The sequence below is a fragment of the Gossypium hirsutum genome, chromosome A04 (assembly GCF_007990345.1).
Source record: "Gossypium hirsutum isolate 1008001.06 chromosome A04, Gossypium_hirsutum_v2.1, whole genome shotgun sequence".
NCBI classification, from domain to species: Eukaryota; Viridiplantae; Streptophyta; class Magnoliopsida; order Malvales; family Malvaceae; genus Gossypium; species Gossypium hirsutum.
Genome location: NC_053427.1, coordinates 35,191,538 through 35,263,626, shown reverse-complemented (window position 1 = coordinate 35,263,626; position 72,089 = coordinate 35,191,538). Strand labels below are relative to the sequence as shown.

Here is a 72,089-nt window from a genome sequence, read left to right as displayed (position 1 = left end):
GAAATTGAACTCAAGCGAAGAACGATTCAATACCATGTAAAGTATTGCCCCGGGACTTATATTGCTTAAGGTGGGTTTAATGGAAGTCGAAGATGGACCTTGACCCGTTACCTATAGAGAGGTAGGAACCAAAGGTATAAAAAGGTGGATGAACGCCACACCAGGATGGTGATAAGTTCAAAGAGTCGGGTTGACACCACTAGCGAGCTAGATAAGTCAGAACGAGACTCGTACGAAATAGGATAGGAGGAAACCTCACAATCAAGTTTAATAATCAGAATTGTCTATCTCCTCCTCCGATTCGATATCACCATTTGGCCTCATAATCATGGCATTCCGATTTGGGCATTGGCTGGCCACATGTCCTCTTCCGAGACACCTAAAACATTTTATGATGTGATCCGGCTCAGTTGATGGAGTCGAGTTCACTTAAGTTGCCCGATCGTCGACGAGAAGTATTGGTTGATGTCGAATGGAGATAACTTAATGGAGTTATTTTAAGCGGAAGTAATTAAAAGGGTTCAAAAATGGCTTGGTTTGGAGAATGGATGGTTCGATTTAACAAAGAAAATAAAGTTTAAGTAGATAGATAAAATGGAATGGAAATTGAACTCAAGCGAAGAACGATTCAATACCATGTAAAGTATTGCCCCGGGACTTATATTGCTTAAGGTGGGTTTAATGGAAGTCGAAGATGGACCTTGACCCGTTACCTATAGAGAGGTAGGAACCAAGGGTATAAAAAGGTGGATGAACGCCACACCAGGATGGTGATAAGTTCAAGAAGTCGAGTTGACGCCACTAGCGAGCTAGATAAGTCAGACGAGACTCAAACGAAATCGGATTGGAGGTAACCTCACAATAAGTTTAATAATCAGAAATGTCTAACCTTTTTACAAAGAGAAATGAACTATTTATAGAGTTCAGATGATAGCTGAATAGTCATACTAAACAAGCTTAAAGACTAAGTAATTCGGCTTTAAATGTGTAAAACTAAACTAGAAATGTATCCATTAAAAGTGATGTCCAAATTCGGATGTATGGATGTTCAATGGCCAACTTCATGAGTAAGGAAATGTACTTGAGGGCTGATGAATGCATGGGATGCCAATAGCTTTGTCTAGATTCGGGCAAGGTGTGAATGGACACTTCAAAAGATGTCTTTTGGCTGAATAGGTGCATAGGAAATTCAATGGTCAGCAACCGATGCATGTAGGTGGATATTCATGCACTCTTCCATTCATTGTATTGAATTATTCATGCATCATCTTTAAGGCAACCATTCGTTGTAGGTAGTCATGCATGTACGCGAACATACATTGAACCAGAAATGTTCATGAATCCTCATTAATTGTGTTCCCACATGTGGATGTACCTACAAAAGATATAAACAAATTAGATTCAAGGTACATTCAGCTTAAATTAAATAATATCAAGACATATTTAACAAATTAAAATAAAGACATAAATAAAATATAATTAATAATAAATTCGGCTAGCTCAATGATAGTCAAAATTCTTGATGAGCTGAATTGAGCTAGAAAATTCGGTTATGAGCTGTAGTAAAAATAATTAAAATAAAACTATCACTCAAATTATTCAAATAATAAAATTAACAAGCTGGAAAGAAGCTAAATTGAGCTCAAATAGGTGGAATTGAGCTCAAGTGAGCTGATTGAAGTCGAATTGAGCTAAGGGAGCTAGAATTGAGCTGAAATTAGCTTGCACTAAGGTGCATGGTTTCTTCAAGGAGTTGGATCGAGCTTCCCCATCTTCAACGAGCTGATTCTCCTTCCAAAACTTGAATAATAAAGCTAAAATAGCTTCATGAATTTGCTTGGACCTAACTCGAGTCATTGGTCCCTTTGGGAGCTCAAGGGAAACAAGATTCAAGCTTGGTGGTGCTTGGGACGTGGTCACATCATTTTATATCTCTTGATCGATTTTGGAAATTATCCACAGACTTACCTTTGCTAGATTCAGCAATTGGTTTAAGTGTTTTTGGTGGTGTTGTTGGCTCTTTTATCGGATTAGTAGAAGCACTCTTACTCGAACCTTGGTTCCATTTAGATGTATTGGAATAAGAATAGCCTCGAGCAGAACCTTTCTTTTCGATTTGCTTCTCGACTTTGATAGCCATGTGCACCATATCTACGATTTCCACGTAGTGTTGCAACTCAACGATGTTAGCTATTTCCCGATTAAGTCCAGCCAAGAATCGCGCCATAGTGGCCTCACGATCTTCTTGTACATCAGCGCGAATCATAGCGATCTCCATCTCCTTGTAATAATTTCCATATCCATAACTCATCAAATGGTCGAGACAAAGACAAATATGTTTTTAAGCATTCGAACCTTTCAATTTGCTTCCACAAGTCATTGTTCAAGTAAATGGAATGCGAGTAATGGAACAAGAAATTTAAATCTTCATCACAAACACACAAATGAAAAGTTTCATATGATTCATGATTTCGCATGTTTGGCACTCGCAATTGTCGTTTGGTTATGTTCTCAACAATGAATTCATCACATTTTCCAAAGAGAAAAATCGTCTTATCATTACTCAAAATGGATTTATCATCATCAAGCAAAATCAAATAATTAACCACAACAGGATTCAAGCGATTTTCAGCAATCAAGGTGTCTTCAAAAATTTTAGTTACATTCGACTTAAGAAAAGATGGTCGCATAACATCAGAATTCATACCTGATTCACCTTTAGGAGTGGAAAATTGAGAATCAATTTTACCTTTTTCAATCAAAGTGAACCTTTTCTCCTTGAGAAGGTATTGAAGTCGAAGCTCATTACACAATCCTTGAAAAACCTGAAACGAAGGGTAAACACAAAGGCAACTTGCACTTTTCGAAGTGTTGGGTTCATAATGCTGAAAGAGGGTAATGTCTCCATAGACGTTGAACTCAAAGGAACAGGCTAAAACACTATTCACATATTGAACATATGTAACGATACCAGGTTCAAAAACATGAGTTATCTTACCTTTTCGAAATGAAAAATGAATTTCATGGACAGCCACATAAAATGATCAAAGAACAATTTTAAATTATAAACAGAGTCTTTAAATTTCAGAGGCCAAACATCAAACAGACATAAATTTGTCGCATAAAATTTAGGATGCTTGAGTTCCGCACATATCAACCTAAAATAATAAATTCCAGGTTTGAACACACGAGTTTGATTACATACGCCAAAGTGTTTTAGTAAATCAAACATGTCAAACCAAAAGGGTTTTCGTGTCCATAGAAACAAGCATTCAAATCTCTTTATATTCATCAAATCAAACTTGCACAAATTCATGGATTTGTCACATGACAATAATGGATGCACAAAATTATCATATTTGAAAAATTGAATCGCTTTTCGTGAAAACCCGACATCATGCAAAACCAAATCTTTAGTTTGTCGTTCGTACCGAATAACATCAACCACATTCAAAGAATAGCAATTAATCGAATGAAAATAAGAGAATTTTTTTAAAACAAAGTCATTTTCAACAACTTTCAAACTTGATGGCCATGACTCGGTTTTTAAAAATTCCTTACCTCGCTTACCTTCAAGCTTGTGTGGTTCGATTTCAACTTCATCCTTACCTTTTTCGGTCATGCAAAAACGTCGCTCGTTAGGAAGATATTGAAGTTGATATTCGTCACAGAGATTTGTCAGAACCTGAAAAGAAGGAACAGAACAAAAACAAACATCACGGGGGTTAGTTAAAATTTCGTTCTCCTTTTCTTGTTCTCGCTCACTATCTTCATTTTCTCTCGTTTCTTCTTCAACATCTTTTTCTTTTTCAATTTTTTTCTCAATCTCAATTTCTTTTTCAATTTTCTTTTCTTCATTTTCTTTTTCTCTCACTATTTTGATTTCTTTTTTCTTTTTCATTACAATGTGCGGATGACACGAAAGAATCAAAGAGATAATCATTTGGCTCAAAGAAAGAGAAAATATTTTTAAAACTTATATGAAATTTGTTTACTTTGTGAGTTTGTTTTCAACTCTCATTGTTCTCCAAGGACTGGTTAGACTTATCAAGTAACCCTTGTGGCGTCAACCCGTTTTTGTATTTCGAACTTATCACTTTGCACCCAAAGTGTGGCGTTCAAGTTATACCGAGGTTCCTATCATCTTTGATAGTGGGTCAAGGTTCCATTTTATTCGTTTTCCATCCATACAACATTTAACCTTTCCTAAGAATTCGTATAAGTCCCGGGTTAACACACTTATATTGTGTTGGTTCAACTTGAATACTTGGTTTTCATTCACCTATCATCCTCAATACATTTCATAACCCCTTTTGAACTAAATTTGAGCCTTTATCTCTTCTTTCTTAACCTATTTCGTCCACCCTCGAGTATTACTCCAATTCATGATCGGGCACATCTACGACTCGACTCTCCTTCTCAAGCCAGGGCGTATCATTTGGTATCAGAGCTAGCTGAATCGAAGTAAGATCGACATTTTTGTCATTACGGTATTGTAAAAAAAATTGAACAAAAAAATCAAAAAAAAATTTGAAAAAAAAATTCAAAAAAAAAATTGTATTCAATTTATTTTTACTTTTTGTATTTAGTATTGAAGAAAAAAAAGAAAAAAATCGGAATTAAAAAAAAAAGAAGAAAAAAAAATTTTGAAATTGAAAAAAAAAAGAGTGATTGAAATTCATTTTGAGTTTGTAAAAGCATTGCTTGTTGCCTGAAGGACCATATCTATCTAGTCACACTTAACCATTTCTAGTTTGTTTGATAGCCTACCATTTCCGACATCATTACCCACCAAGCCAAAACAATTTTTAAGCCGACGCCAAACGGTATTGATTCATCGATTTAGTTTACGAAGAACTTTGAGAGGCGAAAAATCGAGTGGAAAAAGGCAAGAGTGATTGGTGTGAGTTCATTCGAGAGAAGAAAAGCCAAAAGCGAGCGTAAACACGAGTGGAGTGAAAATTTTCTTTCTGAGTGACTTGCGAGGTTTTGTGGTGAGGTATTTACTTTCTATTTTAAACACTTATTCTTTTTAACAAAAAAAAATGTCTCAAGAAGAATTTTCCGAATCAGAATTCCAATATTTGATGCAAGAAGTGCGTAGAATAGTGAAATCAAAATTTGATAAATTGCATAATCGATTGGATCGAATAGAGACAATATATTTTTGAAACTTAAATGAAATCTAATTACTTTGTGAGTTTGTTTTCAACTCTCATTATTCTCCAAAGACTCGTCTGACTTATCAAGTAACCCTTGTGGCGTCAACCCGTCTTTCTTTTCCGAACTTATCACTTTGCACCCAAAGTGTGGCATTCAAAATTATACCGAGGTTCTTATCATCTTTGATAACGGGTCGAGGTTCCATTTTATTTGTTTTCCATCCATACAACACTTAACATATCTAAGTATTCCTATAAGTCCCGGGTTAACACACTTATATTGTGTTGGTTCAACTTGAATACTTGGTTTTTCATTTACCTATCAACCTCAATTCATTCCATAACCTCCTTTATCCTAAATTTGAGCCTTTATCTCTTCTTTCTTAACCTATCTTCGACAAACCTTGATATTACTCCAATTCATGATCGGGTAAATCAACGACTCGACTCTCATCATCGAGGCCGGGGCGTATCATATAAATATGCAAGTAATGTTGCGCGAGTTTGAACGATTATTTGATCAAAAATTGGAACCAATTCAAGATCATCTTGATCAAGTAGAAATGAGAGGCCGCCGAGGAAGGACTCCTCTAAGTCCACCTAGAAATCGAAATCGAAGACAATTTCAAGACAATGAAGTTTCTGAACCAAGTGGGGCCGAAAGTGATCAAGGTTCAAACGTTAGTGAACGAAGGAGAGGTCGACGACATCATGGATCACGAGAACAAGAAAGGTATGATGACGATCTTAAAAGTATTAAACTAACTATTCCTCCTTTCCATGGACGTTCAGATCCGGAAGCTTATTTGGAATGGGAGAAGAAAATTGAGTTAGTGTTTGAGTGCCACAATTATTCCGAGGCAAAGAAGGTTAAATTGGCAGCCATTGAATTTTCAGATTATGCAATGATTTGGTGGGACCAATTTGTCACGAGTCGAAGGCGAAATGGCGAGCGTCCTATCACCACTTGGACCGAGATGAAAGCTGTGATGCGGCGAAGGTTTATTCCTTCATATTATCATCGGGAGTTGTATCAAAAGCTCCAAAATCTCACCCAAGGAACCAAAAGTGTGGAGGATTATTACAAGGAGATGGAGATCGCTATGATTCGCGCTGATGCACAAGAAGATCGTGAGGCCACTATGGCGCGATTCTTGGCTGGACTTAATCGGGAAATAGCTAACATTGTTGAGTTGCAACACTACGTGGAAATCGTAGATATGGTGCACATGGCTATCAAAGTCGAGAAGCAAATCAAAAAGAAAGGTTCTGCTCGAGGCTATTCTTATTCCAATACATCTAAATGGAACCAAGGTTCAAGTAAGAGTGCTTCTACTAATCCGATAAAAGAGCCAACAACACCACCAAAAACACTTAAGCCAATTGCTGAATCTAGCAAAGGTAAGTCTGTGGATAATTTCCAAAATCGATCAAGAGATATAAAATGTTTTAGGTGTCTCGGAAGAGGACATGTGGCTAGCCAATGCCCAAATCGGAATGCCATGATTATGAGGCCAAATGGTGATATCGAATCGGAGGAGGAGATAGACAATTCTGATTATTAAACTTGATTGTGAGGTTTCCTCCTATCCTATTTCGTACGAGTCTCGTTCTGACTTATCTAGCTCGCTAGTGGCGTCAACCCGACTCCTTGAACTTATCACCATCCTGGTGTGGCGTTCATCCACCTTTTTATACCTTTGGTTCCTACCTCTCTATAGGTAACGGGTCAAGGTCCATCTTCGACTTCCATTAAACCCACCTTAAGCAATATAAGTCCCGGGGCAATACTTTACATGGTATTGAATCGTTCTTCGCTTGAGTTCAATTTCCATTCCATTTTATCTATCTACTTAAACTTTATTTTCTTTGTTAAACCGAACCTATCCATTCTCCAAACCAAGCCATTTTTGAACCCTTTTAATTACTTCTGCTTAAAACAACTCCATAAAGTTATCTCCATTCGACATCAACCAATACTTCTCGTCGACGATCGGGCAACTTAAGTGAACTCGACTCCATCAACCGAGCCGAATCACATCACAATCTCTTTTTGCTCATTTTCATTTTCTTTTTCTTTTTCCTCACTTGTTTTAACAGAATTTTTCAGTTTGATTTGGACCTCATGGACTTGTTCCGGAGTGAGCGGCACTAAGGTGAGTTTCTTTCCTTGATGCTTGAAGGAATACCTATTAGTACGACCATCGTGAGTGACTTTTCGATCCAGTTGCCATGGTTCTCCTAGCAACAAATGGCAGGCTTGAATAGGCATTACGTCGCACACAACTTCGTTTTGATACTTATCGATAGAAAAGGCGATGCGCACTTGTTGAGTGACCCTAAATTGGCCTTCGTTGCTAAGCCCTTGTAGTTGATAAGGTTGTGGATGCTTGGTAGTGGTTAAGCAAAGCTTTTCCACCATCGTCGTGCTGGCTATGTTCGAGCAACTTTCACCATCAATAATAACTCTACAAAGCTTACCTTGTACATGGCAGCGGGTATGAAAGAGATGTTCTCGTTGCTGCTCGCTCTTTGGTTTTGCAAAAGAGGGTTGTCCACGATCATGAAGATCATAATCAGTTCTAGGGACACGCCGAGGAGCGCGCCTATGAGCAGGAGGTTGGTTATCCACATCGTCTTTAATTTGATCTCGATATTGAGGTTCTTGATTCAATTGCACCTCATTGATGGTAGCAGTTAAAGCTCGAAGAGCAGCAGCCTGTTCATCCAACTGTTGTTGGAATTTTTTAAATATGTCACTATTATTATCACCTGTAGACATTTTTTTAAAACCTGCAAAACACTCAACACTCAAAAATAAAAGTTATCAAACCTCACCGTTAATCACTCAAAAAGAAAAATCAAATTCTCAATGAGGTCGAATTCAATCTTGTGAGTTATTTATCAGAGTTTATATCAACCAATTAGAGAGTGTGAACCAAACTACCAAAGAATCCTAATTTGCACTAGGATGCCAAAAACTGACGAGACACCAAGTGATTCGTGTTGCACCGAGGAAGGAGTTGTGCACACGTGTAAATCCTACTAACATAAGAAACAAGAAGGTGTTAGATAACGTAACGGAAGAATAAAAGCAAACAAATGAAAACCTACAGCTAAGAATCAATAAAAATTGCTAAAACCAGAAAACCCGATGATGTGATCCGGCTCGGTTGATTGAGTCGATTCACTTGATTGCCCGATCGTCGACGAGGAATAGTTGAGTTATCGGAAATAGGATGAAATAAGGCTAAAGATGCGGAAGCTTTCAAATGGTTTTAAAGGTTGGCTAAGGTGATGGTAAATTTATAAGGGTAGTAGGCTCGATTTAAGTATAAAAATAAGAAAAATGGAAGTTGATAAATGAAGGCTCGGTTTTGTAAAAAGATATTATAGTTGGGTAAAATCTAGGATAGTCGGTGGAATGGATAAATGAGCTTAAACACCAGAAACGATTCAACACTAAAAAGTGTCACCCCGATTTCTATTCGGTTCAAGGTGGGATTGCAGAATTGTAGAAGGGTTGAACGCCACACCAAAGCAAGGTGATAAGTTCAAAAGAGAACGATAGACGCCACTAGCACGCTAGATAAGTCAGATCGAAACTCGTACGAATATAGAGAGGAGAAAACTCACTCTTTGAACAAAGTTCATTCAAATGATCAAAAGTCAAAAGTCCTTTACAAATGAAAGAAAACAAATATTTATAGGCACATAGATGACCATTCAAATTCGGCATCTAGGTGTTCACACAATAATAAAAACGTTCACACTAATGTATTAAAATAGTTCATAAATTCGGCAGATTCATGCACTAGCTGAATGGACACTTTCTTCCCCCTTAGTTTGTGCATGAATGCTTAGTCATAAAGAAAGGCTTCAAGTGACTTGTATGTGCACCAAAAGGTTGCATTCATCTCCTTGGGACGTTCATGCACTTGTATGGACCATGTATCTTCATAATTAAACACTTTAATGGCATATAAGTTCATAAATGGTAGCATGAACCTAGTAAATTCGTTCTCCCCTTTGTGCATGCACTTAATTCAATCAGTGTGTTGAATTATTGAGTTAATTCCTTCCCTTGGACGTTCTTGAACCCATCCATGCATGTGTAGTAGCCTATAGGTCAATTCAAAGTGTGAACATGCTCAAGGAGCTCTATGGTCAACATAGAATTAGTTAGCAGCTACTTCTTGGCCGAATAAGTGCCTTGGAAAGTTAAGAGACAGCCACCATACATGCACTTAAGCCATTCATGCATTCTATCATCCCATGCATTTGATCCATTCATGGACTAGCCTTTAATGTCCATACATACATTCGACACATGCATGAATTTGTAGAAACATTGCATCTAGCCGTACATGCACCAGCATTTAATACTTCTTCATTCATGAGTGTGGAATGCCCAAAAGAGATGTTTCTTCATTCATACATTGTACCGTCCAAAGGAATGTACCTACATGAAATAAACAAGTCATTAAGACATCTCATGAACACTCATAAATTCGGCATGATGTGAACACATTAATGTCATGCATTAATTCGACTATGTGAACATAATCAATTTATATAATGACAATGACATATTAATAACAAATATTAATATAAGACAAGTTTAATGCTTAAATGAATATGTGCAAATTTTATTTAATGTATTAAAGACAAAACCGAGTTTAAACTAAAATGAGCTAAGTTTTAGCTCGTGAGCTAAAGTTGAGCTGAGGCTAAACTCCTAAGCTGAAGTTGAGCTAAGGTTTAGCTCGTGAGCTAAATATGAGCTAGGAGTGAGCTCGGTTTAGCTCAGGCAAGTTGGATCGAGCTCGAATAAGCTGGATTTGAGCTAGACGGAGCTCGTGGAGCTGGAAACGAGCTGGGATCAGCTTGCCAACATGTCAATGCTCGGCTTGACAGACTTGCTCGATGAAGTTCGCGGGGCGTGCTCGTATCATTCCCCCCTCTTTTAGGCGACTTGTCCTCAAGTCGAGCCATTTGTCCATGGGAGAACTTTGACTCATGCATGGTTTTCCTCGGTCAAATGGGATGGAAGATGTCACACAAACCTGAAAAATTCTTACCACAGCCAATAAAAAGAAACTCAAAGGAGTCAAATTCAAATGTGTTCGATAGTTCATAAAGTATTCATTCAATCGAACATATGCCAAAAATCTCAATTGGACAAAGCAAGCATACATAAATTTATCAAAGAGTTTCGTTAGACCATCGTTACAAGCATGAAAACTAAGTTGGATCAAGGGATAATTGGTTAAAAACGATGGTAGGCACTTAAACACATTATTCCTCATCCAAAACATTTTAATTTCTTTAATCGAATATAGTAACTCATTTGGTCCTTTGTCTTGCTCATGCAAGGTATGCCATGGCCAAAGGTATGCTAATTCTTCCTTTCGTTTTTGAACAACATAAGGGGAGTCTCCAAATTCCAACGTAATAATCACATCATCACAATTCCAAAAGGAAAAATCCATCACATCAAAGTATAAATAATTTCCAAACAACCAATCAATGGAATTTTCAACTTCAATCGAAGTGAGCAAAGATATTTGAAAATTTTCAGATGACTTACCTTGACGAATATGAAGAGAAGAAAATTGAGGATTGGGTTTACCTTTCTCAGTCAAAATGAATCTTGTCTCTTTGGATAGATAACGTAAGACAAACCTATTACTTCGATAAATTTGAATAGGTGGTGACGCACCATGACATGTCTTGCTCCTCGAGGGGTGGAATTCACAAAAATAAGACGGGTTAGTATTATCGAAAACTATGGACTTAAATGGAAAAGGAAAGTTACCATGGAAATTTGATTCAATTCCAAAAACATAGGTTGGCCTTACCTTCTCGAAATGAAATGAAAATTTCAAATGTGGCCAAACAAGGTGATTAATAAATGAATCAAAATTGAAACCCAAATCATTGAATTTCACCTTCTTATCAAAAATTCGAACTTCAAGCAAACATAATTTCAATGTAAATGATGCAAAACGCTTAATGTTTCCATAAAATGAATTCATGTAGCAAATACCAGGCTTGAACACACGAACTTGATTAGGAATTCCAACAAGCAACATATTAGAAGAAGATATAATCAACTCACCACACGAATTATATTTCACTAGTTTAAACACACATGTTGATTTGACAAAACCGAGCATACCAAAATGCAAAGGTTCATACTTCAAGAGTATTAATCGGGAATGCAAATCACTACATGGAAATTTCGTACAAAAACTCAAAGATTGTTCATGAAGAACACAATTGCACATATCATGTGAAGATCTTTTAACATGGATGCCAAACAAAGAATTTTTAACGAACATGAAACTTTTCAAACAGGCAGATTTATCACAAATCAATTGAGCAGGCATATTTAAACATAAAGATTTAACACTTGAGTTCAAAAAGTTTGCAGGGTCAAACACATGAGAATTTTTACGTGACAGACTTTGATCAAACATGTTCAAAATTTGCTCAGGGAAAACTAATCCAATGTTGTCAACAAATTTGCCAATGTAGTAATCGTCATAAAAAAAACTGTATATGGCACCTTTTAAAACAAAATCGTTAACAATAGTAAGTGAACAAAAATTATCCAAATCAAGTGACTTTGATTCGATAAACAAAGAATCCTTACCTTCCTTACCTTCAATCGCAAGTGGGTGGTAGTCATTCGCGAACTTACCTTTTTCGAACAACCTAAAACACCTCTCGTTTGGATGGTAATGTAGATGGAATTGGTCGCACAAACTTCTAGGAACCTGAAAAGTTAACTCACAAGAAGATCGAACAGGTGGGTTAGTGGAAATAATCCTCACTTGCTCACTTGTTTTCTCACTCGATTCTTTTTCTTCTGGATCACTCGTTTCTTTTGTTTCAATTTCTTTTTCATCTTCTTTTTCACTCTGAAATTTCTTTTCATTTCCTTTTTCATTTTCTTTTTGCTTTTCAAAGGCTTTTTCAAAGGCTTTTTCAAGTTCTCTCAAGATTCGCTCATTTTCTCTCTTACTTGCCTCTTGCCTCTCTTTTCTTTTTATTTCATTTTCTTTTTCTTCTCTTGCTTTTTCTTTTTCTTTTCTTTTCTTTGTTTTCTCTTTACAAGAATGTACAAAAGAACGATGAGAATACAAATCTTGTTCGAAAGATGAAGAACTATTTGCATATGATTCACAATCAAAACTTCGTGAAGAATACTCCGGGTAAGATTTCTTTGAAGATCTAGTAGGAGTATGTCTTTCTCTTCGAACGCCATCTTGGAATGAATCAAAATCGTAATCGGCTTCTCGTCTTCTCAAATTTCTTGATGAAAAGGACTTTCGATCGAAGTCACTTCTCGAATTCGCTGATGAATATGCGTCATAGTATAAATCTCTTTGTCTCGAAGTAGATGGCGAAAAGGAATCACGATAGGAACTTTTTCTTAAGTAGTAGTCGGGGGTATATCTCCGTGGGGTTCTTGGTTCCGTTTTACGACTTGAATAAACTCGATCACTTTGGTCTCGTTTAGTCGCCATTCTTCGCTTTTCTTGAACCAAATATTGGTATTCCGATTCGGTGAACTCTTCGTATGACATGATTTTTGTTGCTAAAAAGAAAATGTTAGATCACAAAACAAAATAAAAAAAATGAAGTACCTCACCACAAACCTCACAATTTCGCTCGGAAAGAAAATTGGATAACACTCCACTCGTGTTTACACTTGTCTAATGGCTTTTGCTCGCTCTAATGTACTCACCACTCGTGCCTTTTTCCGCTCGTCTCACTCTCGTGAATTCGTATTTTGTTTCAAGAAGACTTATTGCGGCTTAGAGGGTCGGCTTCAAATGGGTTACAAGGGATAATGTCGGGTGTAGGGTAGGCTAAACAAAGAAAATAAAAATCAAAGTATGTGTGGCGTTTTGGGAGGGGTAGAGGGAATGGTAGAATGAATGGATGCTTGGAAGCAACAAGAAGCAAAATAAAACTCACAAGACTTTTCACTTTTTTTTTATTCTTCAAAAAACAATTTTTTTTTGAATTTTTTTTTGAATTTTTTTTTCAAATTTCCTCTTCTCTTTTTTTTTTGATTTTTTTTCAATTACAATATGCTGAAATACAAAGGAAGAAGAGAAGAAAAAAAATTACAACCTAATTTTTTTTTCACGTTACGAACCTACTCCGAGCTTGGTACGAATGTCGGCATTCCTCGTTTTAGTAGCTCTGATACCAAATGATGTGATCCGGCTCGGTTGATTGAGTCGATTCACTTGATTGCCCGATCGTCGACGAGGAATAGTTGAGTTATCGGAAATAGGATGAAATAAGGCTAAAGATGCGGAAGCTTTCAAATGGTTTTAAAGGTTGGCTAAGGTGATGGTAAATTTATAAGGGTAGTAGGCTCGATTTAAGTATAAAAATAAGAAAAATGGAAGTTGATAAATGAAGGCTCGGTTTTGTAAAAAGATATTATAGTTGGGTAAAATCTAGGATAGTCGGTGGAATGGATAAATGAGCTTAAACACCAGAAACGATTCAACACTAAAAAGTGTCACCCCGATTTCTATTCGGTTCAAGGTGGGATTGCGGAATTGTAGAAGGGTTGAACGCCACACCAAAGCAAGGTGATAAGTTCAAAAGAGAACGATAGACGCCACTAGCACGCTAGATAAGTCAGATCGAAACTCGTACGAATTTAGAGAGGAGAAAACTCACTCTTTGAACAAAGTTCATTCAAATGATCAAAAGTCAAAAGTCCTTTACAAATGAAAGAAAACAAATATTTATAGGCACATAGATGACCATTCAAATTCGGCATCTAGGTGTTCACACAATAATAAAAACGTTCACACTAATGTATTAAAATAGTTCATAAATTCGGCAGATTCATGCACTAGCTGAATGGACACTTTCTTCCCCCTTAGTTTGTGCATGAATGCTTAGTCATAAAGAAAGGCTTCAAGTGACTTGTATGTGCACCAAAAGGTTGCATTCATCTCCTTGGGACGTTCATGCACTTGTATGGACCATGTATCTTCATAATTAAACACTTTAATGGCATGTAAGTTCATAAATGGTACCATGAACCTAGTAAATTCGTTCTCCCCTTTGTGCATGCACTTAATTCAATCAGTGTGTTGAATTATTGAGTTAATTCCTTCCCTTGGACGTTCTTGAACCCATCCATGCATGTGTAGTAGCCTATAGGTCAATTCAAAGTGTGAACATGCTCAAGGAGCTCTATGGTCAACATAGAATTAGTTAGCAGCTACTTCTTGGCCGAATAAGTGCCTTGGAAAGTTAAGAGACAGCCACCATACATGCACTTAAGCCATTCATGCATTCTATCATCCCATGCATTTGATCCATTCATGGACTAGCCTTTAATGTCCATACATGCATTCAACACATGCATGAATTTGTAGAAACATTGCATCTAGCCGTACATGCACCATCATTTAATACTTCTTCATTCATGAGTGTGGAATGCCCAAAAGAGATGTTTCTTCATTCATACATTGTACCGTCCAAAGGAATGTACCTACATGAAATAAACAAGTCATTAAGACATCTCATGAACACATAAATTTGGCATGATGTGAACACATTAATGTCATGCATTAATTCGGCTATGTGAACATAATCAATTTATATAATGACAATGATATATTAATAACAAATATTAATATAAGACAAGTTTAATGCTTAAATGAATATGTGCAAATTTTATTTAATGTATTAAAGACAAAACCGAGTTTAAACTAAAATGAGCTAAGTTTTAGCTCGTGAGCTAAAGTTGAGCTAAGGTTTAGCTCGTGAGCTAAATATGAGCTAGGAGTGAGCTCGGTTTAGCTCAGGCAAGTTGGATCGAGCTTGAATAAGCTGGATTTGAGCTAGACGGAGCTCGTGGAGCTGGAAACGAGCTGGGATCAGCTTGCCAACATGTCAATGCTCGGCTTGACAGACTTGCTCGATGAAGTTCGCGGGGCGTGCTCGTATCACCCGAAAAACTGCGGAGTAACTTGACAACTTCGTTCGAGGTGTTCCCGATCTCCAAAAATCACGAAATTAAATCTGGAGTTTCCTTATATATTGAATTTTTGATCTGGAAATTTTGGGCACCAAATTCAACCCGCTGAATCTTTTTTTAAAATTTTTATTGAATTTCGTCTTTTTTGATTTTTTTTGACTTTTTTGACTGATTTTTTTGCGTGAATAATTTTTTTATATTCAATCACAGTGCCAAAAACATGTATGTAAAATTTCAGATCAATCAGACAACGTTTACCCACTCAAATGAATTTTTTTTGAACAATTTTTTTGGGTAAAACCGCTGTTTGTGCTTTAAAAAAATAGAGATCAGTTTAGAAATCAACCAAGAACACCCAAAACGCCCAAAATCTGATACCAAATGATATAGGGGGCATGCACGCGGACCAAGATCGAGTTGCCAAGTCACGGGAAACTCCTACGAAAGCTCTAAACGAACAGATCTGAAAATTAAAACAAAGAACAAGATTAAAAGCAAATCTGAATTGAATTGAAATTCCCCAAATTCAATTAAATGAGCAGCAAGAAGAAAAGAAATAGAATCGATGAATCAAACGAAATTGAGAAGAAAGAAAAGATGCGAATCTGCCAAGGGATTGATTCGGCCAAGAATGCCTAATTTCCAGCAATCAATTGATCCCCAAATTGAAAGAAATCCAATCGGCCAAACCCTAGGAATTGGGGATTTTTGGGTTCGAATGGGTGCTGCCAATAGGAGAACAACTTAAACGATGAGATCTTGAGTTTAATCAATGCTGGAAAACAAACAAGAACAGCAAAATATTAGATGAGAAATCGGCACAAGTATAAGCAAAGAAAAGTAAAGAAAGAAATCGAAAACAGCAAGAATTAAAGGATAAGTCCTAAAGATCCTTGAAATCCCGAAAGATTTCACAAATCTCTTCAAACGGCTCTAATCTCCCCTCCAAAGAATATCGATGGCAAGAAGAAGGTTGAAAATGGCTCCCACAATCAAAAGATTGTTAAAACAACTTCTAAAGAAAACTCAAGAGAGAATTCTTGGAGAAAACCCCAAAGAAAATTCTGCACTCAACAAATCTGAAATTTGATAGAAAAAATAATAATGAGATCCTTTTTTACAAAGGGTGGCTGGTCAATGCTTATATAGGCCTCCAACAAATCCTAATCTCACAAGTAACTAATAAAAATTAAACCTAATTAATAAAATAACAAGGTAAATTCGGCCATGCACTTATATGGGCTGTTTTGGGCCGAATTTTACATGTAATGCTCCTAAAGATTAAAAAATTAAATTAAACAAGTAAGATGTTTACAAATTGGGCCCTTTGACATTTTGGCCTGATTTTCAACTAAGTATGAAGAAACTTCTTGATTGGGCTGGATTTTGGTTATTGGGCCTCGCCTTCAAGAATTTGGGCTCGTGATCCATCTCCTACCAAAATTGGGTCGTTTACGCTCGTAATGGAGATCCAATGCGTTTTGGCTGCAAGATTTGGTTTCTTGGACCAAGATTTCCAAGATTTGAAATCTTGATTTTCTTGATTCTTGAAATCTCTTCGAACAGCAAAATTGGGCCAAGATTCGGTTTCTTGATTTTCTTGAAAATAAGAAAGTGAATCTTGATTTTCTTGTTCTCTCGTGTATGCATCTAAGGCCTTGCTAACAAGCTCTTGAATGGTCCCATTTAGTTTGGACAGCATTTTTCGGGCCTTTGATCTCGTTATTGGGCCTTGTGGCAATGTGAGCCCATCACGTTCTTGAACTTGGATTGGGCCTTTATGACTCGTATCAATTTTAGCCCAAGTTGAAATAGGAAGTGAGCTGGGGAACTGGAAGTGAGCTAATTCCAAGCTAGTGAGCTGGTTTTGAGTTGAACGAGAACTTGCTTGAGCTGGTGGTGAGCTCGATGAGCTGAGCTAGACTTGCAGGTAGTTGCATGGTGAGTTCAAGGAGTTGGAATCAGCTTTCTCGAAGTGCCCTAATAGCGTTTCATTCCAAAGTTGAGCTACAAAAGCTGTGATAGACTCTTTAAACTTCTTGGCTCGAGCTCGAGTGACAAGACCTTGTGGTAGCATGATACGACCCGCCCCCCGGAAACGGCTATTGTTTCAGCCTACAAGCGAGGCTCGTCGTGTTTGCAAGCTGGACGTAGCTCAATCTTGTTTTGTGGAGCTTCATTTAGCTCGTTTCCAGCTCCTTTCAAGCTCAATGAGCTCGAACTAGCTCAATTTCATTAAGACCTTATTATAGTAGCTGAAATAATTATTTGAGTCATTTAATTAGTTTATTACAGCTCAATTAATATTCATTATTTATTTGGTTTAAAATCTGGACAAATTTAATTATGCATGATAATTGAGTTATAATTATATGTTATTAATTTGTCTTAATTTCTACAGCTCATTAATATGTTTTTTATGCATGTTTTAATGTGTCAATTTTATTACATGTTTTAATTATGTCCTAAGGTGGCCGAATTTAATGTGCATAATTTTTGTGTCATTTGCTGCCAAATTAATGTGTTTAAAAATGTATTTGATTTATTGAATAAATTTTGCTGTAGGTACATCCCATTTGGACGTCCTTGGTGCATGAATGAATTAAAAGAAGATACATGTAAGGGGACGGCACATGCATGTTTGGGGAATTAAATTTGGCTGCTGTTTGAAGTATCCTAGGTGACCATTCGGCCAAAGAAGCTATTGTTTCCTACTCCCAAGTTGACCATTCAGCCGACTTTTAATTCTTTTCACATTGCTGGATTCATCTTGGCTGTTCGGTTCTATATGTTCACATATTTGACTCTTCAAAACTGACTTTTCACACTTGTGTGGCTGTTCAACAACTATCTTTAATGTTCCTATCTTTTCAGCCAACAAGTGCCAATTTAAGGAGTAATTTAAGAGCAAGGCCGAACCTGGACAAGACCATTGATCTACCGATGCATTCATTTTTGCAAGGTGCATTTGCTTCATGCTTAAGCTGCCCATTTGAATGCCCATTCAGCCGAATCTTATGGAGGAATTAATTCTGGAATTTTCTTGATTTTTCTTAGCTTTTAAGTTTGTCTATTCGGCTAGCCTTTGAAGAACTATAAATATTTGTTTGTTCATTTGTAAAAGGGACTTTTTGACATTTTAATTAGCGAATTGCTGCCAAATTTGTGAGGCATTTTCTCTCAAATTTCGTTCGAGACCCGTAAGACTTATCTAAGCTTTTAGTGGCGTCTTTCCGAGTCTTTTCTGAACTTATCACTCCTAAACCCGAGTGTGGCGTTCACCTTTGATACCTTTGGTTCATACTTTACTAAGTATCGGGTCAAGGTCCTTATCAACCATTTCCAACTCAATTTGGTCCTATAAGTTTCGGGTCGACACTTTTCTTTAGTGTTGGTTCACTCTTGACCTTTTTGAACCATTACCATTTCGTACCAAATCCTTTACCATTTAGTACCAATTCCCAAATACCAAAACATACCAAAACCAAATACCATTTTCTAATTAATCTTAAACCGAACTCGACCATTCTAGTCATACCATTTCGACTTAAACCAAATCCATATCCAACTTTGCACGGACTTACTTTACTTCTTGAAACTCAATTAAATTCTATCTTCTTCTCGTCTATTCTACTTCTTCGTTTACGATCGGGAACTAAACGACTCGGGTTCAACTACTAAACCGAGGTCGTATCATAGCACCATAGAATCCTTGCTCGAGCTAGCTGAACCATGGGGCGCGATCGCATCATTCCCCCTCTTCAAAACGACTTGTCCTCAAGTTGAAATTTGCATCAAAAGGGGTTAAATCTAACATATTAAAAGTAGCGCTGACATTATAATCTCCTGGAAAGTCAATTTTATAAGAATTTTCATTTATTCACTCTAAAACTTGAAAAGGACCGTCTCCGCGAGGCAGTAGTTTAGATTTCCATTGGGCCGGAAAACGCTCCTTGTGTATATGAATCCAAACCCATTCTCTGGGTTCAAAAACTACTCATTTTCGGCCTTTGTTTGCATTACGCACATAGGACTCAGTCTTAGCCTTGATATTGGCCTACACCTTGCTATGTAAATCCTTGACAAAATTCGCCTTTTTCTTTGCATCTGTATGGACAAACTGATCAGTAGGTAAAGGCAATAAATCTAAAGGAGTCAAGGGATTAAAAACATAAACAATTTCAAATGGGGAGAATTTAGTTGCCGAATGGACAGAACGATTATACGCAAACTCAATATGGGGTAGACAATCCTCCCACGTCTTCAAATTCTTCCGAACGATGGCCCGAAGCAAAGTAGATAGAACTCTATTGACAACTTCCTTTTGGCCATCAGTTTGGGGGTGGCAGGTGGTCGAAAACAGAAGTTTGGTCCCAATTTGCCCCACAAAGACCTCCAAAAGTGACTTAAAAATTTTGCATCTCAGTCTGACACGATCGTACGAGGAATGCCATGTAGTCTAACGATATCCCTGAAAAACAAGTTCGCAACATGAACAGCATCGTCAGTCTTAGTACAGGCAATAAAATGAGACATTTTTGAAAATCTATCAACAACAACGAAAATAGAATCCTTCCCCATTTTTGTGCGTGGAAGTCCGAGAACAAAGTCCATGGAGATGTCAATCCATGGTGCTTCAGGAATGGGCAATGGTGTGTACAAGCCATGGGGTTGAACTTTTGATTTAGCCTTTTTGTAGGCTATACACCTTTCGCAAACTCGCTCCACGTCTTTTCGCATCCGCGGCCAATAAAAATGTTCATGGAGAGTGGCAAGCATCTTATTGACTCTGAAGTGTCCCATAAGCCTGCCACTATGTGCCTCATGCACTAATAGGTGATACGGGGTTGCGCGCGGACCAAGATCGAGTTACCAAGTCACGAGAAACTCCTACGAAAACCCTAAACAATTAGATATGAAACGAAACAGAAAATTAAAAGATTAGATTTTTGAATTTTTAGATCTGAAATAAAATCCCCAAATCAGCAAAGAATCAAATTGAGAATAGAAATAAGTGTTAGGGTTCTTGAAACCCTCAAGGAGATTGTGATTCTGCCCAATTGAACACCAAGATAGTTTTCCCCAAATTTCGACAATCTAATTTCACCCAAAAAGAGTTAGGAAAAACCCTAGAAATTGGGGATTTTTGGGCTGATTCCTTAAGATAGAAAAAGGCTGAAAACACAATAAGAACAGAAAATAGATTAGATAATGATTCAGCACAAGTAGAAATAAAGAAAGAATTGACAGTAAGAAATTAAAAGATAAGTCCTAAGAAGCCTTGAAATCTCGAAAGATCTCACAACTCCCTTCAAACGGCTCTAATCTCCCCTCCAAAGAATATCAATGGCAAGAAGAAGGTTGAAGATGGCTCCCACAATCACAAGATTGTTAAAACAACTTCTAAAGAAAACTCAAGAGAAAAATCTTGGAGAAAACTCAAAGAAAATTCTGTTCTCAACAAATCTGAAATTTTAATAATAATGATAAGTGTTTAACAAGGTGGACAGCCATGCCTTTAAATAGGCCTTATAACTAGTCCTAATCTAATTAGAAAACTAAAATAAAAAAAACTCCTAATTATTTTAATATGGAAATTCGGTCAAAGGTCATTTTATCTAGGACTCTTGGACTGAATATTGACATAAAAATTTAAACTAAGTAAATAAATAAATAAAAATAAAACTTTACAACTTGGGCCACTTTGACAATTTGGCCTGATTTTCAACTAAGTATGGATGGATTTCTTGATTGGGCTGGGAATTTGCTTATTGGGCCTCGCCTTCAAGAATTTGGACTTTTGTGACTCGTATCATTCCCCCCTTCCTCAAAAAGATTCGTCCTCGAATCTAAAAAATCAAATGAACTCGACTTTCCTCTATCGAACGGGACTAATGGCAATTGAGTCCACTGAAAAGAATAGCCATGAGATAGTAAATAGCAACGGAAACAAGCTTGTAGTCCAATCATAAGCATAACAGAACAGGTATAACGCATGTGAATGGACAGATTCAGATTACCATGCAAACAATCTAATTTACTCACCACTGCCTCGTCAAATATTTGAAACAAAGATGGACATGTTTTAAGGCATTCAGTCGTCTCACATTGTTCCCACAAACCATGAATAAATTGCGAGTAATAAATCAAATGGTAAACATAATCGTCACAAGTAGGTATTTGAAAAGATTCACATGGTTCACAGAGTTGCATAATCATACCATGCATTAATCGACGGTCTATAGATTCACTCACACATGCATTATCAAACACAAGAATCTTTTTATCAACCATCAAAACAGATAGATCATCAATAAATAAAATAGGACAGTCAAGCACGTTTCGATCTAAGTGTTCATCAACACGATCTTTATCACTATCCGAGGAGTACAAAAGTGTTTCAAAGGTTTCAAGCATCTTACCTCGATAAGCAGAAGAATAAGGGTCGATTTTACCTTTTTCATTTAAAACAAACCTTCGCTCATCGGGGGCATAGTGTAGTTGAATCTCCGTTGTTGAGTTAACCTTTGTCAAATGGAACTCAAACTTCATGTACAACCACATAAACTGTTTAAGGCACGAATATAAATTGAAAACAAATTTGGAAAATTTCGTTACCTTATTCTCCAAAACAGATTTGGACAAATTCGAGGATTTTACACAAGGTAAATCAAGAGAATAACAAATCACGCTTCTTTTCGTAATGACTTTATCAACCACAATCGAAGAGTAACAATTAATCGGATCAAAATGAGGGGATCTTTTAAGAACTAAGTCACCAAAAGTTTTATCAATAATTTTCAAATCTGCAATGGACTCGGTTTCTAAAATTTCCTTACCTCGCTTACCTTCGGGATCATGTAGTGTGATTTCATCTTTGCCTAAGTTGATCGTATGAAAGCGTCTTTCATTTGAGAGGTATTGCAGTTGAAAGTTATCTTTCGATCTTTCAAGAACCTGAAAAATAGCAACACAAGAAAAATTTATATCTTGGTTAGTGGAAACATTCCTCACTAGCCTTTCCTCGTCTTTTTCTTTTGTTTCTTTTTCTAACTCATTTTCTCTTCTTTCTTCAACTTCTTTTTCAAATTTCTTTTCTGTTTCACATTCCTTTTCACTCTCAATCTCTTTTTGCTCTTTTTCATTCTCTTTTTCTTTTTCCTCACTTGTTTTAACAGAATTTCTCAGTTTGATTTGGTCCTCATGGACTTGTTCCGGAGTGAGCGGCACTAAGGTAAGTTTCTTTCCTTGATGCTTGAAAGAATACCTATTGGTACGACCATCGTGAGTGACTTTTCGATCCAGTTGCCATGGTTCTCCTAGCAATAAATGGCAGGCTTGAATAGGTACTACGTCGCACACGACTTCGTCTTGATATTTACCGATAGAAAAGGCGATGCGCACTTGTTGAGTGACCTTAAATTGGCTTTCGTTGCTAAGCCCTTGTAGTTGATAAGGTCGTGGATGCTTGGTAGTGGTTAAGCAAAGCTTTTCCACCATCGTCGTGCTGGCTACGTTCGAGCAACTTTCACCATCAATAATAACTCTACAAAGCTTACCCTGTACATGGCAGCGAGTATGAAAGAGATGTTCTCTTTGCTGCTCGCTCTTTGGTTTTGCCAAAGAGGGTTGTCCACGATCATGAAGATCATAATCAGTTCTAGGGACACGCCGAGGAGCGCGCCTATGAGCAGGAGGCTGGTTATCCACATCGTCTTTAATTTGATCTCGATATTGAGGCTCTTGATTCAACCGCACCTCATTGATAGTAGCAGTCAACGCTCGAAGTGCAGCAGCCTGTTCGTCCAACTGTTGTTGGAATTTTTTAAATATGTCACTAGTATTATCACCTGTAGACATTTTTTTAAAACCTGCAAAACACTCAACACTCAAAAATAAAAGTTATCAAACCTCACCGTTAATCACTCAAAAAGAAAAAATCAAATTCTCAATGAGGTCGAATTCAATCTTGTGAGTTCTTTATCAGAGTTTATATCAACCAATTAGAGAGTGTGAACCAAACTACCAAAGAATCCTAATTTGCACTAGGATGCCAAAAACTGACGAGACACCAATTGATTCGTGTTGCACCGAGGAAGAAGTTGTGCACACGTTTAAATCCTACTAACACAAGAAACAAGAAGGTGTTAGATAACGTAAAGGAAGAATAAAAGGAAACAAATGAAAACCTATAGCTAAGAATCAATAAAAATTGCTGAAAACAGAAAACCCGAAAAACTGCGGAGTAACTTGACAACTTCGTTCGAGGTGTTCCCGATCTCCAAAAATCACGAAATTAAATCTGGAGTGTCCTTATATATTGAATTTTTGATCTGGAAATTTTGGGCACCAAATTCAACCCGCTAAATCTTTTTTTAAATTTTTATTGATTTCGTATTTTTTGATTTTTTTGACTTTTTTGACTGATTTTTTTGCGGGAATAATTTTTTTATATTCAATCATAGTGCCAAAAACATGTATGTAAAATTTCAGATCAATCGGACAACGTTTACCCACTCAAATGAAATTTTTTTGAACAATTTTTCTGGGTAAAACTGCCGTTTATGCTTTAAAAAATAGAGATCAGTTTAGAAATCAACCAAGAACACCCAAAACGCCCAAAATCTGATACCAAATGATACGGGGTTGCGCGCGGACCAAGATCGAGTTGCCAAGTCACGAGAAACTCCTACGAAAACCCTAAACAATTAGATCTGAAACGAAACAGAAAATTAAAAGATTAGATTTTTGAATTTTCAGATCTGAAATAAAATCCCCAAATCAGCAAAGAATCAAATTGAGAATAGAAATAAGTGTTAGGGTTCTTGAAACCCTCAAGGAGATGTGATTCTGCCCAATTGAACACCAAGATAGTTTTCCCCCAAATTTCGACAATCTAATTTCACCCAAAAAGAGTATAGAAAAACCCTAGAAATTGGGGATTTTTGGGCTGATTCCTTAAGATAGAAAAAGGCTGAAAACACAATAAGAACAGAAAATAGATTAGATAATGATTCAGCACAAGTAGAAATAAAGAAAGAATTGACAGTAAGAAATTAAAAGATAAGTCCTAAGAAGCCTTGAAATCTCGAAAGATCTCACAACTCCCTTCAAACGGCTCTAATCTCCCCTCCAAAGAATATCAATGGCAAGAAGAAGGTTGAAGATGGCTCCCACAATCACAAGATTGTTAAAACAACTTCTAAAGAAAACTCAAGAGAGAAATCTTGGAGAAAACTCAAAGAAAATTCTGCTCTCAACAAATCTGAAATTTTAATAATAATGATAAGTGTTTAACAAGGTGGACAGCCATGCCTTTAAATAGGCCTTATAACTAGTCCTAATCTAATTAGAAAACTAAAATAAAAAAAACTCCTAATTATTTTAATATGGAAATTCGGTCAAAGGTCATTTTATCTAGGACTCTTGGACTGAATATTGACATAAAAATTTAAACTAAATAAATAAATAAATAAAAATAAAACTTTACAACTTGGGCCACTTTGACAATTTGGCCTGATTTTCAACTAAGTATGGATGGATTTCTTGATTGGGCTGGGAATTTGCTTATTGGGCATCGCCTTCAAGAATTTGGACTTTTGTGACTCGTATCAATAGGTCTCAAACAGATCCACAAGGAATGCATAATTTACCTTCTCGGAAAAGATAGCCCTCGTACCTATAAAAATTTTCAAAAGGACCTTTCTGATGTGATCCGGCTCGGTTGATTGAGTCGATTCACTTGATTGCCCGATCGTCAACGAGAAGTTCGTTCGAAATTGTTTTAAGATGAAGATTGTTTTCAGTTTAAGCGGAAGACTTTTAAAAGGGTTCAAAAGATAGGCTAAATTCGGATATTTTGTAGGTTCGGTTTAATAAAAAAAAATAAAGTTTATATTTAATAAATAGGATGGAGATGAAAAAAATGAACTTAAGTATTAAGAACGATTCAATACTATGTAAAGTATTGCCCCGAGTCTTATATTGCTTAAGGTGAATTTTGATGAAGGATAGAAGCGGACCTTGACCCGTTACCTATATGGAGGTAAGAACCAAAGGTATAGGAAGATGGTTGAACGCCACACCGATTCGGTGATAAGTTCAATGGAGTTCGGATTGACACCACTAGCAAGCTAGATAAGTCGCTTCGAGACTCGAACGAAAGAAGAGAGGAGGTAACCTCACAAGAACAAAAGTTCTATTAAGTTTAATTGATCAAATTCTGTAACCTTTTACAATAAACAAAATAAACTATTTATAGGCTCTCTAATGCCTATTAAAATTCAGCTACTAATGTGTTCACACAACAATTAAAAATGTTCACACTTCAAGCATTAAATCTCTGTTCATGGATAGTGTAAGTTCATGCATGGTTGAATAATCATGTTTCTTCCCAAACCCGTTCATGCATGCTTAACCAATAAGAAAGCTTCCTTGTTCCATGAATGTGCATCTTCAATTCATATCCAACCCCTCTTGGACAAATGCTAGGTGCATGGGTCATGTATCTCTCTTAATTAAAGCTTTAATGATGGGCTGGTTCATGAATGGAAGCATGTACCTTCTAAATTCGTTCTCCCCTTTGTACATGCACATTATACATTCAATGTGATGAATTAAGGTAATATTTCCTCCCTTTGGACGTTCATGAATCCACCCATACATGTATAGGAGCTGATTGGTCAAATTGAGGTGTGAATGGCTTAGATGCTGCCTTGGGAATACGATCGGCCAAGCTTGTGCTTTAAATTGCTGGACACCTTTTGGCCAAATAGGTGCCTTGGGGAGCCAAATGGATAAGCCACCATTCATTGAAAGAGGCCTTACATGCACCGTCCCATACATTGAACCTATCATGCATGAACCTTGTTTAATTACTCTCCAAATTCAGCTCACCTACAAAAACACATGAACCAAAATTAAATCACATAAAATTCAGCTGAACAAACATTAATATAATTTAGACACACTAATTAAACATAAATTAAATTAGACAAATTTAATAAAGTCTTAACAAGACATATTAAATTTGGCCAAGACACATTTAAAACATGTAATAAGTCAAAACATAATTATGAGCTGTAGTAATTTAAACTAAATTAATAAATTACTTAATTTATTCAGACATTAAAATAAATGAGTTGAAATAAACTTAAGCCAAGCTCAAACGAGCTAAAGTAAGCTAAATTGAGCTCAAACGAGCTAAATTAAGCTCATGTGAGCTAAATCGAGCTGGGAAAAACTAAGATTGAGCTTGTTGAGTTGAGATTGAGCTTCATCTTGCACTTGGGGCCCTCGTGTTTAGGCCAATCATGATAGCAACGAGTGGTGCCACAACATGATGCGATTGAGATCACATCATACCCTCCCTCTTGAAGACGATTTGTCCTCAAATCGGGCCATTTTCTCAAAAAAAATTTTACATCGTCACCAGCCCCTTTGTCGATGGAATTGGCATAGTTGCTCCCCAAAACCTGGAAATCAGACATGCCTTGAGTAGGACACAATTTATGTTTATACCCTCCCTCTTTAGGAGGGAACCACTTCGAAGTGTCACCTACACAAAAATTAAATAGATTAGTGACACCATGGTTTATAAGTTCAAAAGGTCTTCTTAAGATCTTATGCAAAAATTGAACCAATGAACCAGTGTCGGGATCAAAAGTAAAAACCGTTCTTACCTTTTTCTCCAATGGACACAAACCTAAATCACAAGTCAGTCGAAAAGCATAATCTCGAAAATCAAAATTGCAAAATCCAAACCCTTTTAACAAGAACAAAGAATAATAATCTCCGGGGTCAAAAACAAAGCTTCCTCTTGCTTGGCTTGACGTTAACTTAGGAATGTATATCCCGGGTTTAAAAACGCGATTTCATTGGTCGTTTCGCAACGCAACAAAAATTTCTTCTTCACCAAGACTTCACACATGTCAAGCAAATAGGAGTTAGGCATACATACATTCGAGCAATCAAACCCTTCATATTTCATTCGCACACGTAAACAAGAAAAGTTCACACCACAATTTAGATAATTCACATGATCATCACAAGCACACAGATTAGATGTCAACTTTTCATCACACAATCCCAAATTTTGTTCGGGCTTACCTGGACTTACTTCTTGATCAATCTTGACAATGATAGGCTCATGAGCAGAAAGATATTTCACATTACTATGTAAAACACATTTATCAACAATCAAATTATGATTTCCAATCAGATCAAGATGAAAAACTTTCTCACAAACTAAGTCTTTGCTAATCTCGTCATCAAGAATCAAGTAAGATTGGGAAGACTCAAATACAGTAGATCCCTTACATGGCTTACCTTTAAGCACTTGTGGACTAGGGTCATCTACGATCTTACCTTTCTCGACTAATCGAAATCGTTTCTCCTTAGAAAAATATTGAAGTTGAAATTGATCGATGGGATTTTGAGAAACCTGAAAAGTAGAAACAAAACAAGGAAAATTCATAGGATGGTTAGTAACAACACTCCTTTCTTCTTCACTCTCGTTTCTTCCTTCAATCTCACTCTCTTTTTCGGTTTCCTTTTCTTTTTCGCACTCGTTTTTATTCTCAATCTCATTTTCAATTTTCTTTTCTATCTCACACTCATCTTCTTTTTCTTTCATTTCTTTTTCTTTTTCATTTTCTCGCTCACACTCTTTTTCTTTTTCACATGATGTTTCGATTTCATTACAAAAGTATAAATCATCAAAAAGAGAAACCTTTTGTTGAGAATAAGAAAAGGGTTCTTCACACAAATGGCAATCTTCTCTTTGTGATAGATCTTCCGTAGCCGAGTACTTTGACACTCTTGAAGCACGTTCGCCTCTTCGTAAATAATCCTTTGTAGATGAATAAATTGAGGCACTTGTAGAGACACGTTTACTTTTTCGTTTATCATCTCGGAAGGACTCAAACTCGGAGTTTGCTTCTCTTGGTCTCGAACGCCTTGTTGAATAAACGTCTTGATAAGAGTTTCTTGTCGAGTAGTGTCGTCGGGATGATCTTAACTCCGTCTCATGACTCGATGAAATTTGCTTTTGTTGGGCTCTTGTCTCTATTCGATCCAATCTATCATGCAATTTATCAAAATTTGATTTCACAATTCTACGTATCTCTTGCTTCAAATATTGGAAATCTGATTCGGAAAATTCTTGTGACATGTTTTTTTTTTTTAAAAAAATGATTAAAATAAAATAGAAAGTAAATACCTCACCACAAAATTCTCACGTTTCACTCACAATGGAAATTGGATAGCACTCCACTCGTGTTTACACTCTTCTAGGCTTTTTCTTTGATGTAAAACACACGTGCCTTTTACCTCTCGACCTCGTCTCACAATTTCGTAATTCGTCTCGATAGACTTAATTTGCTGCTTGAGGGTCGGTTTCAAAATAGGTTACAAAGGAATGATGTGGGTGTAGGGTAGGCTAAACAAAATAAAATCAAGGCTAAGTGTGGCGTTGGGATGGGTAAATAATGGTAGGAAGGGAAAACTTGATGATCGGAGCAAATAAGAGAGAAAAAAAAAATAAAAACTCGCAAGACTTTTCACTTTTTTTTTAACTTGATTTTTTTGGTCACCTTTTTTTTTGCTCGATTTTTTTTTCACTTTTTTTTTTGAATTTTTTTTCAATCAATTTTTTTTCGAATTTTTTTTTGATTTTTTTTGTTACTCCAATACAATAGTAAGCTAAATACAAGGGAAAAAAAATTAAATTATAACTCAAACTTTTTTTTGATTTTTTTTTTCACGTTTCGAACCTACTTGCGGCCTTATTACGAACGTCGGCGCTCCTCGTTTTAGTAGCTCTGATACCAAATGATGTGATCCGGCTCGGTTGATTGAGTCGATTCACTTGATTGTCCGATCGTCAACGAGAAGTTCGTTCGAAATTGTTTTAAGATGAAGATTGTTTTCAGTTTAAGCGGAAGACTTTTAAAAGGGTTCAAAAGATAGGCTAAATTCGGATATTTTGTAGGTTCGGTTTAATAAAAAAAAATAAAGTTTATATTTAATAAATAGGATGGAGATGAAAAAAATGAACTTAAGTATTAAGAACGATTCAATACTATGTAAAGTATTGCCCCGAGTCTTATATTGCTTAAGGTGAATTTTGATGAAGGATAGAAGCGGACCTTGACCCGTTACCTATATGGAGGTAAGAACCAAAGGTATAGGAAGATGGTTGAACGCCACACCGATTCGGTGATAAGTTCAATGGAGTTCGGATTGACACCACTAGCAAGCTAGATAAGTCGCTTCGAGACTCGAACGAAAGAAGAGAGGAGGTAACCTCACAAGAACAAAAGTTCTATTAAGTTTAATTGATCAAATTCTGTAACCTTTTACAATAAACAAAATAAACTATTTATAGGCTCTCTAATGCCTATTAAAATTCAGCTACTAATGTGTTCACACAACAATTAAAAATGTTCACACTTCAAGCATTAAATCTCTGTTCATGGATAGTGTAAGTTCATGCATGGTTGAATAATCATGTTTCTTCCCAAACCCGTTCATGCATGCTTAACCAATAAGAAAGCTTCCTTGTTCCATGAATGTGCATCTTCAATTCATATCCAACCCCTCTTGGACAAATGCTAGGTGCATGGGTCATGTATCTCTCTTAATTAAAGCTTTAATGATGGGCTGGTTCATGAATGGAAGCATGTACCTTCTAAATTCGTTCTCCCCTTTGTACATGCACATTATACATTCAATGTGATGAATTAAGGTAATATTTCCTCCCTTTGGACGTTCATGAATCCACCCATACATGTATAGGAGCTGATTGGTCAAATTGAGGTGTGAATGGCTTAGATGCTGCCTTGGGAATACGATCGGCCAAGCTTGTGCTTTAAATTGCTGGACACCTTTTGGCCAAATAGGTGCCTTGGGGAGCCAAATGGATAAGCCACCATTCATTGAAAGAGGCCTTACATGCACCGTCCCATACATTGAACCTATCATGCATGAACCTTGTTTAATTACTCTCCAAATTCAGCTCACCTACAAAAACACATGAACCAAAATTAAATCACATAAAATTCAGCTGAACAAACATTAATATAATTTAGACACACTAATTAAACATAAATTAAATTAGACAAATTTAATAAAGTCTTAACAAGACATATTAAATTTGGCCAAGACACATTTAAAACATGTAATAAGTCAAAACATAATTATGAGCTGTAGTAATTTAAACTAAATTAATAAATTACTTAATTTATTCAGACATTAAAATAAATGAGTTGAAATAAACTTAAGCCAAGCTCAAACGAGCTAAAGTAAGCTAAATTGAGCTCAAACGAGCTAAATTAAGCTCATGTGAGCTAAATCGAGCTGGGAAAAACTAAGATTGAGCTTGTTGAGTTGAGATTGAGCTTCATCTTGCACTTGGGGCCCTCGTGTTTAGGCCAATCATGATAGCAACGAGTGGTGCCACAACATGATACGATTGAGATCACATCACTTTCTCACAAGAAACAAATATTTCTCCAAAATCGGAATAGTTTACATAGGAATCTTTTAATAATGCAAAACCAAGAATCTTAGAATCCAAATATGATAACAGAGTATACCTTCTTGAGAGGGCATCAGCCACGATATTATCTTTACCTTTCTTATATTTGATGACATACGGAAACGACTCAAGGTATTCAACCCACTTCGCATGGCGTCGGTTCAACTTATGTTGGCCTTTGATGTGCTTCAAGGCTTTGTGATCGGAGTGAATAACGAATTCCTTAGGCCACAAGTAATGTTGCCATGTCTCAAGGGCTTGTATGAGCGCGTACATCTCTTTATCATACACTGGATAGTTGAGTATGGCTCCATTGAGTTTTTCACTATAGTAAGCCACAGGACGTCCTTCTTGTGTCAACACGGCCCCAATTCCAATGCCCGAAGCATCGCACACGATCTCAAAAGTCTTCGAGAAATCTGGAAGGGCAAGCAAAGGAGCGTTAGTGAGACAATCTTTGATTTTTATAAATGATTTCTCTTGTTCATCGTTCCGAATAAAAGAAGAATTTTTCTTAATAACACTCGTAAGTGGAGCAGCAATAATGCTAAAATTCAAAACGAATCGTCGGTAGAAACTTGCTAGGCCATGGAAACTTCGAACTTGCGTAACACTCATAGGCCTTGGCCAATCTTGTATGGCCTTAATCTTCTCTTGGTCTACCTCGAGACCATCCGCACTAACTACAAATCCTAGAAAAATAGTTTTGTTAGAACAAAAAGAACATTTCTTTAAATTAGCATATAAGATCTCTTTTCCCAAAACTTCTAAAACAGATTTGAGATGAGTTACATGTTCTTCCATAGATTTGCTGTAAATCAATATATCGTTGAAATATACCACACAAAACTTACCGATGAAAGGCCTTAAGACATGGTTCATTAGTCTCATGAACGTACTTGGAGCGTTGGTAAGGCCAAAAGGCATAACCAACCATTCGTATAGTCCGTGCTTGGTCTTGAATACCGTTTTCAATTTGTCTCCTTCTCGCATCCGAATTTGGTGGTAGCCACTCTTCAAATTGATTTTTTAGAACACTTTGGCCCCACTAAGCTCATCTAACATGTCATCTAAGCGAGGAATGAGATGATGGTATTTGATCGTTATCTTGTTAACGGCTCGGTGATACGACCATGCCCCGAGCACACTTTTGGATCAGCTCCCTAAGCATTGTTTGCAAATCCATGCGAGCTGAATTAGTTCAATTTCATTTCGTTAAGCTCCGTTTAGCTCGTTTCCAGCTCACTCGAGCTCAAGTCAACTCACTCAAGCTCAATTCAGCTCAATCTTAACCCAATGAGCTTATTTTTAGCTTTCTTTAGCTTGCATTTATTTTGCTAAAATAAACCATTTAATTTGTCATTAGTTAAATTAGTTGTTTATCTTAAGTTAGTTAATTTGTTAAAATCTAGACCAATAATTAATTAAGTGTTTTAATTATATCTAAATTAAATACTTAATTAATTATGATGTTTTAAATATGTCTAAAATTGTTAATATGTATGGCCAAATTTAATGTGCAAATTATTGAGTTCATATGCTGCTAATTTAATGTGTTTGAAATGCATTTAACTTGCTGATTTAATTTGCTGCAGGTTCATGAACGGATTGGTGCAATGTATGGGAGTGTGCATGCACAATTGAGGTTCAATGGATGGCATTTAAAGGAGCACATGCATTTGGGACGTTCATGCAAGAGGGAGTTGCTAAAAGTTCATGTATTTGAAGATTCATGGATCATATTTATGGGGGAAAATACATGGGACGTTTCATGCATGATTCATGCATTTTCAAGATGACCATTCAAGTATTTTAGGCACATTAATGCCTCATTCAGCCAAGGGAGATGTAGGATCATTAAAGAGCTGCACATTCATGGAATTATGGAGATTCTTCAAGGCTAAGGATGCATGAATGCATCAAGTGAAGCATCATGATGGTTCGGCCAATTCATGTACCATCTTCAAGCATGAACTGGATTTTAATGCTATTTGTGTGAACATGTTAAATACCTGTGTGAACAGAATTTAAGTTAGTGTGAACAACATAGATGCCAAATATCAATAGGCATTTTAGGCTTATAAATAGCTTACTGTTTATTGTAAAAGGTTACAGAATTTGATTATTGAAAACTTGATTGTGAGGTTTCCTCTTATCCTATTTCGTACGAGTCTCGTTCTGACTTATCTAGCTCGCTAGTGGCGTCAACCCGACTTCTTGAACTTATCACCATCCTGGTGTGGCGTTCATCCACCTTTTTATACCTTTGGTTCCTACCTCTCTATAGGTAACGGGTCAAGGTCCATCTTCGACAATCCATTAAACCCACCTTAAGCAATATAAGTCCCGGGGCAATACTTCATATAGTATTGAATCGTTCTTTGCTTGAGTTCTATTTTTCCATTCCATTTTAACTATTAAATTATAAACAATATTTCTTTATTTCACCGAGCCTATCAAACATCTATCCAAACCATCTTTTGAACCCATTTTCTCAACTTCCTCTATAAAAAATCATCTAACTCCATCTATCTACAAAATCGAACAAACTTCTCGTCGACGATCGGGCAATCAAGTGAATCAACTCAATCAACCGAGCTGGATCACATCATTTGGTATCAGAGCTACTAAAACGAGGAGTGCCGACATTCATATCAAGCTCGGAGTAGGTTCATAATGTAAAAAAAGTCAAAAAAAATCAAAAAAAAATTGAGTTGGAATTTAATTTTTTCTCTTCCTTGTATTTTGTTTACTATTGTATTGGATTTAAAAAAAAGAGAAGAAATTCAGAAAAAAAAATTCAAAAAAAATCGAAAAAAAGGAAAAAAAAGAAGTGACAAAAAAAATCAAGTTAAAAAAAAGAAGAAAGAAAAAAAAAGTGAAAAGTCTTGCGAGTTTTTATCATTATCACTTATTACTCCGATCATCAAGTTTCCCTTCCTACCATTATTTACCCATCCCAACGCCACACTTTAAACCAATTTTCTTCTTTATTCAGCCTACCCTACACCCGACATTATCCCTTGTAACCAATTTGAAACCGACCCTCAAGCAGCAAATTAAGTCTACCGAGACAAATCACAAAATTGTGAGAAGAGGTTGAGTGGAAAAAGGCACGAGTGAAATTACATCAAAGAAAAAGCCAAAATTTGAATGTAAACACGAGTGCGAGTGAAAGTCATTATTTCCTTTTCGAGCGAATTTGTGAGGTTTGTGGTAAGGTATTTATTTTCTTTATTATTTTTTTCTAACATCTTCTTGTCATTACTTAATCATGTCTCGAGAAACATTTCCCGAATTAGAATTCCAATATTTGATGCAAGAGATGCATAGAATGGTGAAATCAAAATTTGATAAATTGCATGATCGATTGGATCGAGTGGAGGAAAGAGCTCGATGGAAGCCAAACTCACCGGGTGAAGAGACGGAGACAAGATCATCACGAAGGCACACATCCATTGATTTTTTGGGAAGAGATTCATACCATGATTCCTATTCAACGAGGAACTCAAGACGAAGCAAAGCAAGTTTTGAGTTTAAAGCTTTCCGAGGTGACGAACGAGAAATCACAAGTAGTCCTTCGTATGCACCGAGGTATTCGTCCGCCAAGAATCAATCTCGAAGAGGTGATCATTTTTTGTATGAAAGTCATTCCAATTATACCCAACGAGAGTCATTTCGTGCTGATTCATTTGTAACATCTCCATCCTATAATGAAAGAGCGAGGCAAAAAGAAAAAGAAATAAGAAGAAAGGAAAGACAAGAAATGTTGATGAGAGAAAATGAGCATATATGGAATGAAATCGAGAGACAAAAAAAAGAAATGAAAGAAAAGGAACAAGAAATTGAAAAAGAGAGTGAGATTGAAGAAAGAAACGAGAGTGTAAAAGAAACGAGTGTCATGGAAAAAGAAATTGAGATTGAAAAAGGATGTGAAAAAGAGAAAGAAATCGAAAAAGAAATTGAGATTGAACAAAAGTGTGAGGAAAAAGAGAAAATTGAAAAAGAAAGAAAAGACAATGAGTTAGAAAAAAAATGAGAGAAAAGGAGGCAAAAGAGCAAGAAAAAGTGAGGAATCTGTTTACTAAACCACATGAGAATTTGTCTTGTTTTGTTTCCTCTTTTCAGGTCTCCGGAAGGCCAAGTGACGATAATTTTCAACTCCAATACCTCTCGAAGGAGAGAAGGTTCATTTTGGCTGAAAAAGGTAATGTTCTCAACGATCCTAGTTCGCCTATGCCAAAAGGTAAGCAATGTATGAATGTTGAAAATTTTAAAGCACTTCTGATGTGATCTCAATCGCATCATGTTGTGGCACCACTCGTTGCTATCATGATTGGCCTAAACACGAGGGCCCCAAGTGCAAGATGAAGCTCAATCTCAACTCAACAAGCTCAATCTTAGTTTTTCCCAGCTCGATTTAGCTCACATGAGCTTAATTTAGCTCGTTTGAGCTCAATTTAGCTTACTTTAGCTCGTTTGAGCTTGGCTTAAGTTTATTTCAACTCATTTATTTTAATGTCTGAATAAATTAAGTAATTTATTAATTTAGTTTAAATTACTACAGCTCATAATTATGTTTTGACTTATTACATGTTTTAAATGTGTCTTGGCCAAATTTAATATGTCTTGTTAAGACTTTATTAAATTTGTCTAATTTAATTTATGTTTAATTAGTGTGTCTAAATTATATTAATGTTTGTTCAGCTGAATTTTATGTGATTTAATTTTGGTTCATGTGTTTTTGTAGGTGAGCTGAATTTGGAGAGTAATTAAACAAGGTTCATGCATGATAGGTTCAATGTATGGGACGGTGCATGTAAGGCCTCTTTCAATGAATGGTGGCTTATCCATTTGGCTCCCCAAGGCACCTATTTGGCCAAAAGGTGTCCAGCAATTTAAAGCACAAGCTTGGCCGATCGTATTCCCAAGGCAGCATCTAAGCCATTCACACCTCAATTTGACCAATCAGCTCCTATACATGTATGGGTGGATTCATGAACGTCCAAAGGGAGGAAATATTACCTTAATTCATCACATTGAATGTATAATGTGCATGTACAAAGGGGAGAACGAATTTAGAAGGTACATGCTTCCATTCATGAACCAGCCCATCATTAAAGCTTTAATTAAGAGAGATACATGACCCATGCACCTAGCATTTGTCCAAGAGGGGTTGGATATGAATTGAAGATGCACATTCATGGAACAAGGAAGCTTTCTTATTGGTTAAGCATGCATGAACGGGTTTGGGAAGAAACATGATTATTCAACCATGCATGAACTTACACTATCCATGAACAGAGATTTAATGCTTGAAGTGTGAACATTTTTAATTGTTGTGTGAACACATTAGTAGCTGAATTTTAATAGGCATTAGAGAGCCTATAAATAGTTTATTTTGTTTATTGTAAAAGGTTACAGAATTTGATCAATTAAACTTAATAGAACTTTTGTTCTTGTGAGGTTACCTCCTCTCTTCTTTCGTTCGAGTCTCGAAGCGACTTATCTAGCTTGCTAGTGGCGTCAATCCGAACTCCATTGAACTTATCACCGAATCGGTGTGGCGTTCAACCATATTTTTATACCTTTGGTTCTTACCTCTATATAGGTATTGGGTCAAGGTTCGCTTCTATCCTTCCACAAATTTCACCTTAAGCAATATAAGACTCGGGCAATACTTTTAGTATTGAACATTCTTGACGTTTAAGTTTTATTTTCCATCTCCATCAATTACCTTTTTCTAACCTACCTTGTTTCTATTCTAAACCGAATTTATCAACACCAAACCACTCATCTAAACCCTCTCAAAGCTTCCGCAACCCTTAGCCTAAATCACCCAAGTTTGACAACTCCAACTACTCCTCGTAGACGATCGGGCAATTACGTGAAACGACTCAATTAATCTGGGCCGGATCACATCATTTGGTATCAGAGCTTGTAAAACGAGGAGCGCCGACGTTCATAATAAGGCCGCAAGTAGGTTCGAAACGTGAAAAAAAAAATCAAAAAAAAAAGTTTGAGTTGTAATTTAATTTTTTTCCCTTGTATTTAGCTTACTATTGTATTGGAGTAACAAAAAAAATCAAGAAAATTTCGAAAAAAAAATTGATTGAAAAAAAAATTCAAAAAAAAAGTGAAAAAAAATCGAGCAAAAAAAAAGGTGACCAAAAAAAATCAAGTTAAAAAAAAGTGAAAAGTCTTGCGAGTTTTTATTTTTATTTTTTCTCTCTTATTTGCTCCGATCATCAAGTTTCCCTTCCTACCATTATTTACCCATCCCAACGCCACACTTAGCCTTGATTTTATTTTGTTTAGCCTACCTTACACCCACATCATTCCTTTGTAACCTATTTTGAAACCGACCCTCAAGCAGCAAATTAAGTCTATCGAGACGAATTACGAAATTGTGAGACGAGGTCGAGAGGTAAAAGGCACGTGTGTTTTACATCAAAGAAAAAGCCTAGAAGAGTGTAAACACGAGTGGAGTGCTATCCAATTTCCATTGTGAGTGAAACGTGAGAATTTTGTGGTGAGGTATTTACTTTCTATTTTATTTTAATCATTTTTAAAAAAAAAAAAAATCATGTCACAAGAATTTTCCGAATCAGATTTCCAATATTTGAAGCAAGAGATACGTAGAATTGTGAAATCAAATTTTGATAAATTGCATGATAGATTGGATCGAATAGAGACAAGAGCCCAACAAAAGCAAATTTCATCGAGTCATGAGACGGAGTTAAGATCATCCCGACGACACTACTCGACAAGAGACTCTTATCAAGACATTTATTCAACAAGGCGTTCGAGACCAAGAGAAGCAAACTCTGAGTTTGAGTCCTTCCGAGATGATAAACGAAAAAGTAAACGTGTCTCTACAAGTGCCTCAATTTATTCATCTACAAAGGATTATTTACGAAGAGGCGAACGTGCTTCAAGAGTGTCAAAGTACTCGGCTACGGAAGATCTATCACAAAGAGAAGATTGCCATTTGTGTGAAGAACCCTTTTCTTATTCTCAACAAAAGGTTTCTCTTTTTGATGATTTATACTTTTGTAATGAAATCGAAACATCATGTGAGAAAGAAAAAGAGTGTGAGCGAGAAAATGAAAAAGAAAAAGAAATGAAAGAAAAAGAGGATGAGTGTGAGATAGAAAAGAAAATTGAAAATAAAAACGAGTGCGAAAAAGAAAAGGAAACCGAAAAAGAGAGTGAGATTGAAGGAAGAAACGAGAGTGAAGAAGAAAGGGGTGTTGTTACTAACCATCCTATGAATTTTCCTTGTTTTGTTTCTACTTTTCAGGTTTCTCAAAATCCCATCGATCAATTTCAACTTCAATATTTTTCTAAGGAGAAACGATTTCGATTAGTCGAGAAAGGTAAGATCGTAGATGACCTAGTCCACAAGTGCTTAAAGGTAAGCCATGTAAGGGATCTACTGTATTTGAGTCTTCCCAATCTTACTTGGTTCTTGATGACTAGATTAGCAAAGACTTAGTTTGTGAGAAAGTTTTTCATCTTGATCTGATTGGAAATCATAATTTGATTGTTGATAAATGTGTTTTACATAGTAATGTGAAATATCTTTCTGCTCATGAGCCTATCATTGTCAAGATTGGTCAAGAAGTAAGTCCAGGTAAGCCCAAACAAAATTTGGGATTGTGTGATGAAAAGTTGACATCTAATCTGTGTGCTTGTGATGATCATGTGAATTATCTAAATTGTGGTGTGAACTTTTCTTGTTTACGTGTGCGAATGAAATATGAAGGGTTTGATTGCTCGAATGTATGTATGCCTAACTCCTATTTGCTTGACATGTGTGAAGTCTTGGTGAAGAAGAAATTTTTGTTGCGTTGCGAAACGACCAATGAAAATCGCGTTTTTAAACCCGGGATATACATTCCTAAGTTAACGTCAAGCCAAGCAAGAGGAAGCTTTGTTTTTGACCCCGGAGATTATTATTCTTTGTTCTTGTTAAAAGGGTTTGGATTTTGCAATTTTGATTTTCGAGATTATGCTTTTCGACTGACTTGTGATTTAGGTTTGTGTCCATTGGAGAAAAAGGTAAGAACGGTTTTTACTTTTGATCCCGACACTGGTTCATTGGTTCAATTTTGCATAAGATCTTAAGAAGACCTTTTGAACTTATAAACCATGGTGTCACTAATCTATTTAATTTTTGTGTAGGTGACACTTCGAAGTGGTTCCCTCCTAAAGAGGGAGGGTATAAACATAAATTGTGTCCTACTCAAGGCATGTCTGATTTCCAGGTTTTTGGGAGCAACTATGCCAATTCCATCGACAAAGGGGCTGGTGACGATGTAAAATTTTTTTTGAGAAAATGGCCCGATTTGAGGACAAATCGTCTTCAAGAGGGAGGGTATGATGTGATCTCAATCGCATCATGTTGTGGCACCACTCGTTGCTATCATGATTGGCCTAAACACGAGGGCCCCAAGTGCAAGATGAAGCTCAATCTCAACTCAACAAGCTCAATCTTAGTTTTTCCCAGCTCGATTTAGCTCACATGAGCTTAATTTAGCTCGTTTGAGCTCAATTTAGCTTACTTTAGCTCGTTTGAGCTTGGCTTAAGTTTATTTCAACTCATTTATTTTAATGTCTGAATAAATTAAGTAATTTATTAATTTAGTTTAAATTACTACAGCTCATAATTATGTTTTGACTTATTACATGTTTTAAATGTGTCTTGGCCAAATTTAATATGTCTTGTTAAGACTTTATTAAATTTGTCTAATTTAATTTATGTTTAATTAGTGTGTCTAAATTATATTAATGTTTGTTCAGCTGAATTTTATGTGATTTAATTTTGGTTCATGTGTTTTTGTAGGTGAGCTGAATTTGGAGAGTAATTAAACAAGGTTCATGCATGATAGGTTCAATGTATGGGACGGTGCATGTAAGGCCTCTTTCAATGAATGGTGGCTTATCCATTTGGCTCCCCAAGGCACCTATTTGGCCAAAAGGTGTCCAGCAATTTAAAGCACAAGCTTGGCCGATCGTATTCCCAAGGCAGCATCTAAGCCATTCACACCTCAATTTGACCAATCAGCTCCTATACATGTATGGGTGGATTCATGAACGTCCAAAGGGAGGAAATATTACCTTAATTCATCACATTGAATGTATAATGTGCATGTACAAAGGGGAGAACGAATTTAGAAGGTACATGCTTCCATTCATGAACCAGCCCATCATTAAAGCTTTAATTAAGAGAGATACATGACCCATGCACCTAGCATTTGTCCAAGAGGGGTTGGATATGAATTGAAGATGCACATTCATGGAACAAGGAAGCTTTCTTATTGGTTAAGCATGCATGAACGGGTTTGGGAAGAAACATGATTATTCAACCATGCATGAACTTACACTATCCATGAACAGAGATTTAATGCTTGAAGTGTGAACATTTTTAATTGTTGTGTGAACACATTAGTAGCTGAATTTTAATAGGCATTAGAGAGCCTATAAATAGTTTATTTTGTTTATTGTAAAAGGTTACAGAATTTGATCAATTAAACTTAATAGAACTTTTGTTCTTGTGAGGTTACCTCCTCTCTTCTTTCGTTCGAGTCTCGAAGCGACTTATCTAGCTTGCTAGTGGCGTCAATCCGAACTCCATTAAACTTATCACCGAATCGGTGTGGCGTTCAACCATATTTTTATACCTTTGGTTCTTACCTCTATATAGGTATTGGGTCAAGGTTCGCTTCTATCCTTCCACAAATTTCACCTTAAGCAATATAAGACTCGGGCAATACTTTTAGTATTGAACATTCTTGACGTTTAAGTTTTATTTTCCATCTCCATCAATTACCTTTTTCTAACCTACCTTGTTTCTATTCTAAACCGAATTTATCAACACCAAACCACTCATCTAAACCCTCTCAAAACTTCCGCAACCCTTAGCCTAAATCACCCAAGTTTGACAACTCCAACTACTCCTCGTAGACGATCGGGCAATTACGTGAAACGACTCAATTAATCTGGGCCGGATCACATCAACTTCTGCCTTACTCGATTGTTGATGGACACACTGTTGATGATTTGGTCTTTAGAAAGAATCTGAACTTTGACGTGGCTATTTGTCATTCTTTGATTGATGATGATCCATTTGTTTTGTCTAATGATAAGAAGATTCTTGCTTTTGAAAAATATCATTTTGATGGTATTGGTTGTTTATCTTTAACTTGCAATGGAATGCATGTTTTGGATGCGCAAGATGAAAGTCCATATAAAATGTTCATTCTCACTGATCATGTTGAAAAGGAATGGAAATGTATTGATGAATACGCCATTGGCAAGATTTTTGATGAAGAACGAATAAATCAGCACCAACAAAATCTGGAATTGTGTGATCAAAAGTTGACATATCATCTGGTTGGTTGTGTTGATCATGTGGATTATCTAATTTTTGGTGTGAAATTTCCATGTTTTTGTAAATCTTTTCGAATGAAATTTAAAGGGTTTGCTTGTTTGAATTTGAGTATGTTAACACCCTCGTTGTTTAATTTGTGTAAATTGTTGGAGATAAAAGGACTCTTTTTGCCATTTGGATCGAGTAGTCAAAATCATGTCTTTAATCCTGGAGTTTGCTATTATGAATCATCCATGAAAGAAAGCAAGCATCGTAAAATTTGTTTGAATGAATGTGTAAACAATCTTTGTTTGTATGATACTTTGTCTTTAAGTTTCAAAATGAGCCATGTGAATCTTGTTGGTTTGTTAAGTCAAAATCAAAATTTTGTTTTCGGAGGATGTTCTCAACTGTGGACTAAAAGCTCCGAACATGTTTTGAATGATAATGATTTTGAGTTGCTTAGTGCTCTTTCTATGAAGTCGGTCATGAAATTGCCAAATCAAATTGAAATGGCAAGAGAAAATTTTGTCTTTGACCCCGGTGAACACCATTCTATATCATTGCCTAAGGTAATCGAACCATGGAAAGTTGACTTCCAAAACCATAGCTATAAAATACCTTGTGATTTATGTTTGTTTCCATCGAAGAAAAAGGTAAGAACGATTTCTATTTTTGACCCCGGTATTGGATTATTTGTTCAAACTGTGAATCAAATCTCAAAAAGTTCCTTTGTGTTTAATCTTCATCGTGTCACTAATTCGTTTTATTCTTTTAAAGGTGACAATGTGAAGTGGTACCCTCCTAAAGAGGGAGGGCATGCGAATGAGCTTCTTTTGATCCGAGTTAATTGTGGCTTTCAGAATCTTCAACGATTTTTCACGAGTAAATGGCCCGATTTGGGGACAAATCGCTTTAAAGAGGGAGGGGATGATACGACCATGCCCCGGGCACACTTTTGGATCAGCTCCCTAAGCATTGTTTGCAAATCCATGCGAGCTGAATTAGTTCAATTTCATTTCGTTAAGCTCCGTTTAGCTCGTTTCCAGCTCACTCGAGCTCAAGTCAACTCACTCGAGCTCAATTCAGCTCAATCTTAACCTAATGAGCTTATTTTTAGCTTTCTTTAGCTTGCATTTATTTTGCTGAAATAAACCATTTAATTTGTCATTAGTTAAATTAGTTGTTTATCTTAAGTTAGTTAATTTGTTAAAATCTGGACAAATAATTAATTAAGTGTTTTAATTATATCTAAATTAAATACTTAATTAATTATGATGTTTTAAATATGTCTAAAATTGTTAATATGTATGGCCAAATTTAATGTGCAAATTATTGAGTTCATATGCTGCTAATTTAATGTGTTTGAAATGCATTTAACTTGCTGATTTAATTTGCTGCAGGTTCATGAACGGATTGGTGCAATGTATGGGAGTGTGCATGCACAATTGAGGTTCAATGGATGGCATTTAAAGGAGCACATGCATTTGGGACGTTCATGCAAGAGGGAGTTGCTAAAAGTTCATGTATTTGAAGATTCATGGATCATATTTATGGGGGAAAATACATGGGACGTTTCATGCATGATTCATGCATTTTCAAGATGACCATTCAAGTATTTTAGGCACATTAATGCCTCATTCAGCCAGGGAGATGTAGGATCATTAAAGAGCTGCACATTCATGGATGATACGAGCACGCCCCGCGAACTTCATCGAGCAAGTCTGTCAAGCCGAGCATTGACATGTTGGCAAGCTGATCCCAGCTCGTTTCCAGCTCCACGAGCTCCGTCTAGCTCAAATCCAGCTTATTCAAGCTCGATCCAACTTGCCTGAGCTAAACCGAGCTCACTCCTAGCTCATATTTAGCTCACGAGCTAAACCTTAGCTCAACTTCAGCTTAGGAGTTTAGCCTCAGCTCAACTTTAGCTCACGAGCTAAAACTTAGCTCATTTTAGTTTAAACTTGGTTTTGTCTGTAATACATTAAATAAAATTTGCACATATTCATTTAAGCATTAAACTTGTCTTATATTAATATTTGTTATTAATATATCATTGTCATTATATAAATTGATTATGTTCACATAGCCGAATTAATGCATGACATTAATGTGTTCACATCATGCCAAATTTATGAGTGTTCATGAGATGTCTTAATGACTTGTTTATTTCATGTAGGTACATTCCTTTGGACGGTACAATGTATGAATGAAGAAACATCTCTTTTAGGCATTCCACACTCATGAATGAAGAAGTATTAAATGCTGGTGCATGTACGGCTAAATGCAATGTTTCTACAAATTCATGCATGTGTCGAATGCATGTATGGACATTAAAGGCTAGTCCATGAATGGATCAAATGCATGGGATGATAGAATGCATGAATGGCTTAAGTGCATGTATGGTGGCTGTCTCTTAACTTTCCAAGGCACTTATTCAGCCAAGAAGTAGCTGCTAACTAATTCTATGTTGACCATAGAGCTCCTTGAACATGTTCACACTTTGAATTGACCTATAGGCTACTACACATGCATGGATGGGTTCAAGAACGTCCAAGGGAAGGAATTAACTCAATAATTCAACACATTGATTGAATTAAGTGCATGCACAAAGGGGAGAACGAATTTACTAGGTTCATGCTACCATTTATGAACTTACATGCCATTAAAGTGTTTAATTATGAAGATACATGGTCCATACAAGTGCATGAACGTCCCAAGGAGATGAATGCAACCTTTTGGTGCACATACAAGTCACTTGAAGCCTTTCTTTATGACTAAGCATTCATGCACAAACTAAGGGGGAAGAAAGTGTCCATTCAGCTAGTGCATGAATCTGCCAAATTTATGAACTATTTTAATACATTAGTGTGAACGTTTTTATTATTGTGTGAACACCTAGATGCCAAATTTGAATGGTCATCTATGTGCCTATAAATATTTGTTTTCTTTCATTTGTAAAGGACTTTTGACTTTTGACTTTTGATCATTTGAATGAACTTTGTTCAAAGAGTGAGTTTTCTCCTCTCTAAATTCGTACGAGTTTCGATCTGACTTATCTAGCGTGCTTGTGGCGTCTATCGTTCTCTTTTGAACTTATCACCTTGCTTTGGTGTGGCGTTCAACCTTCTACAATTCCGCAATCCCACCTTGAACCGAATAGAAATCGGGGTGACACTTTTAGTGTTGAATCGTTTCTGGTGTTTAAGCTCATTTATCCATTCCACCGACTATCCTAGATTTTACCCAACTATAATATCTTTTTACAAAACCGAGCCTTCATTTATCAACTTCCATTTTTCTTATTTTTATACTTAAATCGAGCCTACTACCCTTATAAATTTACCATCACCTTAGCCAACCTTTAAAACTATTTGAAAGCTTCCGCATCTCTAGCCTTATTTCATCCTATTTCCGATAACTCAACTATTCCTCGTTGACGATCGGGCAATCAAGTGAATCGACTCAATCAACCGAGCCGGATCACATCATTTGGTATCAGAGCTACTAAAACGAGAAGTGCCGACATTCGTATCAAGCTCGGAGTAGGTTCGTAACGAAAAAAAAAGGAAGTCAAAAAAAAAATCAAAAAAAAAAATTTGAGTTGGAATTTAATTTTTTTTCTCTTCCTTGTATTTTGTTTACTATTGTTTTGGATTTAAAAAAAAGAGAGAAGAAATTCAGAAAAAAAAATTCAAAAAAAAATCGAAAAAAAGGAAAAAAAAGTGACAAAAAAATCGAGTTAAAAAAAAAGAAGAAAAAACAAAAGTGAAAAGTCTTGTGAGTTTTATTTTGTTTTTTTGTTGCTTCCGAGCATCCATTCATTTTACCATTCCCTCTACCCCCCCAAACGCCACACATACTTTGATTTTTATTTTCTTTGTTTAGCCTACCCTACACCCGACGTTATCCCTTGTAATCCATTTGAAGCCGACCCTCTAAGCCGCAATAAGTCTTCTTGAAACAAAATACGAATTTACGAGAGTGAGACGAGCGGAAAAAGGCACGAGTGGTGAGTACATTAGAGCGAGCAAAAGCCATTAGACAAGTGTAAACACGAGTGGAGTAATATCCAATTTTCTTTCCGAGCGAAATTGTGAGGTTTGTGGTGAGGTACTTCATTTTTTTTTATTTTGTTTTGTGATCTAACATTTTCTTTTTAGCAACAAAAATCATGTCATACGAAGAGTTCACCGAATCGGAATACCAATATTTGGTTCAAGAAAAGCGAAGAATGGCGACTAAACGAGACCAAAGTGATCGAGTTTCTTCAAGTCGTAAAACGGAACCAAGAACCCCACGGAGATATACCCCCGACTACTACTTAAGAAAAAGTTCCTATCGTGATTCCTTTTTGCCATCTACTTCGGGACAAAGAGATTTATACTATGACGCATATTCATCAGCGAATTCGAGAAGTGACTTCGATCGAAAGTCCTTTTCATCAAGAAATTTGAGAAGACGAGAAGCCGATTACGATTTTGATTCATTCCAAGATGGCGTTCGAAGAGAAAGACATACTCCTACTAGATCTTCAAAGAAATCTTACCCGGAGTATTCTTCACGAAGTTTTGATTGTGAATCATATGCAAATAGTTCTTCATCTTTCGAACAAGATTTGTATTCTCATCGTTCTTTTGTACATTCTTGTAAAGAGAAAACAAAGAAAAGAAAAGAAAAAGAAAAAGCAAGAGAAGAAAAAGAAAATGAAATAAAAAGAAAAGAGAGGCAAGAGGCAAGTAAGAGAGAAAATGAGTGAATCTTGAGAGAACTTGAAAAAGCCTTTGAAAAAGCCTTTGAAAAGCAAAAAGAAAATGAAAAAGGAAATGAAAAGAAATTTGAGAGTGAAAAAGAAGATGAAAAAGAAATTGAAACAAAAGAAACGAGTGATCCAGAAGAAAAAGAATCGAATGAGAAAACAAGTGAGCAAGTGAGGATTATTTCCACTAACCCACCTGTTCGATCTTCTTGTGAGTTAACTTTTCAGGTTCCTAGAAGTTTGTGCGACCAATTCCATCTACATTACCTTCCAAACGAGAGGTGTTTTAGGTTGTTCGAAAAAGGTAAGTTTGCGAATGACTACCACCCATTTGCGATTGAAGGTAAGGAAGGTAAGGATTCTTTGTTTATCGAATCAAAGTCACTTGATTTGGATATTTTTTGTTCACTTACTGTTGTTAACGCTTTTGTTCTAAAAGGTGCCATATACAGTTTTTTTTATGACGATTACAACATTGGCAAATTTGTTGACAACATTGGATTAGTTTTCCCTAAGCAAATTTTGAACATGTTTGATCAAAGTCTGTCACATAAAAATTCTCATGTGTTTGACCCTGCAAACTTTTTGAACTCATGTGTTAAATCTTTATGTTTAAATATGCCTGCTCAATTGATTTGTGATCAATCTGCCTGTTTGAAAAGTTGCATGTTCGTTAAAAATTCTTTGTTTGGCATCCATGTTAAAAGATCTTCACATGATATGTGCAATTGTGTTCTTCATGAACAATCTTTGAGTTTTTGTGCGAAATTTCCATGTAGTGATTTGCATTCCCGATTAATACTCTTGAAGTATGAACCTTTGCATTTTGGTATGCTCGGTTTTGTCAAATCAACATGTGTGTTTAAACTAGTGAAATATAATTCGTGTGGTGAGTTGATTATATCTTCTTCTAATATGTTGCTTGTTGGAATTCCTAATCAAGTTCGTGTGTTCAAGCCTGGTATTTGCTACATGAATTCATTGTATGGAAACATTAAGCGCTTTGCATCATTTACATTGAAATTATGTTTGCTTGAAGTTCGAATTTTTGATAAGAAGGTGAAATTCAATGATTTGGGTTTCAATTTTGATTCATTTATTAATCACTTTGTTTGGCCACATTTGAAATTTTCGTTTCATTTCGAGAAGGTAAGGCCAACCTATGTTTTTGGAATTGAATCAAATTTCCATGGTAACTTTCCTTTTCCATTTAAGTCCATAGTTTTTGATAATACTAACCCGTCTTATTTTTGTGAATTCCACCCCTCGAGGAGCAAGACATGTCATGGTGCGTCACCACCTATTCAAATTTATCGAAGTAATAGGTTTTCTTACGTTATCTATCCAAAGAGAGAAGATTCATTTTGACTGAGAAAGGTAAACCCAATCCTCAATTTTCTTCTCTTCATATTCGTCAAGGTAAGTCATCTGAAAATTTTCAAATATCTTTGCTCACTTCGATTGAAGTTGAAAATTCCATTGATTGGTTGTTTGGAAATTATTTATACTTTGATGTGATGGATTTTTCCTTTTGGAATTGTGATGATGTGATTATTACGTTGGAATTTGGAGACTCCCCTCATGTTGTTCAAAAACGAAAGGAAGAATTAGCATACCTTTGGCCATGGCATACCTTGCATGAGCAAGACAAACGACCAAATGAGTTACTATATTCGATTAAAGAAATTAAAATGTTTTGGATGAGGAATAATGTGTTTAAGTGCCTACCATCGTTTTTAACCAATTATTCCTTGATCCAACTTAGTTTTCATGTTTGTAACGATGGTCTAACGAAACTCTTTGATAAATTTATGTATGCTTGCTTTGTCCAATTGAGATTTTTGGCATATGTTCGATTGAATGAATATTTTATGAACTATCGAACACATTTGAATTTGACTCCTTTGAGTTTCTTTTTATTGGCTGTGGTAAGAATTTTTCAGGTTTGTGTGACATCTTCCATCCCATTTGACCGAGGAAAACCATGCATGAGTCAAAGTTCTCCCATGGACAAACGGCTCGACTTGAGGACAAGTCGCCTAAAAGAGGGGGGAATGATACGAGCACGCCCCGCGAACTTCATCGAGCAAGTCTGTCAAGCCGAGCATTGACATGTTGGCAAGCTGATCCCAGCTCGTTTCCAGCTCCACGAGCTCCGTCTAGCTCAAATCCAGCTTATTCAAGCTCGATCCAACTTGCCTGAGCTAAACCGAGCTCACTCCTAGCTCATATTTAGCTCACGAGCTAAACCTTAGCTCAACTTCAGCTTAGGAGTTTAGCCTCAGCTCAACTTTAGCTCACGAGCTAAAACTTAGCTCATTTTAGTTTAAACTTGGTTTTGTCTGTAATACATTAAATAAAATTTGCACATATTCATTTAAGCATTAAACTTGTCTTATATTAATATTTGTTATTAATATATCATTGTCATTATATAAATTGATTATGTTCACATAGCCGAATTAATGCATGACATTAATGTGTTCACATCATGCCAAATTTATGAGTGTTCATGAGATGTCTTAATGACTTGTTTATTTCATGTAGGTACATTCCTTTGGACGGTACAATGTATGAATGAAGAAACATCTCTTTTGGGCATTCCACACTCATGAATGAAGAAGTATTAAATGCTAGTGCATGTACGGCTAAATGCAATGTTTCTACAAATTCATGCATGTGTCGAATGCATGTATGGACATTAAAGGCTAGTCCATGAATGGATCAAATGCATGGGATGATAGAATGCATGAATGGCTTAAGTGCATGTATGGTGGCTGTCTCTTAACTTTCCAAGGCACTTCTTCAGCCAAGAAGTAGCTGCTAACTAATTCTATGTTGACCATAGAGCTCCTTGAACATGTTCACACTTTGAATTGACCTATAGGCTACTACACATGCATGGATGGGTTCAAGAACGTCCAAGGGAAGGAATTAACTCAATAATTCAACACATTGATTGAATTAAGTGCATGCACAAAGGGGAGAACGAATTTACTAGGTTCATGCTACCATTTATGAACTTACATGCCATTAAAGTGTTTAATTATGAAGATACATGGTCCATACAAGTGCATGAACGTCCCAAGGAGATGAATGCAACCTTTTGGTGCACATACAAGTCACTTGAAGCCTTTCTTTATGACTAAGCATTCATGCACAAACTAAGGGGGAAGAAAGTGTCCATTCAGCTAGTGCATGAATCTGCCAAATTTATGAACTATTTTAATACATTAGTGTGAACGTTTTTATTATTGTGTGAACACCTAGATGCCAAATTTGAATGGTCATCTATGTGCCTATAAATATTTGTTTTCTTTCATTTGTAAAGGACTTTTGACTTTTGACTTTTGATCATTTGAATGAACTTTGTTCAAAGAGTGAGTTTTCTCCTCTCTAAATTCGTACGAGTTTCGATCTGACTTATCTAGCGTGCTAGTGGCGTCTATCGTTCTCTTTTGAACTTATCACCTTGCTTTGGTGTGGCGTTCAACCTTCTACAATTCCGCAATCCCACCTTGAACCGAATAGAAATCGGGGTGACACTTTTAGTGTTGAATCGTTTCTGGTGTTTAAGCTCATTTATCCATTCCACCGACTATCCTAGATTTTACCCAACTATAATATCTTTTTACAAAACCGAGCCTTCATTTATCAACTTCCATTTTTCTTATTTTTATACTTAAATCGAGCCTACTACCCTTATAAATTTACCATCACCTTAGCCAACCTTTAAAACCATTTGAAAGCTTCCGCATCTCTAGCCTTATTTCATCCTATTTCCGATAACTCAACTATTCCTCGTTGACGATCGGGCAATCAAGTGAATCGACTCAATCAACCGAGCCGGATCACATCAATGGAATTATGGAGATTCTTCAAGGCTAAGGATGCATGAATGCATCAAGTGAAGCATCATGATGGTTCGGCCAATTCATGTACCATCTTCAAGCATGAACTGGATTTTAATGCTATTTGTGTGAACATGTTAAATACCTGTGTGAACAGAATTTAAGTTAGTGTGAACAACATAGATGCCGAATATCAATAGGCATTTTAGGCTTATAAATAGCTTACTTGTTTATTGTAAAAGGTTACAGAATTTGATTATTGAAAACTTGATTGTGAGGTTTCCTCCTATCCTATTTCGTACGAGTCTCGTTCTGACTTATCTAGCTCGCTAGTGGCGTCAACCCGACTTCTTGAACTTATCACCATCCTGGTGTGGCGTTCATCCACCTTTTTATACCTTTGGTTCCTACCTCTCTATAGGTAACGGGTCAAGGTCCATCTTCGACAATCCATTAAACCCACCTTAAGCAATATAAGTCCCGGGGCAATACTTCATATAGTATTGAATCGTTCTTCGCTTGAGTTCTATTTTTCCATTCCATTTTAACTATTAAATTATAAAAAATATTTCTTTATTTCACCGAGCCTATCAAACATCTATCCAAACCATCTTTTGAACCCATTTTCTCAACTTCCGCTATAAAAAATCATCTAACTCCATCTATCTACAAAATCGAACAAACTTCTCGTCGATGATCGGGCAATCAAGTGAATCGACTCAATCAACCGAGCCGGATCACATCACTCAGCAATCCACGTACATACGCCATGTTCTGTCCTTTTTCGGTACCAATAATACGGGAACATCACAGGGACTTAGGCTCTCGCGAATGTAGCCTTTTTCCATCAGTTTATTGACTTGTCTTTGCAACTCTTTTGTCTCCTCCGGATTGGCTCGGTAAGCAGGTCGATTTGGAATAACTGCTCCCGGCATGAAATCAATTTGATGCTCGATTCCACGAAGTGGTGGAAGACGACTCGGGGCTTCTTTCAGAAAAACATCTTGGAAATCCTGTAACAAAGACAAAATAGGAGGGGTAGGGTATCGGGTAAATTGTTAGTAGAAATTAATGCTTCCTTGTACAAAAGTACAAGAACAGTTCGATTCATCACCAAAGCCTTCCTCACATCACTAACTCTTGCAAAAACACTTATTTTCTCGATTTTATTTTCTTTTTCTTCTTTTTCTTGGATACTTGTCACTCTCTTTTGTTTTCTTTTTCTTATTTTTCTCTTATTTTATTTTTTTACAACTTTCTTTTTCTTTTTCTCTCATTTGCTCAACAGAAGCTTTTAGCTTGATTTGGTCTTCATACACTTGTTTGGGAGTCAACGGTGCCAATGTCACATTCTTTCCCATAAATTTGAATGTATACCGGTTGGTATACCCGTCGTGTTGAACTCGCCTATCAAATTGCCACGGTCGGCCAAGTAACGAATGCCCCGCATGCATCGGTACGATGTCACAAAGAACTTCATCTGAATACTTGTTGATGTTGAAAGAGACAAGTACTTGCTTCGTTACCTTAAGCTCTCCTCCGTCATTGAGCCATTGAAGTTTGTAAGGACTTGGATGCTTAGTTGTGGGCAGACCAAGCTTTTCAACCATCATCGTACTTGCTACATTGGTACAACTGCCTCCATCGATGATGACACTACATACTTTGCCTCCGACTTGACATCGGGTGTGGAAGATGTTCTCTCGTTGGAGGTCATTGTCCGCGCCTTGGAGACTTAGACTTCGCTTTACCACTAGTAGTTCTCCTTCCATAGGTTGTTCTAAGTCCTCCTCGACTTCAGAAGTTGATTCAGACTCTTTCTCTTCCTCGTCCTCCGTTTCGATCTCGCCATCAGCCCTCAACACCATGGTCCTTTGGTTAGGACATTGACTTGCTATGTGGCCCCTCCCGAGGCACTTAAAGCACTTGATGTCTCGATTTCGATTGAAGGACAATTCGGGTGCCTTGCCTTTGTTCACTTTGGTGGTAGGCTTATTGGTTTTCAGAGGAGCCGTGAACTCCTTTCCTCGGGAATTGGAAACACCTTTACTCGTTCCTTGGCCCCATTTGAGAATGTTGGAAGTGGTAATAAATCCTTGACTCGGTCCCTTTCGTTTGAGTTGCTTTTCTACCTTGATGGCCATATGGACCATGCCTACCACTTCAAGGTAGTGTTGTAATTCGACAACATTGGCAATATCGCGGTTTAAACCAGCCAAGAATTGTGCCATCGTTGCTTCAGGGTCTTCTTGCACATTCGCTCGAATCATCGCAATTTCCATCTCTTTAAAGTAGTCCTCGACACTTTTGGTCCCTTGTGTTAGATTTTTGAGTTTTTGGTGTAATTCCCGGTGGTAATATGTGGTAATAAAGCGCCGCCTCATGGTTGCCTTCATTTCGGCCCATGTGGAAATAGGAAGTTCTCTGTTATGCCTTCGGTTAGTAGTTAATTGATTCCACCAAATCATGGCGTAGTCTGAGAACTCTATCACCGCTAGTTTCACTTTCTTTTTCTCAGAATAGTTGTGACATTCGAACACCAACTCTATCTTTTTCTCCCATTCAAGATAGGCCTCCGGATCCGATATACCTTGAAATGGTGGAATAGACAGTTTAATGTTCTTGAGATCATCATCTTTGCGTCTTCGATCTCATTGTCGGTGTTGCCTACGTCGATCACTAGCATTAGACTCTTGTTCGCTTTCAAGATCACTAAGGTCGTTTGCTTCATCGTCTTGGAACCTTCGTCTTCCCCGATTTTGATTTGGCCTCTCCTGCCTTTGTCTAGTCGCCTCGGGAGTTCTTTCACGTTGGCCAATTGTAACTTGGAATAATCGATCTTCGATTGGGTTGAGCCTTCGATCTAGGAGTCGCTCCATTTCTCATAATAAGGCTTGCATATTTAAGTCGGGGATGTTGCGAACGAGTTGTCTTGCTCGACGGTCTTCCATATTATGATCTGACTCTTGTGACATTTAAACTATAGTAAAATAAACCTCACCACGAAACCTCATGATGTGATCCGGCTCGGTTGATTGAGTTGATTCACTTGATTGCCCGATCGTCGACGAGAAGTTTGTTCGATTTTGTAGATAGATGGAGTTAGATGATTTTTTATAGCGGAAGTTGAGAAAATGGGTTCAAAAGATGGTTTGGATAGATGTTTGATAGGCTCGGTGAAATAAAGAAATATTGTTTATAATTTAATAGTTAAAATGGAATGGAAAAATAGAACTCAAGCGAAGAACGATTCAATACTATATGAAGTATTGCCCCGGGACTTATATTGCTTAAGGTGGGTTTAATGGATTGTCGAAGATGGACCTTGACCCGTTACCTATAGAGAGGTAGGAACTAAAGGTATAAAAAGGTGGATGAACGCCACACCAGGATGGTGATAAGTTCAAGAAGTCGGGTTGACGCCACTAGCGAGCTAGATAAGTCAGAACGAAACTCGTACGAAATAGGATAGGAGGAAACCTCACAATCAAGTTTTCAATAATCAAATTCTGTAACCTTTTACAATAAACAAAATAAACTATTTATAGGCTCTCTAATGCCTATTAAAATTCAGCTACTAATGTGTTCACACAACAATTAAAAAAGTTCACACTTCAAGCATTAAATCTCTGTTCATGTATAGTGTAAGTTCATGCATGGTTGAATAATCATGTTTCTTCCCAAAACCCGTTCATGCATGCTTAACCAATAAGAAAGCTTCCTTGTTCCATGAATGTGCATCTTCAATTCATATCCAACCCATCTTGGACGAATGCTAGGTGCATGGGTCATGCATCTCTCTTAATTAAAACTTTAATGATGGGCTGGTTCATGAATGGAAGCATGTACCTTGTAAATTCGTTCTCCCCTTTGTACATGCACATTATACATTCAATATGATGAATTAAGGTAATATTCCCTCCCTTTGGACGTTCATGAATCCACCCATACATGTATAGGAGCTGATTGGTCAAATTGAGGTGTGAATGGCTTAGATGCTGCCTTGGGAATACGATCGGCCAAGCTTGTGCTTTAAGTTGCTGGACACCTTTTGGCCAAATAGGTGCCTTGGGGAGCCAAATGGATCAGCCACCATTCATTGAAAGAGGCTTTACATGCACTGTCCCATACATTGAACCTATCATGCATGAACCTTGTTTAATTACTCTCCAAATTCAGCTCACCTACAAAAACACATGAACCAAAATTAAATCACATAAAATTCAGCTGAACAAACATTAATATAATTTAGACACACTAATTAAACATAAATTAAATTAGACAAATTTAATAAAGTCTTAACAAGACATATTAAATTCGGCCAAGACACATTTAAAACATGTAATAAGTCAAAACATAATTATGAGCTGTAGTAATTTAAGCTAAATTAATAAATTACTTAATTTATTCAGACATTAAAATAAATGAGTTGAAATAAACTTAAGCCAAGCTCAAACGAGCTAAATTAAGCTCATGTGAGCTAATTCGAGCTCGGAAAAACTAAGATTAAGCTTGTTGAGCTGAGATTGAGCTTCATCTTGCACTTGGGGCCCTCGTGTTTAGGCCAATCATGATAGCAACGAGTGGCGCCACAACATGATGCGATTGAGATCACATCACCTCACAATCAGTCGGAAAGGAAAAGAAAGATGATTCACTCACACTCATGTTTACACTCAAGGATAGGCTTTTACCTCCACTCTATTACGCTCACAACTCTCGTGCCTTTTACCTCTCGTAACTTTTCTTGTGATTTCGTAGCAGATTCATTAAGGCTTAGTCCTTGGTCTAGGTGGTCGGCTCAAAAGGGTAACAAGTGATTGATGTATTCGGTTTAGGGTAGGCTGAAAGAGTAGGGAATTGGGTTAAAAGTGTGGCATGTATATGATTAGGGATAGTAGAATAGAAGATGGATCGGGACTGAATTATAACAGAACAAGTTCACTTTATTTTTTTTGGATTTTTTTTATTTTTTTTAACTTGTATAACTTTTTTTTGTACTATATAAGCAAACTAAATACAATAGGAACACTTCTGTACGCGATTTTTTTTTCTCTTCGGCTGCGTAGACTTTTGTTTTTGTAGTAACAGTAACAAACTAATCAAAATGAGAAAACTTCGGTATATGAATTTTTTTTTCTATACTCTTTTTTTTGAATCCTACTTACTTGCGTACACTTGGACTAGCTCGGGGATGATTTCATCGCACGAACTTCTTGTTTTAGTAGCTCTGATACCAGATGATACGATCCGCCTCAGAAGAGTCGAGTCATATTAGTGTGCCCGATCGTCGACAAGAAGTTACGCTAGGTTTAATTGAAAGGTCGGATAAGAGAAAGAAGGATATTGGTTTTGGTTCGAATTGGAGTAGGTAAGAAGAATTAAAAGTTCAGATTTAGGGTCCGAATAGGTATAGATGAATGAATTGGTTCAATTAGGCAAGGGGAATTGAAGAAATGGACCTAATGATATGAAGGGTAAGAACGAAATAGTATTATGAAATGGTACGAATGGAATGGCCGGTTTAGGTACAAATTGGTAAATGGAGAACTGGAGTTGAACAAAAAGTGCAAACAAGAACCAATACCGATTTAGTATCGACCCGTTGTTTATAGGCACTTTTAGTTCGGTTTGGGTGTGGTAAAGGAAAACCTCGACCCACTATCTAACAAGATAAGTGATACGAGCACGCCCCGCGAACTTCATCGAACAAGTCTGTCAAGCCGAGCATTGACATGTTGGCAAGCTGATCCAAGCTCGTTTCCAGCTCCACGAGCTCCGTCCAACTCAAATCCAGCTTATTTGAGCTCAATCCAACTTGCCTGAGCTAAACCGAGCTCACGCCTAGCTCATATTCAACTCACGAGCTAAACCTTTACTCAGTTTTAGCTTAGGAGTTTAATGTCAGCTCAACTTTAGCTCACGAGCTAAAGCCTAGCTCATTTTAGTTTAACTCGATTTTGTCTTTAATGCATTAAATAAAATTTGCACATATTTATTTAAGCATTAAACTTGCCTTATATTAATATTTGTTATTAATATGTCATAGATATCACATAACTTAAATGTGTTCACATTGTGCTAAATTTATGTGTGTTCACATGATGTCTTATGAATTGTTTTATTTCTTGTAGGTACAATGCTCATGGACCGCGCAATGAATGCTTGAAGAAACATCTCTTTTGGACATCCCACATGCATGAATGAACAACATTTAATTAGGTGCATGTATGACCAGATTCAAGGTGTTTACAAGTTCATGTATTTGTCAAATACATGAATGCACAAAATACATGAATGTTTGGGTTCAAATGCACATTCGGTTACATGAATGATGAAGATTCATGCATGAATGTATCTAGAAGATCTAATCCCTTTGGACGGCACACATTCATGCATGGAAGGAAATTAATGCAAGTTCATGTAGGGCTTGGTGCAATGTATGAAGAGGTGCATGTAGAATTGAGGTTCAATGGACGACATTCAAGGGAGTACATGTATTGGAGACGTTCATGCAAGTAGGGGCTATCTAATGTTCATGTTTTTGAAGGTTCATGGACCGAATTTATGGAGGAACATACATTGGGACGTTTCATGCATGATCCATGCATTTTCAAGCTAACCATTCAAGTATTCAAGGTGCATTAAAGCTTCATTCGGCCAAGGGGGATGATGGAACATTAAAGGGCTGCACATTTATGGATATTCATGATTTTTCTTCTAGAATTATCTAGGTGTTTATGGCCGAATTTCTTAGCTTCTAAGCTTGTCCATTTAGCTACTTTTATTTAGGCTATAAATATATGTTATTTCATTTGTAAGAGGTTAGACTTTTCACTTAATGAAACTTTGTTAAACTTTTATGGAATTTGTGAGATTTCTTTCTCTCATATTTCATTGAGGACTTCGTTGGCTTATCTAGGAAGCCTAGTGGCGTCAACCATGTTCTTCACTATTTCGAACTTATCACTATCAAATAGTGTGGCGTTCACCCATATACCGAGGTTCCTACTTTGCTAAGTAGCGGGTCGAGGTTTATCACTTTCATCCTCCACCTTGAAAGCCTATAAGCATTTGGGTCGATATTTTCTAATATTGGTTTCGTGCTTGCTTTTAAGAACCCTTTTCTTCCATATCCATCCTCTATTTACTTCTTTCACTTTCCCTTCCAATTTAGCCGAACCTATACATATTATTCTTATCCATAAACCATCATAGAACCATTATACATAGCTTCCGTCCTATTTTTCCATCAACTTCATTTCAAAAGTGAATTGAACGATACTTTCTCGTAGACGATCGGGCAACTCAGCATACGACTCGACCTCCTCGAGGCGGTTCGTATCATTTGGTATCAGAGCTACTAAAATGAGAAGATCGTGTGACAAAATTAATCCCGGGCTAGTCCAAGTGAATGCAAGTAAGTAGGATTCGAAAAAAAAGAGTATAGAAAAAAAATTCGTATACTGAAGTTTTCTCATTTTGATTAGTTTATTATTGTTACTATAAAAACAAAAATCTACGCAGCTGAGGAAAAAAAATCGTGTACAAAAGTGTTTCTATTGTATTTAGGTTGTCAATATAGTACAAAAAAAATTATTATACAAGTATAAAAAAAATTCAAAAAAAATTCAGAAAAGAAATTTGAAAAACAAAAAAATTCAAAAAAAAAGTTTCAAAAAAAAATGATTTGTGCAATTCGATGGTTGCTCGAATGCCAAAGCCCTTGATTTGAAATCATTCTCAGTCCACCTTCTGTTCTAATCTCATATAATCTCATACACACCACACTTTTTACCCAATTCCCTTATTCTTTCAACCAACCCTAAACTTATACGCGTCTCCCTTGTTACCCTATTGAAACCGACCCCTAAGCCTACAATAAAGCCTTGGCAAGTCCGACTACGAAGTTGCGAGAGAAAAAATTGAGAGGTAAAAGGCACGAGTGAGTGAGATCATTCGAGCGGAGGTAAAAGCCAAACGAGTGTAAACACGAGCAAGAGTGACACCTTTTCTTTCTTCTTTCTGAGTGAAATTGTGAGGTTTGTGGTGAGATACTTAATTTTTTTATTTTGTTTTGTGATCTAACATTTTCTTTTTAGCAACAAAAATCATGTCACGCGAAGAGTTTACCGAATCAGAATACCAATACTTGGTTCAAGAAATGCGAAGAATGGCGACTAAACAAGACCAAAGTGATCGAGTTTCTTCAAGTCGTAAAACGGAACCAAGAACCCCACGGAGATATACCCCGACTACTACCTGAAAAAAAGTTCCAATCGTGATTCCTTTTCGCCATCTACGTCGAGATAAAGAGATTCATACTATGACTCATATTCATCAGCGAATTCAAGAAGTGACTTTGATCGAAAGTCCTTTTCATCAAGAAATTTGAGAAGACGAGAAGCCGATTACGATTTTGATTCGTTCCAAGATGGCATTCGAAGAGAAAGACATACTCCTACTAGATCTTCAAAGAAAACTTACTCGGAGTATTCTTCACGAAGTTTTGATTATGAATCATACGCAAATAGTTCTTCATCTTTTGAACAAGATTTGTATTCTCATTGTTCTTTTGTACATTCTTGTAAAGAGAAAACAAAGAAAAGAAAAGTAAAAGCAAAAGAAGAAAAAGAAAATGAAATAAAAAGAAAAGAGAGGCAAGAGGCAAGTAAGAGAGAAAATGAGCGAATCTTGAGAGAACTTGAAAAAGCCTTTGAAAAAACCTTTGAAAAGCAAAAAGAAAATGAAAAAGAAAATGAGATTGAAAAAGAGAACGAAAAGAAATTTGAGAGTGAAAAAGAAGATGAAAAAGAAATTGAAACAAAAGAAACGAGTGATTCAGAAGAAAAAGAATCGAGTGAGAAAACAAGTGAGCAAGTGAGGATTATTTCTACTAACCCACCTATTCGATCTTCTTGTGAATTAACTTTTCAGGTTCTTATAAGTTTGTGCGACCAATTCCATCTACATTACCTTCCAAACGAGAGGTGTTTTAGGTTGTTCGAAAAAGGTAAGTTCACGAATGACAGCCACCCCCTTTCAATTGAAGGTAAGAAAGGTAAGGATTCCTTATTTATTGATTCGAGGCCGTTTGAATACAAAGTTGCTCATATAGATTTTTATGGCCTTATTTTTGAAAATCTTCCATCTTTTGATTTGGTTAATTACTATTCACATACTAATGTTAACGATGTTGTTTCAAAAGATGTCATGGAGATTCCTTCTTATGACATGTTTTATAACGACAATTCTGTTGATTCTGTTGGATTGGTTCATCCTGTGCAAATTGTGAATGTGTGTGATAGCAGTTTTTCACGTTTTGATTTGTTTGATTATAAAAATTCTTTGAATTCATCTTTCTGTTTAAACGTGCCTATTCAAATGATTTGTGATGGATTTGAAATTCTGAAAGGTTGCATGAACACAACTTCTTTGCTCGATATATGCGTTAAAAGATTTTTGCATGAAGTAATTGATCTGTTTGACTTTGTTCTTCAAGATAAATCTCTGAAATTTTGTGCAAGATTTCCATGCTTTGATCTATCTGTTCGAGTAGAAATTACGATGCAAAATTGTTCGAGTATTTGCATGTTTAAGTTTCCTTTGATTTACTTGCATGATAACATGTTGCATCGTTTCTTTGGTGATAAAATGAATATGCTTGGTTGTGCCAATTTTTCAAGTCTGATTGAACGAGTGAAATCTGAATCATGCGATGAGTTGATTATATTTTCCTTATTTAACATGTTGCCTGCTAAATCAAATGATCAAGTTCGTGTGTTCAAGCCTGGTATTTGCTACATGAATTCATTTTATGGAAACATTAAGGCTTTGCATCATTTACATTCAAATTATGTTTGCTTGATGTTCGAACTTTTGATAAGAAGGTGAAATTCAATGATTTGGGTTTCAATTTTGATTCATTTATTAATCACCTTGTTTGGCCACATCTGAAATTTTCATTTCATTTCGAGAAGGTAAGGCCAACCTATGTTTTTGGAATTGAATCAAATTTCCATGGTAACTTTCCTTTTCCATTTAAGTCCATAGTTTTTGATAATACTAACCAGTCTTATTTTTGTGAATTCCACCCCTCGAGGAGCAAGACATGTCATGGTGGATCACCACCTATTCAAATTTATCGGAGTAATAGGTTTGTCTTACGTTATCTATCCAAAGAGAGAAGATTCATTTTGACCGAGAAAGGTAAACCCAATCCTCAATTGTCTTCTCTTCATATTCGTCAAGGTAAGTCATCTAAAAATTTTTAAATATCTTTGCTCAATTCGGTTGAAGTTGAAAATTCCATTGATTGGTTGTTTGGAAATTATTTATACTTTGATGTGATAGATTTTTCCTTTTGGCATTGTGATGATGTGACTATTACGTTGGAATTTGGAGACTCCTCTCATGTTGTTCAAAAACGAAAGGAAGAGTTAGCATACCTTTGGCCATGGCATACCTTGCATGAGCAAGACAAGGGACCAAATGAGTTACTATATTCGATTAAAGAAATTAAAAGGTTTTGGATGAGGAATAATGTGTTTAAGTGCCTGCCATCATTTTCAACCAATTATCCCTTGATCCAACTTAGTTTTCATGTTTGCAACGATGGTCTAATGAAACTCTTTGATAAATTTATGTATGCTTGCTTTGACCAATTGAGATTTTTGGCATATGTTCGATTGAATGAATTTTTTATGAACTATCGAACACATTTGAATTTGACTCCTTTGAGTTTCTTTTTACCGGCTGTGGTAAGAATTTTTCAGGTTTGTGTGACATCTTCCATCCCATTTGATCGAGGAAAGCCATGCACGAGTCAAAGTTCTCCCATGGACAAACAGCTCGACTTGAGGACAAGTCGTCTAAAAGAGGGGGGATGATACGAGCACGCCTCGCGAACTTCATCGAACAAGTCTGTCAAGCCGAGCACTGACATGTTGGCAAGCTGATCCAAGCTCGTTTCCAGCTCCACGAGCTCCGTCCAGCTCAAATCCAGCTTATTCGAGCTCAATCCAACTTGCCTGAGCTAAACCAAGCTCACCCCTAGCTCATATTGAAGCTCACGAGCTAAACCTTAGCTCAGTTTCAGCTTAGGAGTTTAATCTCAGCTCAACTTTAGCTCACGAGCTAAAGCCTAGCTCATTTTAGTTTAACTCGATTTTGTCTTTAATGCATTAAATAAAATTTGCACATATTTATTTAAGCATTAAACTTGTCTTATATTAATCTTTGTTATTAATATGTCATAGATATCACATAACTTAAATGTGTTCACATTGTGCTGAATTTATGTGTGTTCACATGATGTCTTATGAATTGTTTTATTTCTTGTAGGTACAATGTTCATGGACGGCGCAATGAATGCTTGAAGAAACATCTCTTTTGGACATCCCACATGCATGAATGAACAACATTTAATTAGGTGCATGCATGACCAGATTCAAGGGGTTTACAAGTTCATCTATTTGTCAATTACATGAATGCACAAAATACATGAACGTTTGGGTTCAAATGCACATTCGATTACATGAATGATGAAGATTCATGTATGAATGTATCTAGAAGATCTAATCCCTTTGGACGGCACACATTCATGCATTAAAGACAAGTATTTATGGACCGAATTTATGGAGGAACATACATTGGGACGTTTCATGCATGATCCATGCATTTTCAAGCTAACCATTCAAGTATTCAAGGTGCATTAAAGCTTCATTCGGCCAAGGGGGATGATGGAACATTAAAGGGCTGCACATTCATTGATATTCATGATTTTTCTTCTAGAATTATCTAGGTGTTTATGGCCAAATTTCTTAGCTTCTAAGCTTTTCCATTCAGCTACTTTTATTTTGGCTATAAATATATGCTATTTCATTTGTAAGAGGTTAGACTTTTCACTTAATGAAACTTTGTTAAACTTTTATGGAATTTGTGAGATTTCTTTCTCTCATATTTCATTGAGGACTTCGTTGGCTTATCTAGGAAGCCTAGTGGCGTCAACCCTGTTCTTCACTATTCCGAACTTATCACTATCAAATAGTGTGGCGTTCACCCATATACCGAGGTTCCTACTTTGCTAAGTAGCGGGTCGAGGTTTATCACTTTCATCCTCCACCTTGAAAGCCTATAAGCATTTAGGTCGATATTTTCTAATATTGGTTCAAGCTTGCTTTTACGAACCCTTTTCTTCCATATCCATCCTCTATTTACTTCTTTCACTTTCCCTTCCAATTTAGCCAAACCTATACATATTATTCTTATCCATAAACCATCATAGAACCATTATACATAGCTTCCGTCCTATTTTTCCATCAACTTCATTTCAAAAGTGAATTGAACGATACTTTCTCGTAGACGATCGGGCAACTCAGCATACGTCTCGACTCTCCCCGAGGCGGTTTGTATCAATAGGAACCTCGGTATGTTTGAATGCCACACTACGAGTAGTGATAAGTTCAGTTTCGACAAAGGATAACAGTTGACACAACTAGAACGCTAGGAAGCCAATCGAATCTTTGAACAAAATTTGAGAAAAGTTTTGCCTCACAATTTTGGCAGCATAACATTAACAAAAGTCAAAAGTTTTTTTTACAAAGAAAAATAACAAGTATTTATAACCTAAAGACTAGCTAACTGAATGGACACTTTACATACTTAATAATTAATTAAAAGTCTCATGAATGCATATTGAAAATTCTAGAAAGAAGTCCTTTGATGTTCATGACCAGATTCGGCTATGGTGGAGATGTCATGAAGGTGCTTCATGCTTAAGGAAATGAATCATGAATGAGAGACTCCCTTGGACATTAGCTAGGTTCGGCCAACTTGAGTAATTGTGGCAATCAATTCATGTTATTTGGTGAAAAGTTGGGAATTAATTGAGGAGACTTCATGAGCCAAATTAAGTGTGAATGCCGATTCTTGAAGAGTCCATAGGTGTGAACACTTTGAATTGAAAGGCCATGCCATGTGAACATAATGTGAATGGAATTTTAAGGTTCATGGAGGGAGATCTTCGGCCACATGTAGGAAGTAATGGGAAACCTCATTTTAGCTGAATAGTCACTTGGAAAATGAAGAAGTAGCACACCATTCATGAATGGAAACATTCATGAACCTTGAACACATTGAATGTGGCCATACATGCACTTAGCCGAACATGCGCCTAGGAGATTCAAAGCTCTTAACCGTCCATGCACCTCCAAAAAAAAAACATGTTGCTTCATGCTCCATATGTCCATTGAGTTTCTACAAGAAAATGTGAACAAAATTAATTCAAGCTAATGTGAACACAAATGTAAACATTAAATTTGGTTATGGCAAATTAATTAACATCAATAAACACTTTTAAGACATATTTAATAAAACTAATGTGAACTAAATTTAATATGTGGTTTATTAATTAACTAATTAATGAACTTATTAAATAAAAATTTAATAGCAGTCAAATGAAGTCAGAGTAGTCTTCATGAGCTAGAATTCAACTCATGAACTAAAACTGAGCTAGGCTTGGACTCATGAGCTGGACCCGAGCTGGGGAACTGGAAGTGAGCTGATTCCAAGCTAGTGAGCTGGTTTTGAGTTGAATGGGAACTTGCTTGAGCTGGTGGTGAGCTCGATGAGCTGAGCTAGACTTGCAGGTAGTTGCATGGTGAGTTCAAGGAGCTGGAATCAGCTTTCTCGGAGTGTCCTAGTAGCGTTTCATTCCAAAGTTGAGCTACAAAAGCTATGATAGACTCCTTAAACTTCTTGGCTCGAGCTCGAGTGACAGGACCTTGTGGTAGCACCATTGAATCCTTGCTCGAGCTAGCTGAACCATGGGGCACGATCGCATCATTGAGTTTGCGGTCGAACAGCCGCTCCATTTCTCGCATGAGGGCTTGTAAAGTTAAATCGGGGACTCCTTCACCAATGACATTGTAAACAGGTCGCAATCCTTCTCTGGCCATTGGATTTCTTTCGGGACTTCTTGACATATAAGTTTGTAGCTCATAGAAAATCTTGCAATTTCACTCACAAGGAAAAACACACAATTTTAGCTTTTATACTCTCGGATAGTCTCACTGGTCTCGTGCCTTTTTCCGCTCAAGTTCACCTCTAGAGGTTCTGATGTGACCACGCCCCAAGCCCCATCAAGTCCTCGTCTTGATTCCCTCGAGCTTCCAAAGGGACCAATGATCCGAGCTAGGTCCAAGCGATTTCATGAAGTTGTTTTAGCTTTGTTGTTCAAGTTTTGGAAGGAGAATCAGCTTGTTGAAGATGAGGAAGCTCGATCCAACTCCTTGAAGAAACCATGCACCTTAGTGCAAGCTAATTTCAGCTCCATTTTAGCTTTTCTAGCTCGTTTCAACTCCGACCAGCTCAATTGAGCTCATTTCAGCTCAATCGAGCTCAATTTAGCTACAATTCAGCTCATTTATTTTATTGGTTGAATAATTAAAGTATTTTATTAACTTAGTTTAAGTTATTACAGCTCATAATTATGTTTTGATTTATTTCATGTTTTTAAAGTTGTCTTAGCCGAATTTAATATGTTTAGCTTAAGACTTTATTTTTGTCTATTTTAAATTTATGTGTTAATTAATATATCTATTTTAATTAATTTGTTCATGTTTCATGTAGGTACAGCCGAATGTGGAGATTCATTCAAGCTAGGTGCATGAACGTCTACTTACAATGCATGATGTGGGAACACAATTAAAGATGATTCATGAATGGGCTGGTTCAATGAACGTAAGGATGATGCATGAATGATTTAATACAATGAATGGAAGAATGCATGAATGTTCACTTACATGCATCGGTTGCTGTCCATTGATCTCCTAAGTACCTATTCGGCCAAAAGGCATCTCTTGGAGTGTCCATTCACACCTTGGCCGAACCTAGACATGTCCATTGCTCTCCCATACATTCACCAAGCCTTCAAGTTCATTTCCTTAGCCATGAAGCTGCCCATTGAAGTACCATTCAGCTGAATTTGGACATAGCCTTTAAAGATACATTTCTAGATTAGTTTAATTCAATTAAAGCCGAATTTACTTAGTCTATTTGGCTATCTAATGTAATCTATAAATAGTTCTTTTCTCTTTGTAAAAAGGTTACAGAATTTGATTATTGAAAACTTGATTGTGACGTTTCCTCCTATCCTATTTCGTACGAGTCTCGTTCTGACTTATCTAGCTCGCTAGTGGCGTCAACCCGACTTCTTGAACTTATCACCATCCTGGTGTGGCGTTCATCCACCTTTTTATACCTTTGGTTCCTACCTCTCTATAGGTAACGGGTTAAGGTCCATCTTCGACAATCCATTAAACCCACCTTAAGCAATATAAGTCCCTGATACGGCCACGCCTCGGGCACACTTTTGGACCAGCTCCCTAAGCATTGCTTGCAAACCTATGCGAGCTGAATTAGTTCAATTCCTTTTCGTTGAGCTCCGTTTAGCTCGTTTCCAGCTCACTCGAGCTCAAGTCAGCTCATTCGAGCTCAATTCAGCTCAATCTTAACCCAATGAGCTTATTTTTAGCTTGCATTTATTTTGCTGAAATAAACCATTTAATTTGTCTTTAGTTGAATTAGTTGTTTATTTTCAGTTAATTAATTTGTTAAAATCTGGACAAATAATTAATTAAGTGTTTTAATTATATCTAAATTAAATACTTAATTAATTATGATGTTTTAAATATGTCTGAAATTGTTAATATGTATGGCCAAATTTAATGTGCAAATTATTGAGTTCATATGCTGCTAATTTAATGTGTTTGAAATGCATTTAACTTGCTGATTTAATTTGCTGCAGGTTCATGAACGGATTGGTGCAATGTATGGGAGTGTGCATGCACAATTGAGGTTCAATGGATGGCATTTAAAGGAGCACATGCATTTGGGACGTTCATGCAAGAGGGAGTTGCTGAAAGTTCATGTATTTGAAGATTCATGGATCATATTTATGGGGGAAAATACATGGGACGTTTCATGCATGATTCATGCATTTTCAAGATGACCATTCAAGTATTTTAGGCACATTAATGCCTCATTCAGCCAAGGGAGATGTAGGATCATTAAAGAGCTGCACATTCATGGAATTATGGAGATTCTTCAAGGCTAAGGATGCATGAATGCATCAAGTGAAGCATCATGATGGTTCGGCCAATTCATGTACCATCTTCAAGCATGAACTGGATTTTAATGCTATTTGTGTGAACATGTTAAATACCTGTGTGAACAACATAGATGCCGAATATCAATAGGCATTTTAGGTTTATAAATAGCTTACTTGTTTATTGTAAAAGGTTACAGAATTTGATCAATTAAACTTAATAGAACTTTTGTTCTTGTGAGGTTACCTCCTCTCTTCTTTCGTTCGAGTCTCGTTCTGACTTATCTAGCTCGCTAGTGGCGTCAACCCGACTTCTTGAACTTATCACCATCCTGGTGTGGCGTTCATCCACCTTTTTATACCTTTGGTTCCTACCTCTCTATAGGTAACGGGTCAAGGTCCATCTTCGACAATCCATTAAACCCACCTTAAGCAATATAAGTCCCGGGGCAATACTTCATATAGTATTGAATCGTTCTTCGCTTGAGTTCTATTTTTCCATTCCATTTTAACTATTAAATTATAAACAATATTTCTTTATTTCACCGAGCCTATCAAATATCTATCCAAACCATCTTTTGAACCCATTTTCTCAACTTCCGCTATAAAAAATCATCTAACTCCATCTATCTACAAAATCGAACAAACTTCTCGTCGACGATCGGGCAATCAAGTGAATCGACTCAATCAACCGAGCCGGATCACATCATTTGGTATCAGAGCTACTAAAACGAGGAGCGCCGACGTTCGTAATAAGGCCGCAAGTAGGTTCGAAACGTGAAAAAAAATTAAAAAAAATTTGAGTTGTAATTTATTTTTTTTCCCTTGTATTTAGCTTACTATTGTATTGGAGTAACAAAAAAATCAAAAAAAATTCGAAAAAAAAATTGATTGAGAAAAAAAATTCAAAAAAAAGTGAAAAAAAATCGAGCAAAAAAAAAAGAAAAGAAAAAAAAGGTGAGCAAAAAAAATCAAGTTAAAAAAAAAAGTGAAAAGTCTTGCGAGTTTTTATTTTCTTCTCTTATTTACTCCGATCATCAAGTTTCCCTTCCTACCATTATTTACCCATCCCAACGCCACACTTAGCCTTGATTTTATTTTGAGTAGCCTACCCTACACCCACAACATTCCTTTGTAACCTATTTTGAAACTGACCCTCAAGCAGCAAATTAAGTCTATCGAGACAAATCACGAAATTGAGAGAAGAGGTCGAGTGGCAAAAGGCAAGAGTGAAATACATCAAAAGAAAAAGCCAAAAATTGAGTCTAAACACGAGTGCGAGTGAAAATCATTATTTCTTTGTGAGAGATTGGTGAGGATTTTGAATTGGTGAGGTTCATTTACTATTTATTCTATCTTTCGATTTTCTAACATTTTCTTGAATCATGTCTCAAGAAGAATTCTCTACCGATGAATTTCAATACTTGGTGAACGAGATGGGTCGAATATTGGAGGAAAAACTAAGCCCATTAAAAAGACGTTTGGACCGAGTGGAGGAAAAAGCCGGACGGAAGCAAACTCCACTGAGTCGAGAAATAGAGTTAAGTTCATCATGACGACATTATTCGAGAAGAGACACATATCAAGACTCCTATTCAACAAGGCTTTCGAGACCGCGAGAAGAAAACTTCGAGTCAAAAATCACTCGAGATGAGCGAGAAAGGACGAGCTATTCCTCGTATGCTTCAAAGAAGTCCTTCCCAAAGGATTGTTCTCGAAGAAATGGACGAGAAGCTTATGAAAATATTTTCTCTTTCTTTGAGCCAAATGATTATCTCTTTGATTCTTTCGTGTCATCCGCACATTGTAGTGAAAAGGAAAAAGAAATCAAAATAGTGAGTGAAAAAGAAAATGAAGAAAAGAAAATTGAAAAAGAGAGTGAGATTGAAGAAAGAAATGAGAGTGTAAAAGAAACGAGTGTCATGGAAAAAGAGAGAGGGTTTGAAAAAGAGTTTGAAAAAGAGAAGAGTGAAAAAGGAGAAAGTAATCGAGCAAAAGTGAGGAATGTTCTAACTAACCCATTTGCAAGTTTGCCGTGTAAATTTTCTTCTTTCCAGGTTTCTAAGGAATCGATTGACAAGTTTCGACTTCAATACCTTTCGAAGGAGAGAGGGTTCACCTTGGTTGAAAAAGGTAACATTCTCAACGATCTTTGTTCGCCTAAGCCAAAAGAGGAGCAAGGTATGAATGTTGAAAATTTTAAAGCACCTCTGCCTTATTCGATTGTTGATGGAAACCTTGTTGATGATTTGTCCTTTAAAAATGATCTGAATTTTGATGTGGTTACTTGCCATTCTTTGATTGATGATATCATATTTGCATGGAATGATGGCAAGAAGAATAATGTTTTTGGAAATTGTGATGCTGATGAGTTTGTTATTGAAATAATAAATATTCGGCATTTGCAAGATAAGAAAACATATAAGCCTTTCCATCTGCTTGATTTGAGTAAAAATGTGCACTCATTGATCTTTTATGAGAAACTACTTTGTCTAAACAAGAATGTACGTATGAGATTTGAGATGCATGAATGCTTGAAAACATGCATGTCTTTGATTTGTTTGTTTGATACGAGGATGACATGTAAAATGGTTAGTGCACTTAAAGTTGAAGATGGTGTCTCAAATCTGCCTTGTTGTATAAATTTTGCATGTTTGAAAAAGCCTTTGCTGTTTTTAACAAAGAATGACCAAAACCATGTGTTTAAGCCCGGAGCAAGTTATCTTAAGTTGTTGATAAATAAAGGTGAGTACTCTAATTTTGTTTGGAATAAATATGTTGAATCTTCTCATCTTTTCTGAATTTTATCGCTATGTGTGAATAGATGTGTGAACCATTTGTGCTTGCTTGATGTTATGACTTTAAATTTGAAAACGAAGTTGTTGAACTATGACAAGTTGCAAACGCTAAATCGAAGCTTTGGCTCTACATCATTGTTCAAAGTTTTTAAGTCATGGATTTTTGTTGTCCAAAATTATAATTCCCGAATGCTTCTTGTTTTTGGTATATCTCCAACGAAGAAATTCTTAACTCATTGTGGAAAGGTAAAATCAACTTTCACTTTTGATCCCGGTATTGGTTCATTTGTTCAATTTTTGCATAAGATCTTAAGAAGACCTTTTGAACTTATAAACCATGGTGTCACTAATCTATTTAATTTTTGTGTAGGTGACACTTCGAAGTGGTTCCCTCCTAAAGAGGGAGGGTATAAACATAAATTGTGTCCTACTCAAGGCATGTCTGATTTGCAGGTTTTTGGGAGCAACTATGCCAATTCCATCGACAAAAGGGCTGGTGACAATGTAAAATTTTTTTCGAGCAAATGGCCTGATTTGGGGACAAATCACTTTAAAGAGGGAGGGGATGATACGGCCACGCCTCGGGCACACTTTTGGACCAGCTCCCTAAGCATTGCTTGCAAACCTATGCGAGCTGAATTAGTTCAATTCCTTTTCGTTGAGCTCCGTTTAGCTCGTTTCCAGCTCACTCGAGCTCAAGTCAGCTCATTCGAGCTCAATTCAGCTCAATCTTAACCCAATGAGCTTATTTTTAGCTTGCATTTATTTTGCTGAAATAAACCATTTAATTTGTCTTTAGTTGAATTAGTTGTTTATTTTCAGTTAATTAATTTGTTAAAATCTGGACAAATAATTAATTAAGTGTTTTAATTATATCTAAATTAAATACTTAATTAATTATGATGTTTTAAATATGTCTGAAATTGTTAATATGTATGGCCAAATTTAATGTGCAAATTATTGAGTTCATATGCTGCTAATTTAATGTGTTTGAAATGCATTTAACTTGCTGATTTAATTTGCTGCAGGTTCATGAACGGATTGGTGCAATGTATGGGAGTGTGCATGCACAATTGAGGTTCAATGGATGGCATTTAAAGGAGCACATGCATTTGGGACGTTCATGCAAGAGGGAGTTGCTGAAAGTTCATGTATTTGAAGATTCATGGATCATATTTATGGGGGAAAATACATGGGACGTTTCATGCATGATTCATGCATTTTCAAGATGACCATTCAAGTATTTTAGGCACATTAATGCCTCATTCAGCCAAGGGAGATGTAGGATCATTAAAGAGCTGCACATTCATGGAATTATGGAGATTCTTCAAGGCTAAGGATGCATGAATGCATCAAGTGAAGCATCATGATGGTTCGGCCAATTCATGTACCATCTTCAAGCATGAACTGGATTTTAATGCTATTTGTGTGAACATGTTAAATACCTGTGTGAACAACATAGATGCCGAATATCAATAGGCATTTTAGGTTTATAAATAGCTTACTTGTTTATTGTAAAAGGTTACAGAATTTGATCAATTAAACTTAATAGAACTTTTGTTCTTGTGAGGTTACCTCCTCTCTTCTTTCGTTCGAGTCTCGTTCTGACTTATCTAGCTCGCTAGTGGCGTCAACCCGACTTCTTGAACTTATCACCATCCTGGTGTGGCGTTCATCCACCTTTTTATACCTTTGGTTCCTACCTCTCTATAGGTAACGGGTCAAGGTCCATCTTCGACAATCCATTAAACCCACCTTAAGCAATATAAGTCCCGGGGCAATACTTCATATAGTATTGAATCGTTCTTCGCTTGAGTTCTATTTTTCCATTCCATTTTAACTATTAAATTATAAACAATATTTCTTTATTTCACCGAGCCTATCAAATATCTATCCAAACCATCTTTTGAACCCATTTTCTCAACTTCCGCTATAAAAAATCATCTAACTCCATTTATCTACAAAATCGAACAAACTTCTCGTCGACGATCGGGCAATCAAGTGAATCGACTCAATCAACTGAGCCGGATCACATCAGTCCCGGGGCAATACTTCATATAGTATTGAATCGTTCTTCGCTTGAGTTCAATTTCCATTCCATTTTATCTATCTACTTAAACTTTATTTTCTTTGTTAAACCGAACCTATCCATTCTCCAAACCAAGCCATTTTTGAACCCTTTTAATTACTTCCGCTTAAAACAACTCCATAAAGTTATCTCCATTCGACATCAACCAATACTTCTCGTCGACGATCGGGCAACTTAAGTGAACTCGACTCTATCAACCGAGCCGGATCACATCATTTGGTATCAGAGCTACTAAAACAAGGAATGCCGACATTCGTATCAAGCTCGGAGTAGGTTCATAATGTAAAAAAAAGTCAAAAAAAATCAAAAAAATTTGAGTTGGAATTTAATTTTTTTTCTCTTCCTTGTATTTTGTTTACTATTGTATTGGATTTAAAAAAAGAGAAGAAATTCAAAAAAAATATTCAAAAAAATCGAAAAAAAAAGTGACAAAAAAATCGAGTTAAAAAAGAAGAAAAAAAAAGTGAAAAGTCTTGCGAGTTTTTATCATTATCACTTATTACTCCGATCATCAAGTTTCCCTTCCTACCATTATTTACCCATCCCAACACCACACTTTAAACCAATTTTCTTCTTTATTCAGCCTACCCTACACCCGACATTATCCCTTGTAACCCATTTTGAAACCGACCCTCAAGCAGCAAATTAAGTCTATCGAGACGAATTACGAATTTGTGAGACGAGGTCGAGTGGTAAAAGGCAAGAGAGCGTGAGTTCATTCGAAAAAAAAGCCTAAAAGAGAGTTGAAACACGAGTGAGTGAATTTTTCTTTTTGAGCGAACTTGAGAGATTTGTGGTGAGAATTATTTTTCTTTCTAATTTAATTTTTGTTTTCTAATATTTTGTTGAAGCATGTCTGAAGAATTTTCTGAATTTGAATTCCAAATGTGGAGACAAGAAATGCAAAGGATAATGCATCTGAATTTCGACAATTCGACAAAGATAAAGAAGATTTGACATCTACTATCGTTGACATCAAGATTAGTGCAATCCTTCAAAGATTGGAAAATGAACCACAATGTGAAGATATGTTTCACACGCGTTGCCGTGTCCACGATAAAGTTTGTTGCCTCATTATTGATGGTGGAAGTAGGTCAAACATGGCTAGTATTCGAACGGTAAAAAAACTTGGCTTGGCCACTACCAAGCATCCACGACCCTATCAACTGCAAGGACTTGGTGTTGAAGGCAAATTTGAAGTTACTCAACAAGTGCGTGTTGCATTTTCCATCGGAAGATACCAAGACGAAGTCCTTTGTGATGTTGTGCCTATTCAAGTCTGCCATTTTTGCTAGGAGAACCATGGCAATCGGATCGCAAGGTCATTCACGATGAACATACCAATAGGTATTCCTTCAAGCATCAAGGAAGGAAAATCACTT

The 72,089-nt window shown here is 36.5% G+C and overlaps 1 protein-coding gene across 1 annotated transcript; it reads right to left on the bottom strand.

Annotated features, from left to right (window-relative positions):
- Positions 1–30,667: 30,667 nt before the first annotated feature.
- LOC107944252 (uncharacterized) lies at positions 30,668–52,591 on the bottom strand. Its single transcript, XM_041111191.1, has 4 exons — positions 52,384–52,591; positions 50,999–52,302; positions 50,479–50,725; positions 30,668–31,419 (listed from the first exon to the last, which is right to left on the bottom strand). Exons 1-4 carry the CDS (start codon positions 52,589–52,591, stop codon positions 30,668–30,670), a joined length of 2,511 nt encoding a protein of 836 aa, XP_040967125.1.
- Positions 52,592–72,089: the final 19,498 nt, after the last annotated feature.

What these genes read in the sequence shown, in the direction of transcription:
- LOC107944252 (XM_041111191.1), bottom strand. Translation starts at nt 52,591, where the DNA reads ATGGAGCGACTCCTAGATCGAAGGCTCAACCCAATCGAAGATCGATTA. An exon ending in AAATCAAGCTAAAAGCTTCT is followed by an intron (nt 50,726 to 50,998) that starts GTTGAGCAAATG and finishes TCTTTGTTACAG; the next exon opens with GATTTCCAAGATGTTTTTCT. An exon ending in GAAAAAGGACAGAACATGGC is followed by an intron (nt 31,420 to 50,478) that starts GTATGTACGTGG and finishes CTATTTTTCTAG; the next exon opens with GATTTGTAGTTAGTGCGGAT.